At 39.5% G+C, this 72,089-nt stretch overlaps 1 long non-coding RNA gene across 1 annotated transcript; it reads left to right on the forward strand.

Moving 5' to 3' along the window:
• The first annotated feature begins 11,347 nt into the window (after positions 1–11,347).
• Positions 11,348–13,135, forward strand: LOC122053791. The gene is made up of 3 exons (XR_006132365.1): positions 11,348–11,655; positions 11,737–11,804; positions 13,117–13,135. It is a non-coding gene; the product is annotated as an uncharacterized LOC122053791 (long non-coding RNA).
• The last annotated feature ends 58,954 nt before the right edge of the window (positions 13,136–72,089 follow it).

The following is a 72,089-nucleotide window of genomic DNA, read 5'->3' on the forward strand; positions in this document are numbered from 1 at the left end:
TTGGGGACATCATCAACCTAGATTGTAGGACACAGTTTCCTTCTATAATCAACAACACACACTATAAATAATATTATTTCCCAACTTATCGGGTCTATTAATTTATCAAACTAAATCTCACCCACTGATAAATTAAAGAAATAAATACTAAATATATGTGCTTGTTATTATATCAGGATTAAGAGCACACACTTCCATAATAACAAAGGTCTTGTTCTTTTATGCAGTCAGTATAAAAAGAAACTATCTTAAATGGTCCTGCTCAATATACTCAGAGTGTACTAGTGTAATTTTATAGTCAAGATAAACTAATACCAAATTACACTATGACTATTCCAATGGTTTGTTCCTATCCATCTTAGTCGTGAGCTACTATTTATAATTTATAAGAAACTGATAACATGATCTTCTGTGTGTGACACCACACACCATGTTGTCTACAATATAAATTAATTGAACAACAACACTTAGTATATAAATGTAGACATTTGACCAATGTGATTCTTTATTTCAAAGTAAATGTTTACAAAAAGCTAGACTTTTAGTATACACTCTGACAATGTACACCACTATGCACTTATATGAAATTGGGGCTAAGTTGTAGAATGGGATGATGTCCTCAAGGCAAATGGTAGCTTCACACTTACTATCAATACATCATACTCCATCATTAATTTGATAGCCCCACCATTAATAACACATTTGCAATAATAATACAACAACCATAGTGTTCTAGGTACACTAGATGATTGCACTGCTAATGATTGCACACTCGAAGATTGTAATTGAACCTTCTTTTTGGTACAGTTAATTTTTTTGTACTTGAATTTCAAGAAAATAGCATTTACACTTGTTAGACACTTGTACAATTAAATTTAAATATATTGTAGCATTTACCTCATGATTTTTGGTTTGCATCAAGTGTCTCAGGCAAGCTATAGATGATCCTATAACATCATCGATGCTTTGGCATGTAGGGTTTGGAACGGGCAAAGGGGTTATTTCATCCAGTGCTTGATCAATGATGACGCACCAATGGTCTGTATGTTTATTTGGATCACCGTTAAGATGGTCATCATCTCTCGCAAGACCAATAATTGTACCAAAAGGAATATGGTTGTCCGATTCAGAGCTCAAAGCAACTGATTAACCCTATAAGACAAACCATAATATTTCAACCTATAATTCATCCAATTAAAATAAATTTACCAATAAAATTCTAATTAAAATAAATCTGATGCATGAATAGGATGTCAGAACATGATTATATAGAGGAACACCCATGCTACATAAGCCAATAAAACATCAACTTTCAAGTTTGCACTTGAAAATCATGCATAACATAAAAAAACTATATTTGTTGAGATCATTAAAAGAGGCATCATACTTTGGGACCATGTCATGAAAGTTTATCGATTTGCTAATCCATTAACGATGTTCTAGCAAATAAAACATAAGTTCATGAAGATATGACATGAAAATAAAACAGATTAACTAAATTTTGGCATGAAATAAAACATAGATTCCAATAAGGAATAAAGATACCTTCAAAGCCTCAGCCTCGTCAAGCATATCGACATTATCATCATCACTATTTGCTTTCATCTCCTTTGACTATGGTTGATCATGTTTTAACTTAATTTCATTAAGAGTAGAGGAAATTTGACACTACAACTTCCCATTTCATCATTCTCAACCTTGCTTTTTTTGAAAACCTTAACTTCTAACTTATTTATCTGCTCATCCTGCTCTAAAATTTTTTTCTATTGCTCCAATAGTAGATTTTGTTGATCAATAAATATAGATTTCTGAGAGTCGAACCCTCATTTTGACAAGCCAAAGTATGCACTTAGAGTAACATTAGCTCCAACTGTTCTTACGTGGCCACCATGTTTATTGGAGTTAAGTGCAACTGCGAGAATGTCATTTGTTGGTTTCCTAGCCACTTGCTTTCCCTCCTTCTATAAGATTCCTTCATCCTACAAGACACAAAAGACATATATTGAGCACTATTTAAATGGGAACCATTACCATATCAAGATTAAACATTTTAACGTTGTAGCCTTCAACTCATCACCATCAAAATCTCCTCCTTTATTCAGCCACCCTTTCTTCTATACGATAGCTTGATTAGTTTTGTTATCATCACACAATTCATTCTTCCAATAGCATTAACAAATAACTTAATTAAATTTAAACCCCTTCTCAATAAGCTATCAATTTTTTTATAATTGTAAATAAAGATGACTTACTATTTCTTTAGCTAGTCGTGCATATCCTTTTCAAGAAATTCTATGGGGATATTTGTTCTGGGCTCTTTTCACTTGTTGTTTCTCACTTATGTCCTACAAAAATAAATAAGAAACCAATGTTATTATAAAATAGTAAGTAATCTGGTCTATTAAGAAAGAGCTCATAATCTGAGACAAAAGAATTATTATCTTATTTTAAAATTATGCGACAAACGTGTTATCACAAACTTTCTCCAACTGTCTACTGGAATACTTGATCCAGGGGGTGGCACATGCAACTTTGCTAGATTATTGTGATTGATGAAAATGTAGTTTTTTGTGAGATTACATTTCCATTGTCTCCACTTTTCATTTATCGAGATTAAACAACCCTTTTTCCAACTAGCATCTACTCTATACGCCATCTACAATTGCATAAAAATTGGATACACAATAAAATGTTAACAAACAACATAAAAAAGTAATTAGTTTATATCTGAAAAATCAAAACACGAGCATTTATATTTACATTGGCAGCCTCCCATACATGCTCCTTGATGGCCATAAGAACATGCTTCCAAGTTTCATAAGTTATTGCAGTATAACAAAAATGTTAAAAGACAACACCCAAAATACAACGGTTTTAAGAGAAATCGTTGCGAATTTTCTCACAGACAATGGTTTTTGACAAAACCGTTGTCTTTGAACTCCCCATTAAACATAAAAGACAATGGTTTTGTGAAAACTGTTGTCATTGAGCGACTTCTTTTTAAATCAACAACACTTTTTACAACGGGTTCTAAAACCGTTGTCTTTAAGCACGCTTTTCGGGGCTACGACAATAGTTTTGATAAAACCGTTGTATTTGACTTTGATCATTTTCCCCTTTGCAGTTTTGCTTTCCCTCTCTCCGAATATCTTTTTGGCACCGTGTTTTCCCCTTCATGTTCCCGAACCCTAGCCATTTTTCTTTCCCTCTCCTTGTAAAATACCGGAAAGAGGCGAATATTAATAAGGGAATTTTCCAGAATTTTTGGAAATTTTTCGGGAATTTTTCGGAGCTCGTACAGATGAGTTAACGAGGACAAAATCGGAGGCCGGAAAAGTCTGTTTAGGTTACCCCGTTTAAGTGAGGAAATGTTTATATATCCTTTTCCTTTTTATTTTCTTATTCTTTTTCTTTTCTCTTATACCTCCCGCGCGCCTCTCTTCCCTTCTCCTCTCACGCCCGACACCTTCCTTCTCCTCTTTGCCCTAACCGCCGGCCACGGCAGTTTCCTCCGCCGCTACATCTTCTTCCTCACCGATCTTGTGCCCTAGCCGCCAGGAACCCCAGCGCCGGCCGTTGTCACGAGTGCCCTAGCCGACTTTTTCCCGACGCCTTCCTCTTCACTGCCGTCGGGACGCCAAGCGCCACAGCACACAGCCGATGCCGCCGGAGTACTGCAGACTCAGCGACGCCGTCTCAGTGCCCTAGCCACCGTTGCTGACACCGAGCAGGAGCCGAGCGATTTCTTGCCCTAGGTGCCGACGCAGCACCTCTCTGCCCTAGCGCCGGGCCGCCGTCGAGCCCTAGTTCTCCGGCCGACTCTTCCTTCCCGAGCCGCACCAGGCGATGCCATCACTTGAGGCCGGACGGAGCAGTGCATACCCCTACTTCAATTGCCCAGATTCGGTAGCAAATTTGTTCCTCTGCCTAGTGTCAGTAAACAAGCCTTCTTCCCTCTGTATTGTCGTCAGCCACAAGATTTCGAGCATCAACAGATTTCTATAGCCTATTGACAGAGAGGAAGAAGATTTGGGTAAGGCAGGTAGGGTTCTGTGTTTGCAAATTCTTGTGTTAGTGGGTTAATTGATCACATTGGTGTTTTATTTGTTTACAGCAACAATATACCTTTGCTGGCAACAACAAACCGTGTGTGTGGATCAATAATCAAGGCTGTGAATTTAGGTAAGGGTAGGAATTTGATGCGTTTTGTAGTTAGATGTTTATGTGTTAAGGGAATTAGGTTTGGATTTAATCTAATGGGTTGATTGGGGATTTAGTTGCTAACCCTAATTAACTATTAGATTTAAAAAGGTAAATTGAGGATATGTGATTAGGGTTTTACCCTAAATTTAGTCCTAGGGATTTTATTTAGCTGTTCTTATGAAGTAGCTAAATAAAATATTTGTATATTGTTTGATACAGGACTTTGACGCGAGACGAGTATCTCGACGTCGTGGACCAGATTGGACTTTTCTATTTTCGGAGGCGGGTACTTTTGACTTATGTCATTTGATATGCTTAGTAATTAAATTAACATGTTGCATTAATTGTGTTTCTTATCTGTTTCGGTTAATCACTACCCAAATCTTACATGCTTGATTGATTGATTGGTTTTGCATCTCAGGTATATTTTACCTGTTTATACATGCTTATAGGGGTAGTGATATGCCATGCTTGACCATGTTCAGGACCTAGGTTTTATACCTTCTGTGTACCTTTGATTCGATATGATTCGTTGACCTAGGGTGCACTTTTCTATATATATGGATTAGGTCAGGATGTTTATATGGTTATTGCCATGCATCATTTGCATGATTGCATGCTGTGCGATAGTCCGCTCCATTATTGTTGAGCACATCGCCAGTTACATGGATCTGCACACACCACCACTCATGGGTTAGTGGTCGATTCAGGATGAGTGTGTTGCAGCAGGGACTCTGTTAGGCACCGTTGGTCCGCTCATGGGTAGTGTGACACAACGTGTTATCCGGCAGGGATTCCTCCCCGTCTTTGAGTACCGGGAGTTGAGAGCATTGCGCTCCCCCATCTATGATTTGGGGTAGGAGGATAGGTGTACTCCGACAGCATCCCGTCCACTCGGTCACTCATCAGGAGTAGTGACGACAGAGTGCACGGTTGTCACAGCCCTACCCACTCGGCCTCACTTTTGTATGAGATGATCGTCAGGGGTGACCAGGACGCATCATTGGCATCATATGCATGATGCATTTATTGCTTGTGTTTGTGTTTGCTGCATTTATATGCTGCATATTGTTTGGATACCTATGTTTGACATGCATACAGGATTTTCTTATCCCTCGGACTGTTTGACCTTATACTTAGGACCTGGTTAGTACAGTATTCTCCTGTTTATTTCAGATGCATTCTTATCTTTCTTATCAGGAGACTGTACGCATGATTAGTGCTAGGTGTTGTTTCTTTACTTTGCATATCAACTGTACCTGCTGAGTGTTGGACTCACCCCGCCTCCATTGTTGATATTTTCAGGTTGATGCTGTCAAGAGGGAGTTCCAGTCGCTAGTCCTCACTGCACGTAGTGCTGGTCCTGCAGACCTCCAGCTATTTGCTATCGTTTGTATTATTTTTGATTCTCACTTGACTATATTTGGATTTGGATGTTGAATACTTAGATATTATATAAGTTGTCTCGTTGATGGATTTGTTTTCGATTTTATACTACTACATGCCTGCCTGGATGGCAGAAGAGGTAAGAAAAAATCGGATTTGGGCTTTACGAGTGTAGTTGAGTAGGGTTGATTTCGAGTCAGAGTATTACTATGTCGTTTATTTTATTAACTGTGTGGTTGTGACAGCCAGAGGCTGAATACTTATATAAACTGCGTGGTGATTGGTTTATTTACTGTTATTATTCCAGCCGCCTGTGGCTGAGGTATATGGGTTATGTAGAAGTTTCAGATTGTCCGCCGTACAGGGGAGATGTTGCCGAAATTTCTTCGGACAGGGACTCCTCTGGGGCGTGACAATTTAGTGGTATCAGAGCGAGGTTATACGATCTTTTGTTTTCGTATTTTGGATGTTTGGGATAACCTGATACCTATTTATTTACTTGGTATCAGAGCGCCAAGTTTGGCGATACTTGTTGGATTTTTGTATTATGGATTTTTGAGATTTATCTGATACCAATTTATTGGTATCATAGCGGGTTATGATACCTGCTTTTGGTGTTCTGGAGATTTATCGGATACCTGTTGGTATTCTGGATATTTGGTTAGCCAGGTTTGCGAGGCAAACTGGGCATTTTCGGATTTTCGATATGGTTATGTTTCGGATTTATATGGATTTCCGTCGATTTTCTCGTTCAGAATTTTGAGGTCAGAAGTTGGGGACTGGACAGCGATGGAACATCTCCAGACGGCAAATAGGTATGATGTTTATTTTATGATAGTTAGGACATCTATTAGCACTTTATCTTTATTACCTGTCTGGTTGTTGTGGCCATATTACATGTGATGGGTTAGCCACTGATCTTGGTCGACCCTAATAGAGATCAAGGATTATAGTCACTGGTGATTTTTCATATCATACCATCAGTAGTTTTAGCTTCTGTTACTACTATTAGGAGATGGAGGCACATATCAGCCTCTGCTATTGTTAGCTGGGTAATGGATGATACCTATATATTCCTATGGACTTAGCCAGTAGAGTTTTTATACTCGTATCTTTTGGATATTAGGGTATCCGATACGATGAAAATTGGTCATTGGAGAGTTATCATGTTTGATCATTGTTGAGAATGATTTGAGGTTGAGGGATTTTGGAAGATCTGATATTATGATGTGTTGATTTCTAATGATTTATGAGAGTAAATGTTATGTGGTTGTTTGATGATCCATTATTAGATATTTGTTTTGATGATCTATTAGTGGATAACTATTTTGATGATTTATATTTGGGTTGTCATTGATGGTGACATAGTTAGTGTCATTTATAATATTCACAGGTTTGATGATTATGGTTGGTGATCAGATTATAAATTGGGTGCTAGAGAGTTTATGGTTGAGTGTGCCTATGAGATTTTAATAAACCTGGTTGGTTATGGATAGTTAACAGGATGATATAAAAAAAAAATGATATATGCTTCCTCTGATATGGGACTATGTGGATAAATAATGATTGATGTTTTGAATGCTAACTTGCCCTCATGGGGAGTAGAGATTTATTCATCTGATATAGTGTGGGCTGATGTTTTTGAGGATGAAGATGAGAGTGTCATGATGTTCTTAAATTCTAACTTTTTCTTTTGGGTCGTACACATTTATACATATGATATTATGTGGTTGGATATACCTTAGTTGCTTGTGGAGGATTAAGGTATTCTTGATTAGTTAGTAGATGAATGATTTAGTTTTGTTGGTTGATCAGTAGAGGATTGCCATACTCTATTTTTAGAGGTTCGAACCTTTAGATTATTTGTGATTAGTTATGTATCTAGAGCACCTTTGAGTACATGTTTTGTACTGACGTGGGAAGGACTGATTTAGTCATAAATCATTTTCAGTTTGGATAGTTTATAAATGATCGATGTATCCTATTCCATGAAGACTTTGACCGTGGATTGTATATACCTGGTGGGATAACTTAGAGGGTGCATTGGGATATGTGACCCCGCTGGTGTAAGGAAGTGTAGAGCTAATTGCTTAACACTTATGGGATACAATCGTTACTAGTGTATACTGGGAGAATACATTTGGATTTATGATGATAAAATTTTTCCCATTGGATATAGTCTTGGTAGTGTATGACATTGACTGGCAATGTTATACCACGGTGTGTATATCGTTCTTGTCCGATACTAGTTCCTTTGAACCTAGAGCAGGGTTGTTACTGGATGATTAGGCTGCTTTATTTTGGGTTGCTTTTGATTGATGTATTCATGCTTGATACATATGCATGAATTTTGTTTAGATATACCGGTAACCCATGAGTGTTGGTAGCATAAGGTTGGTCTCTTTGATTGAGCTGGTGTGCTGATTTTGCATGTCTATGTTACATGTATATTATGATTGTTATGTGTTGTAGGAGTCATGTTGTAGACTGCCCATTTGCAAGTAGTATATGTATCCATGTTCTGATATGGTTTGAAGTTTCCTTGTGGATCATAGCTATGTAGTTCCGTGTATGTATCTGGGTGTATTATTGAAGATATCTTGTTGATTAAATCCGAGATGTAGTATAAGTACATCGGTGGTGTTTTGATGGAGGCATTTTGTCGATTTAATCTGAGTTGTGATATGTACATATGTGTTTGGTGTGGTATCTGAGGTATCTTTTTGATTAGGTTTGATTTGTGAGTGCACCTAGGTTTAGTATGTTTTATTGGAAGCATATGTCGGTTATACGATATGTTATGTGAGTGCTGTTTGAGGTGTATTGTTGATTTTACCTATGTTGATTTTGCACACGTGTTCGGTATGTATTGTTGGATGTATCATACTGAATATACCTGAGTTGTGAGTATGTTTGGTGTATAATAATTGGAGGATTTTGTTGATCATACATATGTTGTGTGAGCATGTGTGCTAGGTGTATACATTGGTAGCAGTATGATGATTTTACTTATACTGAATGCAGAATGTGGAGTGACTGCATTATGTCGTTTGTTGGATTAAACCATCAACTAAATTTTCCTATCAGTGGATGACCCACTAGGATGCTGATAGAGTTGATGATGGATTTGATTAGTTACTAGGTAGTTATAGCCTAGGCTAACCACAGTGATTTGTGGTAGAGAGATCTTGTACAATCTCTAGCTGGATAGTTAGGTGCCTTGGGGTACTTATGTATTGTTTTGTGGTGGAGCGTTGCTCCCACATATCACAGATTGCTGGTAGCGGAGCATTGCTCCTATATTTATTGTAGATACATATTTCAGATTATTTGTGGTGGAGTGTTGCTCCCACATATTGAGGATTTCTTGTGGTAGAGCGTTGCTCCCATATATGTGGTGTTTCCTGTGATGGAGCGTTGCTCTCACCCTGGAGGATTTATTCTTTGGTGATTTATGTTATTGATGATCAGATTTTTCGATTTATTATTGGAGATCTTATGGATAGGAATGTCTGTGATACGAATATTATGTGTCTTGGTTTTTGCCATAAAGGCTTACAGTGCCTTAGATGTTTTCAGGGACTCGATGATCCTGGTATGTCGAGGATGTTTGGATAGGTTTCCATTATCTTTGTGGACGATGTTGTGATCTATTTCGGATCCGAGGTGAGTCACGTACACTACCTTTGCATAGATCTAGAGATGATTCAACGAGAAACATCTATATGTGATTATCAGTAGTGCTGGTTTGGATTGTCTTTTGTTATGATGTTTGGGACACACGGTCACTAGTAGGAGTGTACCGTGGTTCCACAGGAGATAGAGGTTGTTACCGTTGGGAGCAGCCGAAATCAGTGTAGGAGATCCGCAGTCTTTTGTGACTCGCAGGATATTACAGACCTTTCGTCGAGGGTTTCTTCCACATAGCTATGCTACTTTCACGCGTGACCATGAAAGGCGTGAAGTTTACTTGGACTGAGGATTGTAAGACCAGCTTCTAGGAGCTGAAGCGGAGACTAGTGTCGGCTCCGATTTTGGTGTTACCTTCTGGAGAGGACGGATATGTCCTCTGCACCGACGCATCTCTACAGGGTATGGGTGCTGTTCTGAGGTAGCACGGTAGAGCGTTCTTATATGCTTCTCGATAGTTGAGGGAGCCTGAGAAGAAAATACTCAGTTCATGATCTGGAGTTGGCCGTTATTATTTTTGCCCTGAAGATTTGGCGGTAGTACCTGTATGATATTACATTGAGATTCTCACTGACCATCGGAGTCTCAAATATCTGTTCACTCAGAAGGAACTTAATCTTTGACCGAGGACATAGATGGAGTTCCCGAAGGATTATGATTGTACCATTAGCTATCACCGGGAAAAAACTAATGTGGTTGCCGATGCACTTAGCTAGAGGTCCAGAGGGACTTTAGCTTGCCACCGAGTTGTGGTCACTGATGTGATTCAGGATTTCTCTGAGTTAGACATTGAGGAACAGGGACAGACAGAGCAGGGTATTCTTGTTACCATAGTTGCTCAGTCGTCGATCAGGACGAGAATCCGAGAGACCCAGTTGTTGAGACCTCATAGGACTCAACGTGAGGCAGAATTGGTCCGTATTATCAGACGGAGGATGTCAAAAGCATAAGACTGCCAGAAGAGTTATGCTGACCCGAGTCGGAGACACCTTGAGTTCTCCATTTGCGGCTATATATTTCTGCGAGTTTCGCCCACGAAAGGGGTGAAGAGATTTGACCTCAGAGGTAAGCCAGCTCCGCGGTACATTGGACCTTTCCAGATCTCGGAAAGGATTGGAGCAGTAGCTTACTGGTTGGCACTATCGCCGTCCTTGGTAGGCGTGCACGATGTATTCCACGTATCTATGTTGAGAAGATACGTACTCGACCCGACACATGTGCTGACAGATATCTCAGTTCAGTCTGGCGTCACTTATGAGGAGGTTCCGGTACGGATTTTGGACCGGAAGGAGCGTCAGTTGTGGAACAAGACTATCCGACTGGTTAAAGTCGTATGACAGCATCATTCGGACGAGGAGACTACTTGGGAGCTCGAGGATACGATCCGAGCTCGATATCCCCATCTTTTCACTTGAGGATGTGATTTAATTTACCGTTCAACATTTATACTTTCTATATCTGTTGTTAGTACTTGCTGATGGTAGATGACGAAATTTGGGGACCAAATTTTTTATTAGTGGGGGAGAATGTAAAATACCGAAAAGAGGCGAATATTAATAAGGGAATTTTCCAGAATTTTTGGAAATTTTTCGGGAATTTTTCGGAGCTCGTACAGACGAGTTAACGGGGACAAAAACGGAGGCCGGAAAAGCCTGTTTAGGTTACCCCGTTTAAGTGAGGAAATGTTTATATATCCTTTTCCTTTTTATTTTCTTATTCTTTTTCTTTTCTCTTATACCTCCCGCGCGCCTCTCTTCCCTTCTCCTCTCACGCCCGACACCTTCCTTCTCCTCTTTGCCCTAACCGCCGGCCACGGCAGTTTCCTCCGCCGCTACATCTTCTTCCTCACCGATCTTGTGCCCTAGCGGCCAGGAACCCCAGCGCCGGCCGTTGTCACGAGTGCCCTAGCCGACTTTTTCCCGACGCCTTCCTCTTCACTGCCGTCGGGACGCCAAGCGCCACAGCACACAACCGACGCCGCCGGAGTACTGCCGACTCAGCGACGCTGTCTCAGTGCCCTAGCCACCGTTGCTGACACCGAGCAGGAGCCGAGCGATTTCTTGCCCTAGGTGCCGACGCCGCACCTCTCTGCCCTAGCGCCGGGCCGCCGTACCTCTCTGCCCTAGCGCCGGGCCGCCGTCGAGCCCTAGTTCTCCGGCCGACTCTTCCTTCCCGAGCCGCACCAGGCGATGCCATCACTTGAGGCCGGACGGAGCAGTGCATACCCCTACTTCAATTGCCCAGATTCGGTAGCCAATTTGTTCCTCTGCCTAGTGTCAGTAAACAAGCCTTCTTCCCTCTGTATTGTCGTCGGCCACAAGATTTCGAGCATCAACAGATTTCTATAGCCTATTGACAGAGAGGAAGAAGATTTGGGTAAGGCAGGTAGGGTTCTGTGTTTGCAAATTCTTGTGTTAGTGGGTTAATTGATCACATTGGTGTTTTATTTGTTTACAGCAGCAATATACCTTTGCTGGCAACAACAAACCGTGTGTGTGGATCAACAATCAAGGCTGTGAATTTAGGTAAGGGTAGGAATTTGATGCGTTTTGTAGTTAGATGTTTATGTGTTAAGGGAATTAGGTTTGGATTTAATCTAATGGGTTGATTGGGGATTTAGTTGCTAACCCTAATTAACTATTAGATTTAAAAAGGTAAATTGAGGATATGTGATTAGGGTTTTACCCTAAATTTAGTCCTAGGGATTTTATTTAGCTGTTCTTATGAAGTAGCTAAATAAAATATTTGTATATTGTTTGATACAGGACTTTGACGCGAGACGAGTATCTCGACGTCGTGGACCAGATTGGACTTTTCTATTTTCGGAGGCGGGTACTTTTGACTTATGTCATTTGATATGCTTAGTAATTAAATTAACATGTTGCATTAATTGTGTTTCTTATCTGTTTCGGTTAATCACTACCCAAATCTTACATGCTTGATTGATTGATTGGTTTTGCATCTCAGGTATATTTTACCTGTTTATACATGCTTATAGGGGTAGTGATATACCATGCTTCACCATGTTCAGGACCTAGGTTTTTATACCTTCTGTGTACCTTTGATTCAATATGATTCGTTGACCTAGGGTGCACTTTTCTATATACATGGATTAGGTCAGGATGTTTATATGGTTATTGTCATGCATCATTTGCATGATTGCATGCTGTGCGATAGTCCGCTCCATTATTGTTGAGCACATCGCCAGTTACATGGATCTGCACAGTCGATTCAGGCTGAGTGTGTTGCAGCAGGGACTCTGTTAGGCACCGTTGGTCCGCTCATGGGTAGTGTGACACAACGTGTTATCCGACAGGGATTCCTCCCCTTCATCGTGTACCGGGAGTTGAGAGCATTGTGCTCCCCCATCTATGATTTGGGGTAGGAGGATAGGTGTACTCCGACAGCATCCCGTCCACTCGGTCACTCATCAGGAGTAGTGACGACAGAGTGCACGGTTGTCACAGCCCTACCCACTCGGCCTCACTTTTGTATGAGATGATCGACTGGCGTCAGGGGTGACCAGGACGCATCATTGGCATCATATGCATGATGCATTTATTGCTTGTGTTTGTGTTTGCTGCATTTATATGCTGCATATTGTTTGGATACCTATGTTTGACATGCATACAGGATTTCCTTATCCCTCGGACTGTTTGACCTTATACTCAGGACCTGGTTAGTACAGTATTCTCCTGTTTATTTCAGATGCATTCTTATCTTTCTTATCAGGAGACTGTACGCATGATTAGTGCTAGGTGTTGTTTCTTTACTTTGCATATCAACTGTACCTGCTGAGTGTTGGACTCACCCCGCCTCCATTGTTGATATTTTCAGGTTGATGCTGTCAAGAGGGAGTTCCAGTCGCTCACTGCACGTAGTGCTGGTCCTGCAGACCTCCAGCTATTTGCTATCGTTTGTATTATTTTTGATTCTCACTTGACTATATTTGGATTTGGATGTTGAATACTTAGATATTATATAAGTTGTCTCGTTGATGGATTTGTTTTCGATTTTATACTACTACATGCCTGCCTGGACGGCAGAAGAGGTAAGAAAAAATCGGATTTGGGCTTTACGAGTGTAGTTGAGTAGGGTTGATTTCGAGTCAGAGTATTACTATGTCGTTTATTTTATTAACTGTGTGGTTGTGACAGCCAGAGGCTGAATACTTATATAAACTGCGTGGTGATTGGTTTATTTACTGTTATTATTCCAGCCGCCTGTGGCTGAGGTATATAGGTTATGTAGAAGTTTCAGATTGTCCGCCGTACAGGGGAGATGTTGCCGAAATTTCTTCGGACAGAGACTCCTCTGGGGCGTGACACTCCTCATACAATCTCTTCACGCTATCCTGTCGACGCCACGACAGTAAGGGGTGCCACCTCTGCTGGATCTTCCTCCACGACAATGTGCTCTCCTCTTGTCAAGGTGCTAATCTGGTTCTTGTTCATTTCTTCAATCCATTCGCTTTTCCCCTTTAGACTTCGGATTTTTCATCATTTTCAACGGTAAAAATCTCAAATTGTTTACATCTTTTTCCTCAGATCCTTAGATGGGAGCTCAACACAACGCGAGGCCATAGAAGCTAGCTGTTGCAGATGCCGACTCCGGCAGAGGAGATGGCCACACACACCTCCCATGTTTGGTGGAGATGATGTCTTACGAGGAGGCCTGCCGCCTTGATCCCGAGCTCAAGACCTTCGACTCTATGCTCCAGCAGCGCACCGGTCGCGCCATCTCCACCCTTGCTGATGGCGTCCAGGTCCGTTCCCTCTCCCTCAATTCCCTCAGGGAGATCACCGGCTGCCTCGAGATGAACTAGGAGGTGGTCAAGGTCATCCTCGACTGCAAAAGTGCGACGTGTGGAAGAACACCCAGCTCTTCGGCCTCGTCGAGGATTACTTCCAGACTAGCCTCCAAACTCTCGACTTCTTCACTACCTTCGAAAAGTGCCTCATTAAAGCTCATGACAACTAGTTCATCCTCCAAGTCGCACTACAGTGCTTCACCGAGGAGGAGGAGGACCACAAAGGCGACAATACGAGGTACTCTTACGGAGCTGAGGCGCTTTAAGGCGGGAGGTGATCCCTTCACAGAAGAGTTCTTCAAGGCTTTCCGGTCCATCCACCACCAGCAGCTCCAGATGCTCAACAAAATGCAGATGAGAAAGAACAAGCTACACAAGAAGCTCAAATCCATCAAGGCCTGGAGGAATGTCTCGAGCATCATCTTCGCGGCCATATTGACCACCTTCTTGATCTGCTCGATAGTTGCTGCTACCATAGCTACCCCACCTGTTGCTACATATTTCAAACTTAAGTTTCCATGTTTGATTTTACTTTTTTGGGTACCATATCCATCTTTCCTGGGATTAGAGGTTTTGATGGGTGTTTTATCAGTTGCAATTCAATGCATGGATTTCTGGTGAAAACAGATTGGCCCACGATGAATTTTTTGGTTTTATTTTTCATAAAATCTGAAATTTATTTGATTAATTTTGACAGTGCAAGTCATTCAGAATTTTCTAATATTGGTCCGAGAGTAACAGTCAGGAGCATAAAGCCAATACAAAAGGATGAGGAGGTTTGCATCACTTATATTGACTTGCTGGAACCTAAGGTATTAAGTGCTGGTACTTGTTGGCTAGAAATGATTGAAGGTTCTAACTTGAATGTACTTTATTGTGTTTATTGGTGTCATTCTAATTTCCTAAAAGAGAACATATATTGGCGCCAGTACTTGTGAGTTAGAAATGATAAAAGGTTCTAATATGTTTCTTCTTTATTGTTGTTTGATGCTAATATGTCATTGAAGTATAATGGAGAAAATGATTGTTGTATCTACAATCCGGTTTCAAGGATATTCTAATTATTTTTTTGCATTCCTCATTTACTTGAAACAGGCTTGGCCTGGTTGACATCTATTTTTATTAAGTTCCTCATCAAGATTCACCTTTAGTACATCCATTGTGTTTGTCTATATCAGTTTACACTCTTATTTTCACATTAACATACACAGCAGGGTATCTTTAAAAACTACACTAAATGTCCTTGAATTTGAATTACTTATTAAACTATTATTCTACTATATTTGTTCCTTTTTACATGTAACTATGAAAATGCATGATTGAGGCCAGCATTTTAACTGAATTTTCTTATTTTTTTTCTAAATCTTTTTCTTACTGGTACAGTTTTGTACCTTTCTCAAAGTAATTTTACATCTAAGATCAAAAAGCTAGCCATTTTGTTTCTAGGTTAGGAGACATGCTAACTTATTGGAAAAATATTGATTTGTTTGTTGTTGTGGGCGATGTAGGGTAGCATCTGAGATGCATATGGATTTTGTTCTGAATGTAAGAAACTCAACTTATGCAAGGATATTGAACTTTTATTTTGCTTTTCTCTTGTTACTTACATGAAACCAAAAAAAGTTAGCTCATATATCCACCATTACATTAGATGAATTTATTGTTTGATCAATCATAGAGTTCAGAAACAAATAAACTCTGTCACTACCTCATTAAAGTCTGGCATGAAGAACGCCATTAGTTCCTGTACTTGTAATCTTTTTTTCTAAATCTTCACAAGTTCATAGCAACTTTAATTCTATACTTTCTTTGTGGATTGTGCATTGCTTGTATATTTATACTTCTATTACCTTTCAGCTTCTTTTTAAATTTTAAACTGAGTTTTTGTTTTTGTCCCTTCAATTTGACATCTTTATATAATATATTTTTTCAGCTGCAAGAGCTGAATTCAGATTCTTTGATCTCCAGGCTGAATTTCTCTATGAATCATCATTATCCTTTTCATTGTTTTTCTTTTGTGCATTGTAAATGTTAATTTAACTTCATCAATTATGAGGCTATTGAGTGCGCCATTTGTGAGCCTGGTATCTGATTCTATAATATTTGGAGTCTTAAATTTTTTAAAATTTTTATCTGAAATGTTAAATTTATTTAGTGCATCACATGCAGGAACAAGTTCATTAGCTTAGAGTGCCTAGTGGTATGGTAACTCTACTGCACTATGATATATATGGACAGTGACCATTCCTCTTCATAAGGTTCAAGTGCCTCCTACCCTTTGCTAAATTACTTTCTAGAACCCTATAAGGAACCAACTGGGCAAGATTGTTTTTGCACCCTTTCATAAGGGGTGCCTCCACTTTTCCTTCTTAACAAGACTATATGGTTCACTCTGAAAATGGTGTATACCTCGATGCATGCTACATCCTAGATTAATTATAAGAATGACGTTAACATTGATGACACTTTGAAAGTATGTTACTTTGCCATTGTTGATTCTCCTCTCATTTTTAGCCACTAAGGATTCCTGACACTCAGCTAAGGATGAGTTCTTTATTTTTTTGATGGAGTTTAGTGCAAAATCAATTTCTATTTCAAACTTAAGTTTCCATGTTTGATTTTACTTTTTGGGTACCATAGTAACTTTCTACACCATTTCAAATTTTAGTTCATTGTAGAATACAGCTAGATACAAGTGATCTGATTCAGCTTTCCTCCAATGTCCTTTACACGATTGGAGAGATGATACTTTGCATAGACAGTTCTGACTATTATAGTTTTTCTGAAAGAAAAAAGATTGAAAAGAGAGTTCAAAAATCGAGAATCGACTCAAAATTCCACTTAGGATTATTGGTTTTCTCATTCACACTGCTTGCTGTCTTATTTCAGTCATCGGCGATGTTAGAGGGCAGGGGTTGATGTTGGGAGTAGAACTTGTGACTGATAGAAAGGAGAAGACGCCTGCCAAGGCTGAGACAGTAGTCTTGTTTGAAAAACTCAAGGGTATGTTTCTCCATTCTTTCTTAACAAACTTCTTGTTACTATGCCAAACTTGCTTGCAAACAGATTTGGGAGTTCTGCTCGGGAAAGGAGGCCTTCAGGGTAATGTTTTTGGTATAAAGCCACCGATGTGCTTCACCAAAGAAGATGCAGGTATTCTTCGAGACTACAGAATATAAAAGGAGAATTGTTTAAGATGCAGGTGTTTTTGATGCAAGGAATGAACTTTGTTAGGTTGTAGATTGCCTTGCTAATGTGTAAAAGTCATATGGAGAACAGTAATGGAAAATGGTTTGATACTACTAAGTTTGATGAGTACAACTCATTTTATATATTTTGTATATGTGTGGCTACAAGATGATTTATGGACGTTTATTTTGGATTTAATGTAGTAAATATTTAGTTTTGTATTGGTGGTTTGCTTATAAGACAACGGCTTTATCCATTATAAAACATATTAAAATTATATACAACAATAGTTTATAACTATTGTAAGATACAAAATGAGTAAATATTATCTACTACAATGGTTTATATCTATTGTAAAAATGGTCTACCACAACGGTTTATATCTGTTGTCGAAATTATCTACCACAACGGTTTTAAAATTTTGTCGTATAGGGTAAAATTTTTTTGAGCATATAAATAACAACGGATAAAAATCATTATCGAATGTCTACAAAGACAGCGGATTCAAAACCGTTGTTGTAGGGCAATGCCTTTTACAACACAGTCAGTTACAACAGTTTTTTGACCCTACGACAACGGATAATATCCGTTGTCGTTTGCAATTTTTGTTGTAGTGAATTGATACTTTCTTGTGAACAATATTGCCGAGGGAACTTTGTATTTTTGCTACATTTTCACTAATTGGTTGCACGAGATTATTGAAAGCAACTTCCAGTATAATGCCCTTTGTCCTTAACCTTGAAGCATTGCCCATATTTATAGGGCCTTGTGGTATTCTATTTGATTGTGTGATTTTTGAATCTTCTATTAAATTAGTGTCTATTTTTACCTTTCCCTTGTCAACTTGTTTACCTCCTCCTTTGCTTTTTTTTTGTTACCATAGAGCTGCTTGTTAATTACAAAAATTAAATGATCGGTAAATAAATCATTCAACAATGCTATCATAGGATAATGGAAGAAATTGAAATAAAATATATGCTTTACAACAAGAAAATCAAGAAAATCCCAAACACTTGTTGTTGGATGCATGAATAAATTAAAGATTAGCATGAATATAGAATGATTGAATAAGTTAATAGGAATATAGCTATTGGCTTGGCCTTGCATGTGGTATTATTTAAGAAAAAAAAATGCATGATAGGGTCCACTATTCGTATAGTAATAAAAAATAATTTCCATGAATTGAGGGAACAATTAAGTTGAATGAATACAAAAATCTCCACTACATGAATCCACTTCATGTTTCATGTTTCCACTTTTTTCATTCTTCTTTTGAGGCAATTAAATGGGCTATAAGATAAAACATATGTCATAATAATTATTATGACATATGCAAGTTCCACTTTTTCATTCTTCTTCTTATGACATATGTATATTTCTAAATCTTTTGTATATTGAATCTTCCATTTCTCAAATATTTTGATTATTTATCAAAGAAGCTAGTTTACATCTTGGAGCTCGCATTTGGTAGGACCCTGCTTCAGAGACTTTATTAGGGACGATGCATAAGACACTTCACTTTCTTTGAAGGGGTTTCACTGAAGAAGAAGTATGAATAGCCGTTGATATTTACAGTATGTTTAATATTTTATTTACTCTATGAATGTTATTTATTACAGATCGAATCTCTTGATTTTAAGGAAACTGTAAGTATAAGCTGCAACACGAATGTGTATATTAGTTTTAGATTGTGATCAACTTCTTAGTTCTTTGAAGTAAGTAATGTGCTTGTGACGTAGCACAAGTGTCTTCTATCTAGAAATAAAACAATCTAACTTAAACTTTTCTACCATAACTAATCTATCTACTGAACACCAAAAATTAAAACAATCATCATGTTAATGCACTTCCTTATTAGTTTTATTCTATGTTAACCAAAATAAGTTCTTACCAATCAAAACTTATAAAAGAAAGTCACTATTTGGCATCAGCTTCTACCAGAACCTCCAAAATTATTATATTATATTTTCTTGAGAGAATTATGAAAATAACTACTTACATTTTGTCTCTCTTCAGCTATAGTAAGTAGCTCTATCCTCTAACTTCAATTGCAACTTGGGTCTTCGTTCAGTCACTTGTGTCCTATGTATTTGATAATATGAAAACTGAATATAAATCTAACTCCATATGAAAATAACATAGAATTTGAGAATTGTCAGTACTTTTTAGCTCAATCTCCCAAATAAAAGAAGATTTTATGATCATGAACCTCCCATGACTCTTTAAGATGCACTTCATCAATACCCGGAAACAGTTAGGCTATCCAAGAAAGCATACTCTGATCTTTGAATTAGAGCTGTATATTTGAAAGACTTAGAGCACTCAAGTATAGGTTTGAACTGTTCACCTTGGAGATGCATCGACCACTTCAGTACACGTTGGTGGGGAAACTTGCACTCTAATTCAAGACTTAGGCATCAAACATTTTGTACTTTCATTGCTGCTAGGACCACAAGCTTAGTATGAACTAACGAAGAGATATATTTGAGAGGGTATTAGTAACTCATCAAACATAGCCATGTATATAAGACCCCCTTGGCATCAAGTTTGAGTACCAATAACAGTCACTCATCAAACATAGTCATATCTTTCAGCATCTTTACATCTTTAATTTTAATATGCAGAAATACAATAAAATTTATGGTCACATTAGAACTAGCATATGCCATAATAATTATAGAACTATTGCATAATAAATGATGTAAGATTTAAAATTAAATACAATTACCACACTAAGATAAAATATTATCAACCTAAGTCCCATCACAATCTTCACGAATGCATGGTGGTTCTGTAGAGTGTATACTAAAAGCCTAGCTTTTGTAAACATTTATTTTTTGAAATAAAAGAATCACATTGGTCAAATGTCTACATTTATTTGTTAAGTGTAGTTGTTTAATTAATTTATATTGTAGATAACATGGTATGTCGTGTCACACACAGAAGATCATGTTATTAGTTTTTTATAAATTATAAATAGTTGCTCACGACTAAGATGGAAAGGAACAAAGCATTGGAATAGTCGTAGTGTAATTAGGTATTAGTTTATCTTGACTAATAAATTATACTAGTACACTCTAAGTGTATTGAGTAGGACCATTTTAGACAAGTTCTTTTTATATTGACTTAATAAAAGAACTAAACCTTAGTTATTATGGAAGTGTGTACTCTTAATCCTAATATAATAATAAGCACATATATTATATATTTAATATTTATTTCTTTAACTTATCAAAAGGTGAGATTTAGTTCGATAAATCAAAAGGCCCGATAAGTTGGGAAATGATATTACTTATAGTGTGTGTTGTTAATTATAGAAGAAAACTGTGTCCTAGTTATCTAGGTTGAGAATGTCCCCAAGAGGAGCTCATAAGGATTGTCATGTTAAACCCTGCAGGTGGACTTAGTCCGACATGACAATGAGATTGAGTGGTACTACTCTTGGACTAAGACTTTAATTAAAGTGAGTTGTCAGTAACTCAATTAAATTAATGGGCATTCGATATCTTAAACACAGGGAGACTAACACACTCATGATAAGAAGGAGCCCATAATATAATTTGGGATTGGTGCGGTTGTGCAATAATAACTCTCTAGTGGAATGAGTTATTATTGATGAACTTGAGTTGTGTGTTCGGGGCGAATACGGGATACTCGAGCTCGTCGGAAGGCCAAAACCAATTTCTCCTCTAGGTCCCTATCTTAGCCTCAATGAAGCCTTAAATCCACTCATGAAAAGCCCATCTTGGTGTCCAAGAGGGGGCCGACCCATGGCTTGGTGACCAAGCCATAGGGGTCGGCCACTTACTTCTTAAAGGGGTCGGCCCTTTGCTTGGTGCCCAAGAAAGAAGGGGTCGACCAATAAAATTCAAACTAGGAGGGGTGTTTTGAATTTTTAAAATCTTCTCTTTGTAGATATCTACAAGTTTTAAAAGAGAGATTTTAAAATATAAAACTTTCCTTATCTGAATTAGGTCACATGGTTTAAAAGAAAGTTTAAAAGTTTTAAAACTTTCCTTTTTTAACCATCCTCATGGTTTTAGAAAAAAGGAAGGGAGTTTTAAATTTTAAATTATAGGACTGTTGGGCCGACTAAAAGGGGGGTTGAATAGCCCTGTAAAAAAAATAAACAAAGACCCTTCCCGACTTTTCAAACTAACACTTGTAAAATAATCAAAGTAGTAAATAAAAAGCAGAAAAGAAAGAGACACAGTTGTTTACTTGGTTACAACCGGAGAGGTTGTTAATCCAAGGAAAGGATGAAGCGCACTATCAATCTCCTTCGGACGGAGAAACCTCTTACAGCGTTAAAGCACAAAAGGAAAGAAGCTAATCTAAAAGTGGAAAGCGCACAAGTGTTTTTACAATTTCTGAACTGATTATAAGCTTTTGGACCAAGGTTATATTTATAGCCTTGGTCGAGGCGCCTAGAAGGGTTCCGGGCGCCCCGGAGCAAAAAGTCAACAGCCGTTGACTTTTTCATCCGGGACCTCTGCTTTGGTTCGGTTTAGCTCGGTCTGGGTCTTCTATTCCGGATCCGTTCGCTTGGGTGATCTCTGCTATCCGGAAAAGGGCTCACCCGAACCCAACTTCCGATCTTCTCGAGCGGGCTTCCCTCCGGCTTCTCGTCCCTCGGAATCACCGTGGGTTTCCTTCTCGTCCGCCGGCGTACTCATCCGCAGTGTTCGTCCCTCGGACGCACCGCGTGCCATCCTTCTCGCTAGCTGCGTCTCTTGCTCCCCGAGCAATCTTCCGCCCCGACTTTCGTCCCTCAGAATCACCGCACGCTTCCTTCTCGTCCACCGGTGTACTCTTCCGCAGCACCTCGTCCCTCAGACTGCCGTCCTTCTCGCTAGCTGCATCTTCCGCTCGACTACCTATGCTCCTAAGCTCTTGCACACTTAGACACAAGGTTAGTAACACACAGGACCTAACTTAACTTGTTGATCACACCAAAACAACCTTGGGGTTTCAACAAAAACTTTCTATTTTTGTAACCATGTTAAAAAAGAAAATTTTAGAAGAGAAGTTTTAAATTTTAAAACTTTCCTTTTTTAACATTCACATTAGGAAATTAAAAGAGAGCTTGTAAAATTTTATAAGAGCTTTTCTTCTTTACTTAGAAAATTTCTACAAAACTATTTTTCCTTCTTTTAAGGGTCGGCCGCCCTTGCTTGGTGCCCAAGCAAGGGGCCAGCCAAATCATTCAATCAATGATTGAATCAATCAAAAGAAAAAAAAGGAAAAATAAAAGTAGAAAATGAAAAACAAGAGGAAGATATTAATTTTTTTGTAAAAATCTTTCCTTATTTGCCTTGGGAAAGTAATATAAAATAGGGGGAGGGGAGGTCTTATGAGATATCAATTCTTATTCTCTTGTTGAAGCTCCCTCTTGTGGCCGACCCTCTCCTCTTCTCTTTCTCCTTGCTCTCTTTTGCTCCGTGGTGGTGGTGGTGGCCTAATACTAGAAGGAGGAAGAGCTTTTGGGTGGTGTTCATCTTGGAGGATCGTCGGCCACACGACGTCCAAGGCGAGGCGAGGAATACGGCAGAAGATCTCGAGGTTATTAGCATACAAAGAAAAGGTATAACTAGTAATTGTTTTCCGCATCATGCTAGTTATTTTTCTTTGTATGAATTTCAAACACAAGAGGCATTAGATTCTAGTTTTTTGAATTTGTCATTCGAGTTTGTGTTTTTTTTATTTTTCGAATTTGTGATTCGATTGTTCTTTTTGGTTAAACCTAGAGTTATATAAGGAAATTAAATATTAGCTTTCCTTAAAAGGCTTTGTCTAGGCGGTGGTGGATGATCTCATACCCAAGAAGGACTAGTGCCCCGCCATGCAGTCCTGGAAGCCAATTTTAGAAATTAATATTTAATTGAATTTATAACATAGGTGAATTTGGATCAATAATGTTAAGCATTGTTTGCGATCCAAATCTAAATCATTAAGAATAGATAAGTTAAATTTGGAATCAATAATGTTAAGTTTCGTTTGCGATTCCTAATTTAATTTCTAAAGAACACAATAGGTTGTTTAGGAAAGGTTCGATACTTGTACAATTTTTTTGTACAGTGGAGCCGGTATGATCTTCCTAGGACCAACCAACAATTGGTATCAGAGCTAGGGTTTGCCTCTGTGTATTTGGTTTTCAATTTAATTATGCACATGTCATACATAATTTAGGCAGGATAATTGTAGGATATGCTAACTCTTTGGTTGTAGGCCCCAACTATTATGGCTTATAGATGTTGTGTGTGATTGGACCCTTGGACATGTCAAGGGCATTATTTTTGTGTGTGTATGATTGTATGTAACTAATACAACAGGAACTGTATTAGCCCTAGGATTTTAGAATTTTATTTTCGATCTAGATTACATGTACATTCCTTTGTGGAATATAGGATTGATATATGTAAAATTCTATTTTTGTCGTAGATCGTATCCTTGCGAGGCGTGATGCTATTGGAGGACCAGAGACGCAGTGAAATAAGAAGCAAGATAGATGCGACGACTGGACCAGATGGCGGTGGCTAAAGATGGCAGCAGCTAGGGTTGGAGCACATGGAGGACAGTGATGGAAAAGACCATAATAGTTGGAAAATTAATTTTTAAATTTATTGCTTTTATTTATTGTGATGTGTGTGTGTGCATGTGATGTATGCTTGCATAGGTTAAAATTCCTCACCTTAAATAACTAAGTGGGAGAGAGATTTTTAAAAAAAATTTCACGGTCTCCATTACTGGTTTGTAAGTGATGCAAACAAACTTGTGTGTTAGTTCTGAGTGCCTTCCTCCATATCGGATGAGTTTGTTTGCGGATCACTAGATCAAACTTTCATTTTGGATGACTATAGGAAATTAATTAAGAGCGTGTGATCTTCCCCATCGGAAGGGGCACAATCTTATTAATGTACTAATTGTCGAGTAATGGTATACACTTAGGCACGTCTAATAGTATCCTCCCCATCGGAGTCACTGCTATTATTTATGTGACCAAAGGAAAACCAACTATTAATTTTATTTGTCATAAAGTTAGGTTGACAAGAATAAAATTAATGGGTAAAACCTCCTCTTACAAATGTTTGATTTTGTATACATCCACACTATCATGGCATACAAAATTCACGGTGATTTGAGGTGTTGGTTAATTTAAATTAGTATTGTTTGAGGAATCAATATTATTTTAAATTTAGAGTCTTGACCAAAGTTTATTTTTGTGATTCTTAGGATGACTTTCAACCCACTGGCCATCATACTGAAAGAGAACAAACTTACTGGTCCCAATTATATAGACTGGAAAAGAAACCTGGATATTGTCCTAACTGCTGAGCGCTATAAGTTTGTATTGTCAGAGGAGTGCCTTAATGCGCCTAATGGTGAGTCTACCCAAGAGGAGATTGAGAATTTTAGGAAATGGGGAAAAGCAGATGAGATGGCGCGGTGTTACATTCTGACTTCAATGTCAAATGTGCTGCAATATCAGCATCAGGATTTACCAACAGCTTATGATATATTGAACAATCTCAAGGATCTCTTTGGTCACCAGGATCGAGCCGCTTGGCAAGAAGCTATGAGAAAGTTAATGACAGTCACCATGACAGAGGGGACTCTCATAAGGGATCATATCCTAAAAATGATGGCTTATTTGAACGAAATACAAATCCTTGGAGGAGAAATTGATGGGGAAACTCAAATCGATATCATTCTCCAAACGCTACCCAGAAGTTTTGAGCATTTCCGCCTGAATTATAATATGAATAAAAGGGTGTATTCATTGGCGGAACTGCTGACAGAACTTCAGGCAGTAGAAGGGTTATTTCGTCACAATTCTCAGATTCACTATGCTGAAAATGGTTCTACTTCTAAGTCGAAAGGCAAGAAGAAGAAGAAACAGGCTACTTCAGCAAAAAATATGAATAAACCTCAAGGTAGAGGACCAAGAGCAGGAATGAAGAAGCTGAAGGGCAAGTGCTTCATCTGCAAGCAGTCAGGACATTGGAAGGTGGATTGTCCTCGTAGGAAAGGGAACAATAAAGGTATATCTCATACTCTCGTGGTTGAAACATGTTTAGCGGTGTTATCTACCAGCACCTGGTGTGTAGATACGGGAGCCACTGATCATGTCTGCAACTCTTTGCAGGGGTTCTAGGAAACCTGACGACTATTTGAATGAGAAATAACCGTCTACATGGGCAATGCTACTAAGGTGGCGGCTGTTGCAGTGGGAGACGTCTACTTATCTTTTGATAGGAATAGAAGTTTGATTTTAAGAAATTGTCTTTATGTACCCAGTTTTAGAAAGAATTTAATTTCAATTTTAAACTGTATTTGGATGGATATTCTGTTTCTTTTAATAGCAATGTGGTTATAAAGAGAAATAGGGTTATTATCTGTTCTGGTGCATTGGTTAGCAATTTATATACTTTAAATCCAATTTCTTCCACAAAGCAACAAATAGAAATTAATAACACATCTTCTAATTCCAATAAGAGAAAAGAACCTTCGAAAATGAACCAAACATATCTTTGGCATCTAAGGCTTGGTCATATTAACTTAAGTAGATTCAAAGGCTTATAGCTGATGAACTCTTGGATTCATTAGAGTTGGAAAACTTTCCAACCTATGAATCTTGCCTAGAAGGTAAAATGACCAAGAGACCTTTTAAGGTGAAGGGGTATAGAGCCAAAGATGTGCTAGAACTAGTTCATTCTGATTTGTGTGGTCCTATGTCTATCCAGGCAAGAGGTGGTTTCGAATACTTTGTTTCTTTTATAGACGATTATTCAAGATATGAATATATTTACTTGATGCGCCGCAAGTCTGAGTGCTTTGATAAGTTCAAAGAGTACAAGGCTGATGTGGAGAAATGTCTTTGTAAAAGTATCAAAACACTACAGTCTGATCGTGGTGGCGAATACCTCTTAGGAGAGTTTAGGAATTACTTATCAGAGGCCGGGATTCAATCCCAGTTGTCCGCACCTGCTACACCCCAACAGAATGGTGTGACAGAATGAAGGAATAAGACTCTTATGGAGATGGTTATATCGATGATGAGTTATTCAGAATTACTGAATTCGTTTTGGGGAAACGCTTTGGAAACAACAACGCACATTCTGAACTTAGTACCTTCTAAATTAGTATCCTCTACTCCCATAGAATTATGGAATGGGTGAAAGCTAGTCTAAGACATATTCGGATTTGGGGTAGTCCAACACATGTGCTGAAAGTAGATGCTGATAAGTTAGAATCTCGTACAAAAGTTCGTGTGTTTGTGCATTATCCTAGAGGAATGAAAGGTGGTTTATTTTATAGTCCTAAAGACCAGAAGGTCATTGTTAGCACCAATGCCCAGTTTTTAGAAGAAGACTATATAATGGACCATAAGCCCAAAAGTAAAATTATTCTAGAAGAAATTAGAGAGAATATGTCTACTTCAGTACCAACAGTACAAGATGAAGTACCACAAAAGACTGAACCACGTATCATACATGATACACAACCGCAGACAGTGCCTCGTCGTAGAGGGAGGGTTGTGAGGCAACCAGAGAGATTCATGTTTTTCAGAGAGTCTTCGGACTTGATCCCGGGTAAACATGAACCTGATCCCCGGACATATGATGAAGCACTCCAAGATATAGATGCAGTATCTTGGCAAAAGGCAATGAAGTCTGAAATAGAGTCTATGTATTCTAATAAGGTCTGGGAGCTTGTAGAACCACCAGATAGTGTAAAAGCCGTTGGATGCAAGTGGATCTACAAAAGGAAAAGAGGGATAGACTGGAAGGTAGAAACCTTCAAAGCAAGACTTGTTGCGAAAGGATATACTCAGAAAGAGGGAATCGATTATGAGGGGACTTTTTCGCCGGTAGCTATGCTAAAGTCTATCCGGATACTCTTATCCATAGCCGCTCATATGGATTATGAGATTTGGCAAATGAATGTCAAGACAGCTTTCCTTAACGGAAGTCTTAAAGAAAACATCCATATAAAGTAACCAGAAAGGTTCATTAAAAAAGGCAAAGAGCATCTAGTGTGCAAGCTCAATCGGTCCATTTATGGACTGAAGCAAGCTTCAAGATCTTGGAACATCCGGTTTAATGAAGTAATCCAGTCATATGGATTTATTCAGTGTCCGGATGAGTCTTGTGTATACAAGAAGTGTAACGGAAACGTGGTGGTATTTTTTGTACTATACGTAGATGATATTTTGTTAATTAGCAACAATGTCAAAGTGTTATCAGACGTAAGGGTATGGCTGTCCAAACAATTCGATATGAAGGACATACAAGAATGTGCACACATTCTTGGGATCAAAGTCATAAGGGATCGCAAGAAAAGGATGTTGTGCTTATCTCAAGCTTTGTACATAGATACAATCCTTGCTCGTTTTAGCATGCAAAACTCCAAGAAAGGTTTCTTACCTTTTAAGCATGGAGTAGCTTTATCTAAAAAGATGTCTCCGAAAATATCAAAGGAGATAGAGGACATGAAGGCAGTTCCTTATGCTTCGGCTGTGGGAAGCCTAATGTATGCAATGCTGTGTACGAGACCTGATATCTGTTGGAATCCCAAGGTGTTTTGATGTGATCAAACAAGTTAAGTTAGGTCCTATTTTGTCTAACCCTTGTGTCTAAGTGCACAGGAGATTAGGAACACAGGAAGTCGAGTGGAAGACGTGGCTAGCGAGAAGGACGACACGGGAGAGAGCCGACGGGCTCGGTGCGTCCGAGGGGTGTGGTGATCGCGGAAGAGTACACCGGCGGACGAGAAGAATGTACGCGATGTTCGAGGACGAGAAACCAGGAAGGAAGGCTGCTCGAGGAGAAGGTCGGAACTTGGGTTCGGGTGAGCCCTATTCCGGATGGTCGAGATCACCTAAGCTAGCGGAACCGAAACAGAAGACCCAGATCGAGATGAGCTGAACCGGAGCAGTGGAACCAGACCACAAAAAGTTAATTGGGTTGACTTAAGTGGTCTAGGCGCCCGGACCCATTCCGGGCGCCCGGACGGTCCGGGCGCCCGGAAGTGGATTTTGACTAGATCGAGTTTTGACTCGATCTGAACGTTGGGGGATAAAATTTTATCCCCCCCAGGGCGCCTGGAACCCTTTGGGGTGGCCCGACCGGTGCTATAAATATATCACTGATTAGCACAAATCATTTAACTCACTTGTAATCAGTTTCTTAGTGTTTTACATTTTTGTCTGTGCTCTCAACGCTGTAAAGAGGCTATTCCGCCTGGAGGAGATCGTCAGATAGTGCACCGTATTCGTCTTGGATTAACAATCTTCTGATTGCAAACCAAGTAAATCTCTTGTGTCTAATTTCTTTAATTAGTCTCTATTTCTTTTATTACAAGTGTCTGTTATTAGTTGAAAATCTGAGAAAGGTTAGATTTTTATTTCAGGGCAATTCACCCCTCCCCTCTTGCCGGCCTCCAAAGGGACCAACAAGTGGTATCAGAGTAAAGCGCTTCAGGAGGATTAATCGCCGATTGAAGCAACGAGATGGCCGGACCAAGCATCGTTCCACTAAAATTCGAGGGGGACTTCGCACACTGGAAGTGTCGTATGTAGGTATTCCCAAGAACTGATTTCGAAATTTGGTTAATTATAAAATATGGCTTTGTAGCTCCGACGAATCAGAATGGAGAAGAAAAAGAAGAGAGCCAGTGGACAAAGAAGGAGCAGAGTGATTCTGTAGCGAACAACCGTGCAGAATATCACCTGCTGAGCGTGTTGTCCCCTCAAGAAGTCAACCGCATCGGAAGCTACTCGTCGGCTAAAGAACTCTGGGAGAAGTTCCTGGAACTTCACAAAGGGACATCCGAAGCAAAACTGGCTAGAAGAGACATCCTCCAGAACAAACTAATGAACATTCATCGGGAAAAAGGTGAGAAGGTAGCCGATCTACACGCCAAGGTAAAGGAATTGATTACTGGTCTCAAGAACCTCGGTGAAACGGTAACAAATCGGGACACCATATGCTACGCACTCAATGTGTTTCCTAGAACTCCAGAATGGATGCCAATTATTGACATCTATTACATTTTAAAGGACCTGGAGGTAAGTACCTTAGAAGAATTATTTTCTACTTTTGAATTACATGAAACCAGGTGTGCAGGAACAACTAAGGATTCAAGTCAAATAATGACACTAAACGTAACCAAGAAGGATGAACCCGAGTCAGACTCAGAAGAGGATCAGGAAGCGTATATGGTAAGAAATTTCAAAAAGTTCTTTAGATCTAATAAGTTTAAAGAAATGCAGAATAAAAAGAATCCAAGAAATAGAAGAAGGATGCGTTGCTACCGGTGTCAAAGGGAAGGACACTTAAAAGAAGACTGGCCAGAACTAAAGAAGGACAAAGGCAAGATACCCAAGAAGCATAAGAATCTAAAAGCAACTTGGGACGATAGTTCATCATTTGAGTTCGAGATTCAAGAATATGTCGGGATAACACTAATGGCAAGCTATGAAGGGCAAAGTACATCAGAACCCAGCATCGATGAAGGGGGAGCGACCTCAGATAAAAGCAGCAAAGTAGGGGGAGATTCAGGCTTCAAGTATGATATGGTAAGTGAGGTATGTCTCTTACCCCCTGATCAACTTTACTTTGGAATTAAGTCTATGGCAAAATCCATGTTTAAGTTAAAAAGTAAAAATACTGAATTAAAAAATGAAAACTTAGAAATAAAAAGAACTTTAGAAAAATCTTGTCTAATAAAAGACTTTGATAAAATAAAGTTTGAAAATGATAAATTAAAAGAAGAAATTGAAAAATTGAAAAACTCTACCTACTCAAATATTTCTACTTTTAGAAATTATAGAGGATTAAACTAGTACTATAGGTTTCTTCAAAGTCAAATTAGAAAAATATCAAAAGCCTATATACCTAGGAAATACTTGATTAACCTTGTAGGTAGGAACCTCTATTGGGTTCCGAAAACCTGTTTAACTTGAATTTAAAATTAAACTTAGCATTTTCAATGAGAAAGTTAAACAGATAGTTTCTTTATGAGGCTTTGTCTAAGGAAGTAGTTGTTGCCCCAATAACTAAGAAGACCTAGTACCTCACCAGGACCTGGAAGCCAAAATAATGAAATCAAATGTTTAATTAACTTTCTGAAAAAAATATTAAAGTTAGAGTTAAATAGTGCTTTAAAGTTTTTAAACATTTGTTTTGAAAATTTTGTTTAACTTAGAAAATGTTTCTGTTGCAAATAATTCTTTAAAAAGTTATTCAATTTGTTTTAGAAAATATATTAAAAAATATTCGTATTTTCAAAAACTTAGAAATTTTTTTTTAAGTTAGAAAATTTTTACGTTGCAAATTAAAAAAAAATTAAACTTAAAGATATTTTTTTTAAAGGTATCTATTTTGTTGCACAAAATTTTGTAGAAAATTGTTTTACTTAGAAATGTTTGCAAACACTTAAAATTTTTGAAAAATTATCACAGTTTCTCTAACATAATTTTTTATAAAACTTCAATTTCTATTAGAAAGCTAATTCTGTTGCACATTTTTAACTTAGAAAATTAAAGTTCGAAATTTTCTTACTTAGATTTTTTTTTGTTTGAAAACATCGATTTATGTTAAGAAAATGTTTAAAATTTGATTACTTAAGAATTTTTTTCTAACTTCAATTTTTTTTAAGTTAGAATTTACCTTAGACTTGTTAAAAGGAACCCCAATTTTTATGTGATCAAAGGGAGAGAAGAATGTTAAGTCTAGGGGGAGGTATATATTTTAAATATAGAAAAATCTTTGGACTTATTTGCATATTAACTATTTTTATTGCATATGTTTACCCTAGCTTAACTTGGGTTGCTCACATCAAAAAGGGGGAGATTGTTGGAACCCCAAGGTGTTTTGATGTGATCAAAAAAGTTAAGTTAGGTCCTGTTTTATCTAACCCTTGTGTCTGAGTGTACAGGAGCTTAGGAACACAGGAAGTCGAGCGGAAGACGCGGCTAGCGAGAAGGACAGCATGGGAGAGAGCCGACGGGCTCGGTGCGTCCGAGGGATGCGGTGACCGCGGAAGAGTACTGGCGGATGAGAAGAATGTACGCGACGTTTTAGGGACGAGAAACTAGGAAGGAAGGCTGCTCGAGGAGAAGGCCAGAACTTGGGTTCGGGTGAGCCCTATTCTGGATGGCCGAGATCACCCAAGCTAGTGGAGTTGGAACAGAAGACCCGGACCGAGAGGAACTGAATCGGAGCAATGGAACCGGACCATAAAATGTCAATTGGGTTGACTTAAGTGGTCCCGGTGCCCGGACCCATTCCAGGCACCCGGACCGTCCGGGCACCCCGAACTATTCCGGGCGTCCGGAAGTAGATTTTGTCCAGATCGAGTTTTGACTCGATCTGAATGTTGGGGGATAAAATTTTATCCCCCCTAGGGTGCCCGGAACCCTTCGGGGCGCCCCGACCAGTGCTATAAATATAGCACTGATTATTACAGATCATTTAACTCACTTGTAATCAGTTTCTTAGTGCTTTACATTTCTATCTATACTCTCAACACTGTAAAGAGGCTACTCCGCCCGAAGGTGATCGTTAGATAGTGCACCGTATTCGTCTTAGATTAGCAATCTTCTGATTGCAAACCAAGTAAATCTTGTTGGATCGAGAAGCGCTAGAGGGGGGGGGTGTGAATAGCGCTCGTAGCTATTTCAGCAATTTAAAACTACGAGTAGAAACGCAGCGGAATAAAGAGAACAATCAAACACAGAGACACGAGGAATTACTTCGTTCGGAGCCTGTGACGACTCCTACTCGAAGGCCCGTGATCCTTGATCGCCTTCCGTGGGCAACAACTATAAGCTCGATGAAATGTACAGAATATGAATTACAAATGAGTACGATATTTAAAATTATATCGAACGACCGAATCTAGAGTAATGGCGCTCCGGGTCGTCGGGATCTTGAAACCACACGTTGAGGTCGTTACGTAAGCAGCTTGTAGCAGAAGGATCGCTTAGAATCAATTGTTAAGAGCTGCTGGTCGCGACCCTCTTATAAAGGGTGTTCAAGGCGCCTCCATCAGGCTCAAAGGCGCCTTGAATCCCTAAGTTTTATCCCCGAAATGACTCTGTGATGAAGCTTTGACCGTTGCCTTTTATCTATCTCAAGGCGCCTTCATCACTATCCAAGGCGCCTTAAACCACCTGTTCAAGGCGCCTTGAGCTTCCTTCAAGGCACCTCCATCCCTTCTGGATAGCTGGCTTCGGCTCGCACCCAAGGTGCCTCCAAGCTCCATGGAGGCACCTCGGTACTGTTCATCCGAGGTTATTCTTTGCACTTGGGTCCTTGCAAGATGCATTAATCCCAAATATACCCTGCATCACAAAGTTAGTACATAAAACATAATAATATAAGTGAACGACAATCATCAGACTATCCGAGTCTGACTTCGGGTTTTCGACCGGAAACCCTAGGTCGACTCGACGCCTACTATTCCCTTTACGGGGAACGCGTCCTCACCTACTCCACTCAGGAGATTTACTTGATGCCAGTCTAGTCCTCCAGACTGACTGGACTTTCTGCTTAGGGTTACCACCCCCTAGGACCTAGGGTTACCACCCCCTAGGATTTTTCTCCACCTAGGGTTACCACCCCCTAGGACCTAAGGTTTCCGCCCCCCCCCCCTCTTAGGATTTTCCTCCACCTAGGTATACCACCCCCTATGACCTAAGGTTGCCGACCCTTAGGGTTTTCCACCACCTAGGGTTACCAGCCCCTAGGACCTAAGGTTGCCACCCCTTAGGGTTTTCCGCCACCTAGGGTTACCACCCCCTAGGACCTAAGGTAACCCCCCCTTAGGATTTTTCCTTCACCTAGGGTTACCACCCCTTAGGACCTAAGGTTACCCCCCCCCCCCCCTCTTCGGTTTTCACCTTGCCTAACCGCAGCTAGGACTTTTGCCTAAGCATCACTTTGGACTTTCCTGTAAGCTCCATGAACCTTGTTAGATAATACCACAGCTTAACTTTGAACCCTTTGCCATAATCAAAACTCAAGTTCGATTATCTGGTGCTCACTACACCAACAATCTCCCCCTTTTTGATTATGGCAACCTTGGTTAAAAGTTAAGTAAAACATAACATTAAATAAAGGAATAAATAACAGAAGTTAACCATGAGCATCAATGCATAAGTAAAAATTAAAGTTTAAGCTCCCCCTTTCATTATGTTTAATTTCTTGATTTCTTAACTTTGACTTTTCTCTTCTCCTTTGACATAAATCAAAAACCATTAAGAGAGAGAAAAAATATTTTATTTAATTTTAAGCTCCCCCTGAAGGATAGCATAGTTAAGTACTTAGATTTTGATAAAAAAATTGATTTAAGTACTTAGCTTAAAAAGGATTTTTTCATAAAAACATAGTCAAATCCTTTGCTTAAAAAAACTTAGTCAAATTTGAAAAGCTAAAGTTGCTAGAATAAACTTTCATGTAAAGCTTTTAGCTAAGAAAAAATTGTTTTGACTTTGAAAAGTAACTTAGCTAGTTTTTGAAAATTGAAAAATTTAACAAGAAATATTTTTCAAACAGAAGTACTTAGTCAAATTTGAGATAGTTTTGAAAGACTTTTTTTTTAAAAAAATACTTAGCTAATTTTTGAAAAAGTTTTTAAAAAGACTTAGTCTTGCAAATGATTGTTTTGAAAGGTACTTAGATAAAGTAAGAAAAAAACTTATTAATTTTTCTAAAAAAATATTGCCAAAAAAAACTTTATTTAGCTTTCTGAAAACAACTTGATTTTAAAAGAGATTGATTCAGTCTTAGTTACGTATAAGTTGATGAAAAGTTTAAAGTCTAAAAAAATAGATTTACTTTAACTTTTCAAAGAGTTTAACCACAAAATTTATTTTAAAAGAAACTTAGCTTGACTCCACTCACTCCCCCTTAATTAATGTCACATTAAATCCTTAGGGTTCTAGAGTCCAAGCATGTAAATTAAAAAGACAATAATAGTTATTTTATATTTTCCTAATTTACCATCTCACCCATTCTAGGTTATCAAGCACGTTCAGTTTATGAGTGAGTGTGAGATGGAATTAATTTAACTTTATCACTATTTAAATATATTGTCATATAAATTTATATTTTCAGTGATTTTTATTATAAAATATGTTACAAATTAATTGAGTTAGCAGTCAAAAATTGAAAGTATGATTTGAGAATTAAAATTTTGTAGATAATGAATTTGAATTTTGAAATAAAAATAATTAATACTTTGACTGAAATTAATTAGTCTTTAGAAAATAATTATCAAAATGTTTTTTTTAAAAATGATTTTCAGAATGTTTTTTAAAGTGATTTTAAAAAATTTTTTGAAATGATTTTCAAAATAAATTTTTAAAATAATTTTAAAGGATTTTTAAAAGATTTTTCAAATAATTTTGAAATTAAGTTTTAAAAGATTTTTAAAAGGCTTTTTAAAAAAGTTTTTAATTGAATTTTTAAAAGGATTTTTAAAATGATTTTTAAAAGAGTTTTTAAATAATTTTGAAATTAAGTTTTAAAAGATTTTTAAAATAATTTTTAAAAGATTTTTCAAATAATTTTGAAATTAAGTTTTAAAAGATTTTTAATTATTAATTTAATCTGATTTTTAATCATTAATTTAATTTAGATTATTAATTATTAATTTGATTTGAATTATTACTTAGATTTGAATTATTAATTTGATTTGAATTATTAATTAGTAATTTGATTTGATTAATTTAATTTAATCCTTAGTCATCTCACCCGATCTAAATTTCAAATCAGGGAATCCTATAATTTTGTGAGATGAATTAGTTTCAATTTTAGGGTTTGGTTTAACTTTGTGTTAGATTCAGGTTTAGCTTTGGGTTCAACAAGTAGGCGTTCTTTGGATAAACTTTTGGGCTATGGTGAGTCACAAGGACATCATTAAAGTAACCATGTCTTCGAGGTTTTCCAAATAGTCCTACCCATTGAACTTAGTACAAAACCTTGGTCTAACTAGTTAGGATCCATAAAGGGTAGCTTCGTTTAGTTCCACTTAGCCAAATGCACCAGGTCGAAGCCATATCTTCCTAGACATGCGATGACTAAGTTTCCCCAACGTACTATGATTCAATACTTCACCAGTACCGTGGGTAAAGTTAATCCTAGCCCATTTTAATCTAACCTTAATTGCCCTACCGGGTTGGTTGCGTTCGATTACCCTGTTGGGTAGATTCCTTTTTGGAGGTGCCAACTATTCTAGAGCCTCCCCCTATATTATTGATAATTTTATTTAAATTATATAAATTAGATTTGAGTTATGTTTAAATTAAGTTTAGTAAGTAAAAGGTACTTGATTATAGCTTGGTTTGTAGTGTTTAAGTTTTACTTTAGTCTTATAACCCAAGTCTAGATTTTGTTGATTAGTTAAATTATTAACTGTTGGCTGCTACTCGGAAAATCTAATGGTTCCACTATATAAAAATTTTGTACAAAGGTCTGAACCTTTTCCTAGCTACCATGTGTTCTTTTAAATTAAACTTGGATCGCCTGCGGAACTTAACACGTTTGATCCAAAGTTTAATCTATTTGTTCTTTTAAGTTTAGACTTGGATCTCCTGCGGAACTTAACACGTTTGATCCAAATCACCTAGGTTATTAATTCCATTAAATATTAATTTCCAAAATTGGCTTCCAGGACTGCATGGCGAGGCACATGGCCTTCTTGGATATGAGAACAACCACCACCGCCTAGACAAAGCCTTTTAAGGAAAGCTAATATTTAATTTCCTTAAATAACTTTAGGTCAACTGAAAAGAACAATCAACTCACAAGGAAAAGAAAAACAAAAGAACACAACATCGAAAACTAATTCGAAATACTAGAATCGCATGCCTCTTGTATTTGGTATTTTTCTAAGAAATAAAACTAGTATGATGCAGAAATTAAATACTAGTATACCTTTTCTTTTGCAAGCAAAAACCTCTAGGTCTTCTACCGTATTCCTCTTCTAACCTCGGACGTTATGTGGGCAACGATCTTCCGAGATGAGAAACCACCAAAGCACCTTCTTCTCCTCCTTGCAAGATTTGGCCAAAACAAAAGCACCTTCAAGGATGAAGAGAAAACACCACCAATGCTCCAAGGGATGCAAGCTTTCTCTCCTTCTTCTCCAAGCTAGAAACCAGCCACCACTTAATCTCCAAAGAGGATGAGAGGTTCGGCCACAAGGATGGAGAGAAGAGAAAGAGGAGAAGCCGGCCACACCAAGGAAGAAAAGAGGGAGAAAATAATAGAGGTTGTTCACCTTGAATGCTCCCAAAACCTCCTCTTTTATAATCCTTAGCTTTGGCAAATAAGGAAATTTAATTACAATAAAATTTCCTTAACTTTCCTTGACATGAATTAATTAAGAAAAATTAAATAAAATTTTCTAATCAACCATGTTATGGCCGACCACCTCATGGAGAGCAAACAAGGCAATTTTCAATCAACAATTAAAATTCCTTATTTGTTTTCAGAAATTTAAAAAAATAAAATTTCCCTTTAAAATCCCTTCATGGTAGATAAAAAGAAATTTCTATAATTTTAATTTTTCAACATGTGAATAATTTACAAAGAAGAAAAATAAAATATCCTTCCAATCTACAAATAAGGAAAGAGATTTAATCTCTTTCTTTAATCTTTTGTAGAACCTTATAAAAGAGATATTTTAATTTTTAATCTCTCCAATAAATTATATCTTTAACATAAGAAAATTTTAAAATTAAAATTCTTTTTTAATTTAATAGGGCCGACCACCTAAGCTTGGGTTCAAGCTAGGGCCATCCACCCATGAACCAATGGTTTGGCCGGCCCTAGCTTGATCCACAAGCTAGCTTGGCCGGCCCCTACACCATGGGTATGAAGGTGGGTATAGGTGAGTATAGTACTCTATAAATAAGAGACTACGATAGGGAGCGAGAGGAGGAATTGGTTTTGCTCTCCCGATAAAATTAAGCATCCCGTGTTCGCCCCGAACACACAACTTAATTTTATCAATAATAATTCATTCCATTAGAGAACTATTATTGAACTACCGCACCAATCCCAAATTACATTTTTGGGCTCCTTCTTATTATGAGTGTGTTAGTCTTTCTGTGTTTAAGATGTCGAATGTCCACTAATTAAGTGAGTTACTGACAACTCATTTAATTAATATCTTAGTCCAAGAATAGTACCACTCAACTTTATCGTCATGTCGGACTAAGTCCACCTGCAGGGTTTAACATGACAATCCTTATGAGCTCTTCTTGGGGACATTATCAACCTACATCATTAGGACACAGTTTCCTTCTATAATCAACAACACACACCATAAGTGATATCATTTCCCAACTTATCGGGCTTATTGATTCATCAAACTAAATCTCACCTATTGATAAATTAAAGAAATAAATATCAAATATATGTGCTTGTTATTATATAGGATTAAGAGCACACACTTCCATAATAACTGAGGTCTTTGTTCCTTTATAAAGTCAGTATAAAAGAAACGACCTCTGATGGTCCTACTCAATACACTCTAAGTGTACTAGTGTAATTATATAGTTAAGATAAACTAATACCTAATTACACTACGACCTTTCAATGGTTTGTTCCTTTCCATTTTGGTCGTGAGCTACTGTTTATAATTTATAAGGTACTAATAACATTATCTTCTGTATGTGACACCACATACTATGTTATCTACAATATAAATTAATTGAACAACTACAAACAAATATAGATAATTTGACCAAATATGATTCTTTATTCAACATAAATGTTTACAAAAGCTTAGGCTTTCAGTATACACTCTAACAATCTCCTACTTATACTAATGACTAAGCTGCCATATCTTCTGCCATACATTTGATTCCCATTCCCTCCACATGCCGATCGAAAGCTTTTGCTGGAAGGGCCTTAGTGAAAGGATCTGCCAGGTTATCTGCTGATGCAATCTTGGCGATGACAACATCTCCTCGCTTCACGATATCTCGTATCAAGTGGTACTTGCGCTCTATATGTTTACTTGCCTTATGGGCTCGTGGTTCCTTCAAGTTTGCAACTACACCGCTATTGTCACAATAAATTGTGATGATTTTGGGCAAACCAGGAATCATATCTAAGTCCATTAGAAAGTTCCTGAGCCATAATGCTTCTTTAGCTGCATCAGAGGCTGCTACATACTTAGCTTCCATGGTTGAGTCCGAAACACATTTCTGCTTAACACTCCTCCATGCAATGGCTCCACCTCCTAAAGTAAACACATAGCCTGATGTAGACTTACTGTTGTCCCTATCTGATTGGAAATCTGAATCCATGGGAGCAAATCGTCTGCTTGGTAAACTAGCATATAATCTCTAGTCCTTCTCAGGTACTTTAATATATGCTTTACTGCAGTCCAATGTCCTTGTCCAGGGTTACTCTGATATCTGCTAACCATGCCCACGACAAAACAGATATCAGGTCTCGTACACAGCATTGCATACATAAGACTTCCTACAGCTGAAGCATAAGGAACTGCTTTCATGTCCTCTATTTCCTTTGATGTCTTCGGCGACATCTCTTTAGATAGAGCTACTCCATGCCTAAAAGGTAAGAAACCTTTCTTGGAATTCTGCATGCTAAAACGAGCAAGGATTGTATCTATATATGAAGCTTGGGACAGACAGAACATTCTTTTCTTGCGATCCCTTATAACTTTGATCCCAAGAATGTGTGCACAATCTCCTAAGTCCTTCATATCAAATTGTTTGGACAACCATACCCTTACGACTGATAATACCTTGACATTGTTGCCAATTAACAAAATATCATCTACGTATAGTACAAGAAATACCACCATGTTTCCGTTACATTTCTTGTACACACAAGACTCATTCGGACACTGAATAAATACATATGACCGGATTACTTCATTAAACCGGATGTTCCAAGACCTTGAAGCTTGCTTCAGTCCATAAATGGACCGATTGAGCTTGCACACTAGATGCTCTTTGCCTTTTTCGATGAACTCTTCTGGTTGCTTCATATGGATGTTCTCTTCAAGACTTCCATTAAGGAAAGCTGTCTTGACATCCATTTGTCAAATCTCATAATCCATATGAGCAGCAATGGATAAGAGTATCCGGATAGACTTAAGCATGACTACCGGTGAAAAGGTCTCCTCATAATCGATTCCCTCTTTCTGAGTGTACCCTTTTGCAATAAGCCTAGCTTTGAAGGTTTCTACCTTCCCGTCTATCCCTCTTTTCCTTTTGTAGATCCACTTGCATCCGACGGCTTTTACACCATCAGGTGGTTCTACAAGTTCCCAGACCTTATTAGAGTACATAGACTCTATTTCAGAATTCATTGCCTTTTGCCAAGATGCTGCATCTATATCTTGGAGTGCTTCGTCATATGTTCGGGGATCATGTTTATGTTTACCCGAGATCAAGTCCGAAGACTCTCCTAAAAACATGAATCTCTCAGGTTCCCTCACAACTCTCCCACTATGACGAGGCACCGTCTGTGGTTGTGTATCAGGTTTAACACGTGTTGTAGTCTCTTGTGGTACTTCATCTTGTACTGTTGGTACTAAAGTAGACGTGTCCTCTCTAAGTTCTTCTAGAACAACTTTGCTACTGGGCTTGTGATCCATTATATAGTCTTCTTCTAAAAACTGGGCATTGGTGCTAACAATGACCTTCTAGTCTTTAGGACTATAAAATAAACCACCTTTCATTCCTCTGGGATAACTCACAAACATGCGAACTTCTGTACGAGATTCTAACTTATCAGCATCAGGTTTCAGCACATGTGTTGGACTACCCCAAATCCGAATATGTCTTAGACTGGATTTTCGCCCATTCCACAATTCTGTGGGAGTAGAAGAAACTAATTTAGAAGGTACTAAGTTCAGAATGTGCGCTGCCATTTCTAGAGCGTATCCCCAAAACGATTTTGGTAATTCTGAATAACTCATCATTGATCTAACCATCTCCATAAGAGTCTTATTCCTTCGTTCTGCCACACCATTCTGTTGGGGTGTACCAGGTGCAGACAATTGGGATTGAATCCCGACCTCTGATAAGTAATTCCTAAACTCTCCTAAGAGGTATTCACCACCACGATCAGACCGTAGTGTCTTGATACTTTTACCTAGTCGTTTCTCCACATCAGCCTTGTACTCTTTGAACTTATCAAAGAACTCAGACTTGCGGCGCATGAACTGGCGGAGGGAGTGCGCGTAGAGCGTGTCCTGGTGGCCGAGGAACTCGACGGAGTCAAGGACTGAGAGGTCGCTGTCGGACCGGAAGGCTACCGCCTGGTGCGCATCCGGCCCCGTCGTGTTAGCGAAGGTCAAATCCCGCGCCATAAACCCGTCGCCGGCGATGCCTGTCACGAAAACAGAGGAGCAAGCCCATTAATTAATTAACCAATCAAGAACAAAGTCGAATCTGATGAAACAAAGCCCGTGATCGATGCAATAATCGAAGTAGAAAAGGTCAAAGAAATGAGAAGATGGTTTTGTCGTTTAACGTCACGAGCGGTACATGAACAGAGCATGTGACGTAGCTCACCGACGGTGGCGGTGTTGTACGTGGAGATGCTGGGGACGCCGACATTCAGGGAGCCGGTGATGATCGTCTTCCCCATGCCGTCGTCGATAAATGCTAGATTTGGCTTTTGCAGTGGCACCCGCACCGTCTCCTTGTAAATCCCCTGCCTTATGTAGATCACGTGTAAATGTATCCGTATCTTGAATAATCGTCTATAAAAGAGACAAAATATTCAAAACCACCTCTCGCCTGGATAGACATAGGACCACACAAATCAGAATGAACCAATTCTAACACTTCTTTGGCTCTATACCCCTTGGCCTTAAAAGGCCTCTTGGTCATTTTACCTTCCAAGCAAGATTCACAGGTTGAAAAATTTTCCAACTCTAATGAACCCAAGAGTCTATCGGTTATAAGCCTTTGAATCCTACTTAAGTTAATATGACCAAGCCTTAGATGCCAAAGATATGTTTGGTTCATTTCCGAAGGTTCTTTTCTCTTATTTGAGTTAGAAGATGTGTTATTAATTTCCATTTTTTACTTTGTGGGAGAAATTGGATTTAAAGTATATAAATTGCCAACCAATGCACCAGAACAGATAATCACTTTATTTCTCTTAATAACAACATCGTTACTAAAGGATACTGAATATCCATCCAAAAACAACTTAGAAACTAAAATTAAATTCTTTCTAAAACTGGGTACATAAAGACAATTTCTTAAAACCAAATTTCTATTCCTATTAAAAGATAAGTAGACGTCTCCCACTGCAACAGCCGCCACCTTAGTAGCATTGTCCATGTAGACGGTAATCTCTCCTTCAGTTAGTCGTCGGGTTTCCTGGAACCCCTGCAAGGAATTGTAGACATGATCAGTGGCTCTCGTATCTACACACCAGGTGCTGGTAGATAACACCGCTAAACATGTTTCAACAACTAGAGCATGAGATATACCTTTGTTGTTTTGATTCCTATGAGGACAGTTCGCCTTCCAATGCCCTGACTGCTTGTAGATGAAGCACTTGCCCTTCGGCTTCTTCATTCTAGCTTTAGGTCCTGTACTCTGAGATTTATTCACTTTCTTTGCTGAGCTAACTTGTTTCTTCTTCTTCTTTCCTTTCGGTTTAGAAGTAGAACCATTTTTCAGCATAGTGAATATGAGAATTATGACGGAACAAACCTTCTGCTGCCTGAAGTTCTGTCAATAGTTCCGCCAATGAATATACCCTTTTATTCATGTTGTAATTCAGGCGGAATTGCTCAAAACTTCTAGGTAGCATTTGGAGGATCATATCGATCTGGGTTTCCCCATCAATTTCTCCTCCAAGAATTTGTATTTCATTTAGATAAGCCATCATCTTTATGATATGATCCCTCACGGGAGTACCCTCTTGCATGGTGGCCATCATTATCTTTCTCATGGCTTCTTACCTAGAGGCCCGATCTTGGTGACCAAAGAGTTCCTTGAGATTGTTCATAATATCATAAGCTGTTGGTAAATCTTGATGCTGATGTTGCAATACATTTGACATTGAAGCCAAAATGTAACACCACGTCATCTCATCTACTTTTACCCATTTCCTATGATACTCAACCTCCTCTTGGGTAGATTCACCATTGGGTGTATCAGGGCAAGGTTCAGTCAGTACAAACTTATAGCTTTCAGCAGTAAGAACAATGTCTAGGTTCCTTTTCCAATCTATGTAGTTATGACCAGTAAATCTGTTCTCTTTTAGTATGATAGCCAGTGGGTTGAAAGTCATCCTAAGAATCACAAATAACTTTTGGTCAGAACTCTAAATTTAGAATAATATTGATTCCTCAAACAATACTATTTTAAATTAACCAACACCTTAAAACACCGTGAATTTTGTATGCCACGATAGTGTGGACATATACAAATTCAACATTTGTAAAAGGAGGGTTTAACCCATTAATTTTTTTATCTTGTCAACCTAACTTTTTGAAAAATAAAATTAATAGTTGGTTTCCTTTGATCACACGAATAATAGCAGTGACTCCAATGGGGAGGATACTATTAGACGCGCCTAAGTGTATACCATTACTTGACACTAAGTCCATTAATAAGATTGTGCCCCTTCCGATGGGGAAGATCACACGCTCTTAATTAATTTCCTATAGTCATCCAAAATGGAAGTTTGTTCTAGTGATCCACAAACAAGCTCATCCGATATGGAGGAAGGCACTCAGAGCCAACGCGCAAGATTATTTGCATCACTTACAAACCAGTAATGGAGACCGTGGAATTTATTTAAAAACCTTCTCCCACTTAGTTATTTAAAGTGAGAAATTTTCACTATGCTAGTCTACTAAACATGTATACTAACATGCACACACAACACAATATAAAACAATAAATAGAAAAACTAATTTTCAACTATTATGGCTTTTATCTATTGTTGTCCTCCGTGTGTCGTCATCTCTAGCTGCTACCATCTTTGGCCACTGCCACCGGGTCTAGTTGCCGCATCCATCTTGCTCCTTGTTCCGCTGCGCCTCTGGTCATCAAAAGGTTCCACGCCTTGCAAGATTCGATCTGCGACATAAATAGAATTTTACATTTTCCATCCTATATTCCTCGAAGTAATGTACATGTAAACTAGATCGAACATAAAATAAAATGTACATCCATCGATCCTATATTCCATAAAAGGAATGTACGTGTAACTAGATCAAAAAATAAAATCCTAATAAAACTAAATACAGCTCCTGCTGTATTTTATAATACAATCATGCACACACAATAAATGCCCTTGACATGTCCAAGGGTCCAATCACACACATAATAACTATAAGCCATAATAGTTGGATCCTGCATCTACAAAGTTAGCACATCCTACTATTAACCTGTCTAAATTATGTATGACATGTGCATAATTAAACAAATACCAAATACACAGAGGCAAAATCCTAGCTCTGATACCAATTGTTGGTTGCTACTCGGAAAACCTAATGGTTCCACTGTACAAAAATTTTGTACAAAGGTCTGAACTTTTTCCTAGCTACAATGTGTTCTTTTAAATTAAACTTGGATCATTTGCGGAACTTAACACGTTTGATCCAAAGTTTAATCTATTTGTTCTTTTAGGTTTAGACTTGGATCTCCTGCGGAACTTAACACGTTCGATCCAAATCACCTAGGTTATTAATTTCATTAAATATTAATTTCCAAAATTGGCTTCGAGGACTGCATGGCGAGGCACATGACCTTCTTGGATATGGGAACAACCACCACCGCCTAGACAAATCCTTTTAAGGAAAGCTAATATTTAATTTCCTTAAATAACTTTAGGTCAACCGAAAAGAACACAACATCGAAAACTAATTCGAAATACTAGAATCACAAGCCTCTTGTATTTGGTATTTTTTCTAAGAAATAAAACTAGTATGATGCGGAAATTAAATACTAGTATACCTTTTCTTTTGAAAGCAAAAACCTCTAGGTCTTCTACAGTATTCCTCTTCTAACCTCGGACGTTGTGTGGGCAACGATCTTCCGAGATGAGAAACCACCAAAGCACCTTCTTCTCCTCCTTGCAAGATTCGGCCAAAACAAAAGCACCTTCAAGGATGAAGAGAAAACACCACCAATGCTCCAAGGGATACAAGCTTTCTCTCCTTCTTCTCCAAGCTAGAAACCGGCCACCACTTAATCTCCAAAGAGGATGAGAGGTTCGGCCACAAGGATGGAGAGAAGAGAAAGAGGAGAAGCCGACCACACCAAGGAAGAAAAGAGGGAGAAAATAATAGAGGTTGTTCACCTTGAAGGCTCCCAAAACCCCCTCTTTTATAATTCTTAGCTTTGGCAAATAAGGAAATTTAATTACAATAAAATTTCCTTAAGTTTCCTTGACATGAATTAATTAAGAAAAATTAAATTAAATTTCCTAATCAACCATGTTATGGCCGGCCACCTCATGGAGAGCAAACAAGACAATTTTCAATCAACAATTAAAATTCCTTATTTGCCTTCGGAAATTTTAAAAAATAAAATTTAAAATCCCTTCATGGTAGATAAAAATAAATTTCTATAATTTTAATTTTTCAACATGTGAATAATTTACAAAGAAGAAAAATAAAATATCCTTCCAATCTACAAATAAGGAAAGAGATTTAATCTCTTTCTTTAATCTTTTATAGAACCTTATAAAAGAGATATTTTAATTTTTAATCTCTCCAATAAATTATATCTTTAACATAAAAAAATTTTAAAATTAAAATTCTTTTTTAATTTAATAGGGTTGGCCACCTAAGCTTGGGTTCAAGCTAGGGCCGACCACCCATGAACCAATGGTTTGGCCGGCCCTAGCTTGATCCACAAGCTAGCTTGGCCGGCCCCTACACCATGGGTATGAAGGTGGGTATAGGTGGGTATAGTACTCTATAAATAAGAGGCTACGATAGGGACCGAGAGGAGGAATTGGTTTTGGTCTCCCGATAAAATTAAGCATCCCGTGTTCGCCCCAAACACACAACTTAATTTTATCAATAATAATTCATTCCACTAGAGAACTATTATTGAACTACCGCACCAATCCCAAATTACATTTTTGGGCTCCTTCTTATTATGAGTGTGTTGGTCTCCCTGTGTTTAAGATGTCGAATGCCCACTAATTAAGTGAGTTATTGACAACTCATTTAATTAATATCTTAGTCCAAGAATAGTATCACTCAACTTTATCATCATGTCGGACTAAGTCCACTTGCAGGGTTTAACATTACAATCCTTATGAGCTCTTCTTGGGGGCATTATCAACCTAGATCACTAGAACACAGTTTCCTTCTATAATCAACAACACACACTATAAGTGATATCATTTCCCAACTTATCGGGCTTATTGATTCATCAAACTAAATCTCACCCATTGATAAATTAAAGAAATAAATATCAAATATATGTGCTTGTTATTATATTAGGATTAAGAGCACACATGTCACGCCCCCAGAAGAGTCCCTGTCCGAGAAAATTTCGGCAGCATCTCCCCTGTACGGCGGACAATCAAAAATTTTCTACAAGCACTAAATACTCAGCCACAGGCGGCTGGAATCATAACAATAATAAAAATCAATCACCACGCAGTTTATATATATATTCAGCCTCTGGCTGACACAACCACGCAGTAATAATACTCTGACTCAAAAACCACCCTACTCAACTACACTCGTAAAACTCAAAACCGACGAACTCACCTCTTCTGCCAACCAGGCAGGCATGTAGTAGAATAAAAAACCAAATCCAAATCCATCGATATAATAAAATCTATATCATGTCCATAAGCAATTAAATCTAGAACATAACGAGTTCAAACAGTCTAGAACAGAAAGAAACCAAAGAAAATCAAACATATCCTGGAGGTCTGCAGGACCAGCACTACGTGCAGTGAGGACTAGCGACTGGAACTCCCTCCTGACAGCATCAACCTGAAAATATCAACAATGGAGGCGGGGTGAGTCCAACACTCAGCAGGTACAGTTGATATGCAAAGTAAAGAAACAACACCTAGCACTAATCATGCGTACAGTCTCCTGATAAGAAAGATAATAATGCATCTGAAATAAACAGGAGAATACTGTACTAACCAGGTCCTGAGTATAAGGTCAAACAGTCCGAGGGATAAGGAAATCCTGCATGCATGTCAAACATAGGTATCCAAACAATATGCAGCATATAAATGCAGCAAACACAAACACAAACAATAAATGCATCATGCATATGATGCCAATGATGCGTCCTGGTCACCCCTGACGCCAGTCGATCATCTCACACACAATAGTGAGGCCGAGTGGGTAGGGCTGTGACAACCGTGCACTCTGTCGTCACTACTCCTGATGAGTGACCGAGTGGACGGGATGCTGTCGGAGTACACCTATCCTCCTACCCCAAATCATAAATGGGGGAGCGCAATGCTCTTATCTCCCGGTACACAATGACGGGGAGGAATCCCTGTCGGATAACACGTTGTGTCACACTACCCATGAGCGGACCAACGGTGCCTAACAGAGTCCCTGCTGCAACACACTCTGCCTGAATCGACCACTAACCCATGAGTGGTGGTGTGTGCAGATCCATGTAACTGGCGATGTGCTCAACAATAATGGAGCGGACTATCGCACAGCATGCAATCATGCGAATGATGCATGGCAATAACCATATAAACATCCTGACCTAATCCATATATATAGAAAATGCATCATAGGTCAACGAATCCAAAACAATCCAAAGGTATACAGAAGGTATAAAACCTAGGTCCTGAACATGGTCAAGCATGGCATATCACTACCCCTATAAGCATGTATAAACAGGAAAAATATACCCGAGATGCAAAACCAATCAATCAATCAAGCATGTAAGATTTGGGTAGTGATTAACCGAAACAGATAAGAAACACAATTAATGCAACATGTTAATTTAATTACTAAGCATATCAAATGACATAAGTCAAAAGTACCCGCCTCCGAAAATAGAAAGGTCCAATCTGACTCCGAGATACTCGTCTCGCGTCAAGGTCCTGAAATATTTATAGTTTCCAGTTTTAGCTAATTTCATATAGATAAAATAGCTAAATCAAATCCACGAGAAGCTAACATAAATCCAACAATTAACTAGGGTTAATTTACCTTAACCCTAATCATACCATCAGACCAATTCCACACCTAATCCATTTTCACATGATTACACCTCTACATAATCAATCACCTAACTCAAATGCATAAGAAATTATATATGCACCAATTCCTACCTAAATCAGCTCATACATGATCAATAGCATATATCAAATTCCTATGCCTCACCTTAACCTCCACAGCGATTCCTTGCTGCTGGATGAAAGTAGCTGCCAAATCCAAGAAAACTTACAGTAGACACTTCTCTTCAAGTTTCCCCTACACTGTCCGGATCAAAGGTAATGGCAAGAGTGGGGACCACGGATCAGATTTAGGGTTCAAACATAGTATTCCAACAACAACCTAACTCAAGAAAATAATTCACTGATCTTACCTCACCCACAGCAGGGATGTTGCTACCAGAGAAAGGTAGCCGCTGGAAAATGGCTGCCGAAACCAAGACCACCAACAGCAAACCCTAATTACTAACTCCCCCGAACAGCACAACTTGGAGGCAACCTAAACTCGGAAGAGGAGAAGAAAAATCGGCGCTAGGGCTCACTGTCACAGAAATCAGAAAGAGGGCCGACAGTCGGCGTCGGCTCACAAGGTCGGCGTCGGCTCTGTGGTGGCGGCAGAGGAGAGGAGAAGAGAAGAAGGTGGTCGGGCGGCGCCGGGTGGCTAGGGCACCGAGTGGTCCACGGTGGCGCCGGCACTGGGGCACAGACGCGCTGTGGTGGCGTCGGGTGGCTAAGGCAAGCAGAGGAGAGGAGTTTGGCTCGGGTAGGCGGTGCTAGGGCTCCAGCAATGAACCGGTCGCCGGCGTTCGGGAAGAAGAAACCGTCGGCCGGCGGTTAGGGCAAGGAGGAGGAGAAGGCTCGGCGGCGTCGGGGAGATAAGAGAGAACGGCGAGAATGAGAGAAAATAAAAGAAATAAGATAATAAATAAGAAAAGGAAAAAGAGATAAATAAATAAATCTTTTCCTCTCTTAAATGGGTAGCCCAAACAGGCTTTCTCGGGGTCCCGTTTTTATCCCCGTGAACTCGTCCGTACAAGCTCCGAAAAATTCTCGAAAAATTTTCAAAAATTCCGGAAAATTCCCTTATTAATATTCACCTATTTTCCGGTATTTTACATTCTCCCTCACTAATAAAAATTTGGTCCCCAAATTTCGTTATCTACCATCAGCAAGTACTAACAACAGATATAGAGTATAAATGCTGAACGGTAAATAAATCACATACCTCAAGTGAAAAGATGGGGATATCGAGCTCGGATCGTATCCTCGAGCTCCCAAGTAGCCTCCTCGTCCGAATGATGCTGCCATCCGACTTTAACCAGCCGGATAGTCTTGTTCCGCAACTGACGCTCCTTCCGGTCGAGAATCCGTACCGGAACCTCCTCATAGGTAATGTCAGGCTGAACTGGAACTGGAATATCAGCCAGCACATGCGTCGGGTCAGGTACGTATCTCCTCAGCATAGACACGTGAAATACATCGTGGACGCCTGACAGGGACGGTGGTAGTGCCAATCGATAAGCTACTGCTCTAATCCTCTCCAAAATCTCGAAAGGACCAATATACCGCGGAGCTAGCTTACCTCTGAGGCCAAATCTCTTCACCCCTTTCGTGGGTGAAACTCGCAGAAATACATGGTCACCAACAGAGAACTCTAGTGGCCTGCGTCTCCGATCAGCGTAACTCTTCTGACGGTCCTGCGCCTCTGACATCCTCCGTCTGATAGTACGGACCAACTCTGCATCCTGCTGAACTCTCTGAGGTCCCAACAACTGAGCCTCTCCAACCTCATCCCAGAGGACGGTTGTCCGACAAGGTCTACCATACAACGCCTCAAACGGTGCCATCTGGATAGCCGAATGGAAGCTGTTGTTGTAGGCAAACTCTACCAACGGCAGATGGTCCTCCCAACTGCCTCCGAAATCCATAACACATGACCTCAGCAGGTCCTCTAAAGTCTGAATGGTCCACTCTGACTGTCCATCTGTCTGTGGATGGAAAGCTGTACTGAAACGGAGCTGTGTGCCTAAGGCCTGCTGCAGACTCTGCCAGAAACGAGACGTGAACCGTGGATCTCTATCCGAAATGATACTCAACGGAACACCATGTAGTCTGATGATCTCCCGACAATACAGATCTGCCAATCGATCCAGGGAATCAGTCCTCCGTATCGCTAAGAAATGCGCGGATTTGGTTAATCGATCAACGATTACCCAAATCGCGTCATGGCCTCGTCGTGTCCTCGGCAACCCTACCACAAAGTCCATGGTAATGTGATCCCACTTCCACTCAGGAATAGGAATCCTCTGAAGTAATCCTGCAGGTCTCCAGTGACAAACAAGACATCTAGCTACGAAATCGCGATGTCTTTCTTCATACCATTCCACCAATAGGAACGTCTCAAGTCTCGATACATACGGGTCCCGCCTGGATGGATCGCAAATCGAGAACGATGTGCCTCCTGAAGTAGCTCCTGTAAGACCGGATGAGACTGAAGTACGCATAATTTGCCTCGGAAGAATATAATACCCTCCTCGTCTCGTGTAAACTCGGTCTGCTGTTTGGAAGCTATCGATCGCTAATAAACCGCAAATGCCGATCACCGCCTCTCGGATCCTCGTCCGATCGACGATCGAGCAACCATGGTAACCGAATACCCCGCCTGCGGTCCCCTCCCTCAAGATCTAACTCAGAAACTCAATCAAGTCCGTGATCAAGTCCGGCAAGCTAAAGTCCTCTGGACTTCCTGTGAGTGCATCTGCAACCACATTAGCTTTCCGGTGGTAGCTAATGGTACAATCGTAGTCCTTCAGAACTCCATCCATCTCCTCCGTCGGAGATTAAGCTCCTTCGAGTGAAAATGTATTTGAGACTCTTATGATCGGTGAGAATCTCAAATGTGATACCATATAAATGATGTCGCCATAGCTTCGAGCAAAGATGATGGCTAACTCCTGTGTCATGAACTGGTAGTTCTTCTCATGCTCCTTCAGTGACGAGAAGCATAAGAGACTACTCTGCGTGCTGCATCAGAACAGCCCCTAAAGAGACGCGTCGGTGTAAAGTACAAATCCATCCTCTCCAGAAGGTGAAACCAAAACTAGAGCCGACACTAATCTCCGCTTCAGCTCCTGAAAGCTGATCTCGCAATCCTCGGACCATATGAACTTCACGCCTTTCTTGGTAAGACGTGTCAGCGGCATAGCAATACGCGAGAAGCCCTCGACAAAACGTCGGTAATATCCGGCCAATCCCAGAAAACTGCGAATCTCCTGAACTGACTTCGGCTGCTCCCAACCGGTGACAGCCTCGATCTTCTGAGGATCAACTGAAATACCTCTACTAGAAACCACGTGTCCCAGAAAACCAACTGAGGATAGCCAGAATGCACACTTGCTGAACTTCGCGTACAGCTGATGTCGTCGAAGAATCTCCAAGACTGTGCGAAGATGCTGTGCATGCTCCTCCTCTGAACGAGAGTAGACCAATATGTCATCAATGAAAACGATAACAAACTGATCCAGATACTTCAGAAAGATGCGGTTCATCAAATCCATAAACACCGCTGGAGCATTGGTAAGCCCAAATGGCATTACCAAAAACTCATAATGACCGTATCTGGTACGGAAAACTGTCTTCTGGATATCAGAATCTCTGACTCTCAACTGATGATATCCGGATCGCAGATCAATCTTAGAATACACTGATGTACCTCTGAGCTGATCAAACAAATCCTCGATCCGTGGTAATGGATATTTATTTCTGACGGTCACTAAATTCAGCTTCCTGTAGTCAATACACAACCTCATCGTACCATCCTTTTTCTTGACAAACAGAACTGGAGAACCCCATGGTGAAACACTAGGGCGAATGAATCCTCTGTCTAAAAGCTCCTGGAGTTGAGCCTTCAGCTCGTTCAACTCTTTTGGTGCCATAAGATACGGAGCTTTCGATGTCGGCACGGTTCACGGAATCAGTTCAATAGCGAACTTCACTGGCCTTCGAGGCAAACGCGCTCCCGGAAATACATCCGGTATTCCGGACAACAGAACGCCGGAGGTGCGAACTACTCCCTCGATCGATCAACGACAACAAAACCATGACGGCCCATGAGACCTGCTGAATCGCGAAATAATCGAGATGCGTCGTGCCTGATGCGGTGAAACTCCACGAGGTTGGTTCGAGGCCGCAAGGTGACCACCCTCGTCGGCAATCAACGGTAGCATGATACATCGACAACCAATCCATGCCAAGAATGACATCAAACTCGACCATCTCCAATACTAGAAGATCTACCGTGAGTATCATGTTGCCAAAGTCCAATGGGCAACCTCGATCTCCTGGTGACATCTAAAGTATCACCGGACGGTAGAGAGACAATCAATCGCCGCAACCTAACGATAGGTAATCTACCAATCTCCCGCATAAAGGTACGGGATATAAAAGAGTGCGAACTACCAAGATCAATCAAAATATCAGCGAAGAATGCATAAATGGAAATCGTGCGACGGATCCGTCGGTGAGCATCCTCTCGGTAATAGCATGAACACGACCGTCGTGGAGGAGGAGGTGGTATCGTGAAGCAATCCGCCACCGAGGCGGTCTTGGATAATGAGCCGAGAAGACCGAGAGGATGGTGATCTGTGCGGTACCGGGATGGGAGTCTGCATCGCCCGAGTCGGATAATAAGATCCACGGAACAAAACTGGGTGCTAAGCACCGAGTACTCCTGCCCAAGCATGCCAAATCTGCTGCTGCTGAGGGAGCTGCTCCCTCTGACGCTGTGAGGGTGTGAATCTCCGCCTCCTCGTCGAGACACTGACCGACTAGACTGTCCCCTCTGACCCGGGTGTCTTGAGCCTTCACCGACAATCTCGGCTCTGGTGCCCGTGCGTTTGCAATAAAAGCAAACCGACTGCCTGTTGAAGTGATGTGGTCTCGGAACCACATCGGAAACATCGTAGATCGCGGTGGGTCCGATCCGCCGAGGAGACCGGAAACGCCCCGAGGAAGATCGCCCGACTTCGAGGCCTACGAAACCCGAAGAACTCGACCGATCGCCTGCGACTACTCGATCTTTGTCCCATGGGTGCCGCGGACTCGATGTCGACCAGATGCTTTTTTTCTGTCCGGATATGCTGTCTGCCGAGCTAACTCTATCATCAAAGCTCGATTCAATGCATCGAGTAAGATGTAATCCCTAATCCGCAAGCTGTACATGCAGATAACCATCCAATCCCTGTATAAACTGTATCTCAACTAACTCTGGACAAAACCGAGCCAACCGGAGGAATTCAAGATATACTCGGTCATCGAGCGATTATTACGCCTCGACTCATAAAATCACGAGCCATCCGATAGGGACGAGGAAAGAAACGGCTCAAAAGCCTCTCAACAGGTCCATGTGACATTCGCCACCAATAATAGAACCTGAGTAACCCACCTGCATTAGCTTCATCCGTAAATGGTAGCAACAACCGCTTTCTCCCACTCGGAGCAAACCATATAGAAGAAAGTCTGTTCCATAGTCTCTATCCATGACAGAGCCATACTCGGATCGAGATCTCCGCGGAAAAGAGTGAAACGAGTCTTCATCGACTCAGCCAGTGCTGGAATCCTAGCTCGTGCAGCGACAATATCAGTGATCTGTATCGGGACGACTGCAGGAACTGGCGGAAACACTGGAGCTGATACTACAGGTGGTACCGCGGAATAAACCGGAGGAGGAACTCCCGGTGCTACTGTATATACCGGTGCATAAGCCGTTGGTGGTACTGCCTGGGGAACAAAAGTGATGGCAACTGGAGGTACGGTAGGAAATGGTACCGGGTATGGTGCAGCTGCTGCTACTGTAGGCACTGGGGGTACAGGTGTCACTGGTGTCGGGTACACGGTAGGTCCATGTGGCAGTGGTACTGAATACGCTGTAGGCTGCGCTGGAGCAGATGTCGGGTACACCAATGGTACCCCTGATGGTACGGTAAACAGGGTAGGCGTGGATACCATCGGTGTGGCCAAAGTAGGTATCTCTACAGGAGCTATCGGGATTTGAGAGCCCGATGCTCCCGCTGCATCCTGAGTCTGTCCCTGACTGACAGGCTCACTAACAGTGGGCATCTCTGGCATATCCAGAGATCCCGTGGTCCTCGCACGTGGTCGTCCAGCACCACGTCTCGCAGCAATACGAGTAGATCATCTCATATCTGTTAAATTAAATTACAGATATCAATACCAATATAACAAACATAAAATAACAACATACCTATTTGCTGTCTGGAGATGTTCCAGTCCCCAATTTGACCTCAAAATTTCGAACGTACATATCGTCGGAAATCCAAATAAATCCGAAACGGAAATCCGAAACATAACCATATCGAAAATCCAATAATGCCCATTTTGACTCGCAAACCTGGCTAACCCAAATATCCAGAATACCAACAACAGGTATCCGACAAATCTCCAGAACACCAAAAGCAGGTATCATAACCCGCTCTGATACCAAATAAATTGGTATCAGATAATTCCCGAAAATCCAAAATACGAAACAAAAGATCGTAAAACCTGTCACGCCCCCAGAAGAGTCACTGTCCGAGAAAATTTTGACAACATCTCCCCTGTACGGCGGACAATCAAAAATTTTCTACAAGCACTAAATACTCAGCCACAGGCGGCTGGAATCATAACAATAATAAAAATCAATCACCACGCAGTTTATATATATATTCAGCCTCTGGCTGACACAACCACGCAGTAATAATACTCTGACTCAAAAACCACCCTACTCAACTACACTCGTAAAACTCAAAACCAACGAACCTCTTCTGCCAACCAGGCAGGCATGTAGTAGAATAAAAAACCAAATCCAAATCCATCGATATAATAAAATCTATATCATGTCCATAAGCAATTAAATCCAGAACATAACGAGTTCAAACAGTCTAGAACAGAAAGAAACCAAAGAAAATCAAACATATCCTGGAGGTCTGCAGGACCAGCACTACGTGCAGTGAGGACTAGCGACTGGAACTCCCTCCTGACAGCATCAACCTGAAAATATCAACAATAGAGGTGGGGTGAGTCCAACACTCAGCAGGTACAGTTGATATGCAAAGTAAAGAAACAACACCTAGCACTAATCATGCGTACAGTCTCCTGATAAGAAAGATAATAATGCATCTGAAATAAACAGGAGAATACTGTACTAACCAGGTATAGTCCGCGGGATAAGGAAATCCTGTATGCATGTCAAACATAGGTATCCAAACAATATGCAGATATAAATGCAGCAAACACAAACACAACAATAAATGCATCATGCATATGATGCCAATGATGCGTCCTACGCCAATCGATCATCTCACACACAATAGTGAGGCCGAGTGGGTAGGGCATGACAACAGTGCACTCGTCGTCACTACTCACGATGGTGGACCGAGTGGACGGGATCTTGTCGAGTACACCTATCCTCCGACCCCAAATCATAGATGGGGGAGCGCAATGCTCTCAACTCCCGGTACAGGCGGGAGGAATCCCTGCCGGATAACACATTGTGTCACACTACCCATGAGCGGACCAACGGTGCCTAACAGAGTCCCTGCTGCAACACACTCAGCCTGAATCGACCACTAACCCATGAGTGGTGGTGTGTGTAGATCCATGTAACTGGCGATGTGCTCAACAATAATGGAGCGGACTATCGCACAGCATGCAATCATGCGAATGATGCATGGCAATAACCATATAAACATCCTGACCTAATCCATATATATAGAAAATGCATCATAGGTCAACGAATCCAAAACAATCCAAAGGTATACAGAAGGTATAAGACCTAGGTCCTGAACATGGTCAAGCATGGCATATCACTACCCCTATAAGCATGTATAAACAGGAAAAATATACCCGAGATGCAAAACCAATCAATCAATCAAGCATGTAAGATTTGGGTAGTGATTAACCGAAACAGATAAGAAACACAATTAATGCAACATGTTAATTTAATTACTAAGCATATCAAATGACATAAGTCAAAAGTACCCGCCTCCGAAAATAGAAAGGTCCAATCTGACTCTGAGATACTCGTCTCGCGTCAAGGTCCTGAAATATTTATAGTTTCCAGTTTTAGCTAATTTCATATAGATAAAATAGCTAAATCAAATCCACGAGAAGCTAACATAAATCCAACAATTAACTAGGGTTAATTTACCTTAACCCTAATCATACCATCAGACCAATTCCACACCTAATCCATTTTCACATGATTACACCTCTACATAATCAATCACCTAACTCAAATGCATAAGAAATTATATATGCACCAATTCCTACCTAAATCAGCTCATACATGATCAATAGCATATATCAAATTCCTATGCCTCACCTTAACCGCCACAGCGGTTCCTTGCTACTGGATGAAAGTAGCTGCCAAATCCAAGAAAACTTACAGTAAACACTTCTCTTCAAGTTTCCCCTACACTGTCCGGATCAAAGGTAATGGCAAGAGTGGGGACCACGGATCAGATTTAGGGTTCAAACATAGTATTCCAACAACAACCTAACTCAAGAAAATAATTCACTGATCTTACCTCACCCACAGCAGGGATGTTGCTACCAGAGAAAGGTAGCCGCTGGAAAATGGCTGCCGAAGCCAAGACAACCAACAGCAAACCCTAATTACTAACTCCCCCGAACAGCACAACTTGGAGGCAACCTAAACTCGGAAGAGGAGAAGAAAAATCGGCGCTAGGGCTCACTGTCACAGAAATCAGAAAGAGGGCCGACAGTCGGCGTCGGCTCACAAGGTCGGCGTCGGCTCTGTGGTGGCGGCAGAGGAGAGGAGAAGAGAAGAAGGTGGTCGGGCGGCGCCGGGTGGCTAGGGCACCGAGTGGTCCACGGTGGCGCCGGCACTGGGGCACAGACGCGCTGTGGTGGCGTCGGGTGGCTAGGGCAAGCAGAGGAGAGGAGTTTGGCTCGGGTAGGCGGTGCTAGGGCTCCGGCAATGAACCGGTCGCCGGCGTTCGGGAAGAAGAAACCGTCGGCCTGCGGTTAGGGCAAGGAGGAGGAGAAGGCTTGGCGGCGTCGGGGAGATAAGAGAGAACGGCGAGAATGAGAGAAAATAAAAGAAATAAGATAATAAATAAGAAAAGGAAAAAGAGATAAATAAATAAATCTTTTCCTCTCTTAAATGGGTAGCCCAAACAGGCTTTCTCGGGGCCCCGTTTTTATCCCCGTGAACTCGTCCGTACAAGCTCCGAAAATTCCCGAAAAATGTCCAAAAATTCCGGAAAATTCCCTTATTCATATTCGCCTATTTTCGGTATTTCACAACACACCTCCATAATAACTGAGGTCTTTGTTCCTTTATAAAGTCAGTATAAAAGAAACGACCTCTAATGGTTCTACTCAATACACTCTAAGTGTACTAGTGTAATTATATAGTTAAGATAAATTAATACCTAATTACAATACGACCTTCCAATGGTTTGTTCCTTTCCATTTTGGTCGTGAGCTACTGTTTATAATTTATAAGGTACTGATAACATTATCTTCTGTATGTGACACCACATACTATGTTATCTACAATATAAATTAATTGAACAACTACAAACAAATGTAGATAATTTGACCAAATGTGATTCTTTATTCAACATAAATGTTTACAAAAGCTTAGGCTTTCAGTTTACACTCTAACATTAACAATCTTTTCTAACTTATCTATTCTATCTTTTAAGATATTATTTTATATTTCTAATTTTATAAGAGTTAATTTCTTATTTTTATTTGAATTAATTCTATTTATTACATTATTAGCATGCATATATAATTTTGAAGAGAAATATATACTAGAGCAAGCAGGATTAGTTAAACTATTGCAATTATATGTTGCAAAAACTGGATTTTTATATAATGTAAATGCACTAACCTTGATTTCTCCCTCTGGATTCTTGAGTCTTCTTTCTGGGCATTGTCTTTTGCAGTGACCCATTTGTTTGCATTTGGAGCATTTAATGTGTTTCTTCCCTCTCTTGATCATTTTCTCCTTCTCCTCCGATTGTGCCGGTCGAGTCTTACGAGTGGGGCATTCATTTCTATAGTGCCCTCTCTCCCTACTCTTAAAACAGATTATGAGAGATTTACAATTTGAATTTACAATTTTACCTTTTAGATCCATGATAGGATGCTCCCCCTTGACTATTGCCATCTTGAATTCAGACTCAGATTTAGCAATTTCTTCTCTGGCCATTAGTGCTATGAAATCGGTCTGATCTGATTCTTCTGAGTCTGGTTCAGAGGTTGATTCCGCAAAGTCATGTTCGAATTCAAAATTTGGTTTATCTTGATCTTCTGACTCTGAAGGAATCTCATGAAGCTTGAGCAATTTCTCCCAAAGCTCCTTAGCATTGTTGAATTTTCCGACTCGATCAAGTTCTGAATTTGTTAGGCTGCATAGGAGAGTCCATGTTTCTTTTGCATTTGCCTCGAATGTTCTTATGGTTTGTGAATCCCACTTGTCGCAAGTGATGGGTACACCTTCTTCGGTGGGGAGAATAAATCCAATATGGATTATAGTCCATATTTCTTCTTTGGTCTTCAATTGGTGCTCCATCTGGTCTTTCCAGTATCTGAAGTCTTCGCCGGAGAAGAGTGGGGGAAGAGTAGTGCTGTAGCCTTCTTTGGGCCATTTGAGAAATAAATCTTGCACACAAAGAAACAAGAAGGCATGCTCTAAGACTTGGTCTTAAATTAGTAGAGCAGAATAAAGATAGAAATAGCAATTTACAAATTTTGAGAAAAAATAATAAAATAATATAAAAAATTATTAAAATAATATAAAAAATATTATTTCAAAATTTGCTAAATGCGATATTTTGTTAATCCCAATCAATTATGAAAAGATGAAAATGAATTTTTTGAAAATAGTTTTGGAGGGAAAAAACAAAAGGCGTAGAGATTGCATCAAACAGACGAAGGTTAACCTAAACAGACGAAAAAGCCACAAAAAAAATGCTCGAATGGTGGTTTCACCTATTCGAAGCGACCCCGCTCTGATACCAATTATTGAATCGAGAAGCGCTAGGGGGGGGGGTGAATAACGCTCGTGGCTATTTTAGAAATTTAAAACTACGAGTAGAAACGCAGCGGAATAAAGAGAACAATCAAACACAGAGACACGAGGAATTACTTCGTTCGGAGCCTGTGATGACTCCTACTCGAAGGCCCGCGATCCTTGATCATTTTCCGTGGGCAACAACTATAAGCTCGATGAAATGTACAGAATATGAATTACAAATGAGTACGATAATTAAAATTATACCGAACGACAGAATCTAGAGTAATGGCGCTCCGGGTCGTCGGGATCTTGAAACCGCACGTTGAGGTCGTTACATAAGAAGCTTGTAGCAGAAGGATCGCTTAAAATTAATTGTTAAGAGCTGCTAGTCGAGACCCTCTTATAAAGGGTGTTCAAGGCGCCTCCATCAAGCTCCAAGGCACCTTGAATCCCTAAGTTTTATCCCGGAAATGACTCTACGATGAAGCTTTGACCGCTGCCTTTTATCCATCTCAAGGTGCCTTCATCACTATCCAAGGCACCTTAAACCACCTGTTCAAGGCACCTTGAGCTTCCTTCAAGGCGCCTCCATCCCTTCTGGACAGCTGGCTTCGGCTCGCACCCGAGGCGCCTCCAAGCTCCATGGAGGCGCCTCGGTACTGTTCATCCGAGGCTCTTCTTTGCACTTTTGTCCCTGCAAGATGCATTAATCCTAAATATACCCTGCAACACAAAGTTAGCACATAAAACATAATAATATAAGTGAACGACAATCATCGGACTGTCCGAGTCTGACTTCGAGTTTCCGACCGGAAACCCTAGGTCGACTCGATGCCTACTGTTCCCTCTACGGGGAACGCGTCCTCACCTATTCCACTCAAGAGATTTACCTGATGCCAGTCCGGTCCTCTAGACCGACTAGACTTTCTGCCTAGGGTTACCACCCCTAGGACCTAGGGTTACCACCCCCTAGGGTTTTTCTTCACCTAGGGTTACCACCCCCTAGGACCTAAGGTTACCCCCCCCCCCCCTTAGGATTTCCTCCACCTAGGGTTACCACCCCCTAGGACCTAAGGTTGTCGCCTCTTAGGATTTTCCACCACCTAGAGTTACCACCCCCTAGGACCTAAGGTTGTCGCCCCTTAGGGTTTTCAGCCACCTAGGGTTACCTCCCCCTAGGACCTTAGGTTACCCCCCTTAGGATTTTTCCTTCACCAAGGGTTACCCCCCCCTAGGACCTAAGGCTCCCCCCCCCCCCCCCCCTCCTCTTAGGTTTTCACCTTGCCTAACCGCAGCTAGGAATTTTGCCTAAGCATCACTTAGGACTTTCCTGTAAGCTCCATGAACCTTGTTAGATAACACCACAGCTTAACTTTGAACCCTTTCCCATAATCAAAACTCAGGCTTTATTATCTGGTGCTCACTGCACCAACAAATCTCTTGTGTCTGATTTCTTTAATTAGTCTCTGTTTCTTTTATTACAAGTGTCTGTTATTAGTTGAAAATCCGAGAAAGGTTAGATTTTTATTTCAGGGCAATTCACCCCTCCCCTCTTGTTGGCCTCCAAAGGGACCAACAGTATCTGTTTTGCCGTGGGCATGGTTAGCAGATATCAGAGTAACCCTGGACAAGGACATTAGACTGCTGTAAAGGATATATTGAAGTACTTGAGAAGGACTAGAGATTATATGTTAGTTTACCAAGTAGACGATTTGCTCCCTATGGATTATACGGATTTAGACTTCCAATCAGATAGGGACAATAGTAAGTCTACATCAGGCTATGTGTTTACTCTAGGAGGTGGAGCCATTGCATGGAGGAGTGTCAAGCAGAAATACGTTTCAGACTCAACCATGGAAGCTGAGTATGTGGCAGCCTTTGAGGCAGCCAAAGAAGATGTATAGCTCATGAACTTCCTAATTGACTTAGATGTGATTCCTAGTTTTCCCAAAATCATCACAATTTATTGTGATAATAGCGGTGCAGTTGCAAACTCGAAGGAACCATGAGCTTATAAGGCGAGTAAACATATAGAGCGCAAGTACCACCTGATACGAGACATCATGAAGCGAGGAGAAGTTGTCGTCGCCAAGATTGCATCAGCAGATAACCTAGCAGATCTTTTCACTAAGGCCCTTCCGGCGAAAGCTTTTGATCGACATGTGGAGGGGATGAGAATCAGATGTATGGCAGCAGATATGGCAGCTTAGTCTTTTAGTATAAGTGGGAGATTGTTAGAGTGTATACTAAAAGCCTAGCTTTTGTAAACATTTATTTTTTGAAATAAAAGAATCACATTGGTCAAATGTCTACATTTATTTGTTAAGTGTAGTTGTTCAATTAATTTATATTATAGATAACATGGTGTGTGGTGTCACACACAGAAGATCATGTTATTAGTTCTTTATAAATTATAAACAGTTGCTCACTACTAAGATGGAAAGGAACAAACCATTGGAATAGTCGTAGTGTAATTAGGTATTAGTTTATCTTGACTAATAAATTACACTAGTACACTCTAAGTGTATTGAGTAGTACCATTTTAGGTAAGTTCTTTTTATACTGACTTAATAAAAGAACTAGACCTTAGTTATTATGGAAGTGTGTACTCTTAATCCTAATATAATAATAAGCACATATATTTAGTATTTATTTCTTTGACTTATCAAAGGGTGAGATTTAGTTCGATAAATCAAAAGGTCCGATAAGTTGGGAAATGATATTACTTATAGTGTGTGTTGTTAATTATAGAAGGAAACTATGTCCTAATTATCTAGGTTGAGAATGTCCCTAAGAGGAGCTCATAAGGATTGTCATGTTAAACCCTGCAGGTGGACTTAGTCTGACATGACTATGAGGTTGAGTGGTACTACTCTTGGACTAAGACATTAATTAAAGTGAGTTGTCAGTAACTCAATTAAATTAATGGACATTCGATATCTTAAACACAGGGAGACTAACACACTCATGATAAGAAGGAGCCCATAATGTAATTTGGGATTGGTGCGGTAGTGCAATAATAACTCTCTAGTGGAATGAGTTATTATTGATGAACTTGTGTTGTGTGTTCGGGGCGAACACGGGATACTCAAGCTCGTTGGAAGGCCAAAACCAATTTCTCCTCTAGGTCCCTGTCTTAGCCTCAATGAAGCCTTAAATCCACTCATGAAAAGCCCATCTTGGTGTCCAAGAGGGGGTCGGCCCATGGCTTGGTGACCAAGCCATAGGGGTCGGCCACTTACTTCTTAAAGGGGTCGGCCCTTTGCTTAGTTCCCAAGCAAGAAGGGGTCGGCCAAGAAAATTCAAACTAAGAGGGGTATTTTGAATTTTTAAAATCTTCTCTTTGTAGATATCTACAAGTTTTAAAAGAGAGATTTTAAAATATAAAAAATTCCTTATTTGAATTAGGTCACATGGTTTAAAAGAAAGTTTAAAAGTTTTAAAACTTTTCTTTTTTAACTATCCTCATGGTTTTAGAAAAAAGGAAGGGAGTTTTAAATTTAAAACTTTCTATTTTTGTAACCATGTTAAAAAAGAAAATTTTAGAAAAGAAGTGTTAAATTTTAAAACTTGGTTTTAATTTTGAAACTTTTCTTTTTTTAACACCCACATTAGGAAATTAAAAGAGAGCTTGTAAAATTTTATAAGAGCTTTCCTTCTTTGCTTATAAAATTTTTACAAAACTATTTTTCCTTCTTTTAAGGGCTGGCCACCCTTGCTTGGTGCCCAAGCAAGGGGTCGGCCAAATGATTCAATCAATGATTGAATCAATCAAAAGAAAAAAAAAGGAAAAATAGAAGGGGAAAAGGAAAAAACAAGAGGAAGATTTTAATTTTTTGTAAAAATCTTTCCTTATTTGCCTTGGGCAAGTAATATAAAAGAAGGGGAGGGGAGACCTCATGAGATATCAATTCTTATTCTCTTGTTGAAGCTCCCTCTTGTGGCCGACCCTCTCCTCTTCTCTTTCCCCTTACTCTTTTTTGCTTAGTGGTGGTGGTGGTGGCCGAATACTAGAAGGAGGAAGAGCTTTTGGGTGGTGTTCATCTTGGAAGATCGTCGCCCACACAACGTCCAAGGCGAGGAGAGGAATACGGCAGAAGATCTCGAAGTTATTAGCATCAAAGATAAGGTATAACTAGTAATTATTTTCCTCATCATGCTAGTTATTTTTCTTTGTATGAATTTCAAACACAAGAGGCATTAGATTCTAGTTTTTCGAATTTGTAATTCGAGTTTGTGTTTTTTTTTTCGAATTTGTGATTTGATTGTTCTTTTTGGTTAAACCTAGAGTTATATAAGGAAATTAAATATTAGCTTTCCTTAAAAGGCTTTGTCTAGGCGGTGGTGGATGATCCCATACCCAAGAAGGACTAGTGCCTCGCCATGTAGTCCTGGAAGCTAATTTTGGAAATTAATATTTTATTGAATTTATAGCATAGGTGGATTTGGATCAATAATGTTAAACATCGTTTGCGATCCAAATCTAAACTATTAAGAACAGATAAGTTAAATTTGGAATCAATAATGTTAAGTTCCGTTTGCGATTCCTAATTTAATTTCTAAAGAACGCAATAGGTTGTTTAGGAAAGGTTCGATACTTGTACAAAATTTTTGTACAGTGGAGGTACGATCTTCCTAGGACCAACCAACAGGTTCATTGTCATCTACTCCATCAACATCCATTATTGGAAGCCCTTAAGAAAAACATTGGTGATGGATTATAATTTCTTCCAAATCATCACTAATAATATTTTCAAAGTAATCTTTACTAGGAGTTGCAAATGCAATAAATCATGTAGAATCTTCAGGGTCTTCAAGGTAAAAAACTTATTTCGCTTGACTCCCAAAGATGAATAAATTAAATTTAAATCTTATCCTTATGAGGTTTACTAATGTGAAACCATGTTCATCTACATTAATACCAAAATAAGTTCTTACCAATCAAAACTTGTAAAAGAAAGTCACTATTTGGCATCAGCTTCTACCTGAACCTCTAAAATTTATTATATCTAGTTCTTGAGAGAAGCATGAAAATAACTACTTACATTTTGTCTCTCTTAAGCAATAGTAAGTAGCTCTATCCTTTAACTTCAATTGCAACGTGAGTCTTTGTTCAGTCACTTATGTCCTATGTACTTGATAATATAAAAACTAAATATGAATCTAACTCCATATGAAAATAACATAGAATTTGGGAATCAGTAATTTTCAGCTCAATTTCCCAAAGAAAAGAAGATTTTATAATCCTCCACGAACCTCCCATGACTCTCCAAGATGCACTTCATCAATACCCAGAAATACTTAGGCTATCCAAGAAAGCATACTCAGATCTTTGAACTAGAGCTGTATATATGAAAGACTTAGAGCACTCAAGTATAGGTTTGAACTGTTCACCTTGGAGATGCATCGACCACTTCAGTACACAGTGGGGAAACTTGCACTCCAATTCGAGATTTAGGCATCAAACATTTTGTACTTTCATTGCTGCTAGGACCACAAGCTTAGTATAAACTAACGAAGAGATATATTTGAGAGGGCATAGTAACAGTCACTCATCAAACATAGCCATATTGTATATGGGACCCCCTTAGCATTAAGTTTGAGTATTAGTAACAATCACTCGTCAAACATAGCGATATCTTTCAGCATCTTTACATCTTTAATTTTAATATGCAGAAACGTAATAAAATTTATGGTTACATTAGAACTAGCATATATCATATTAATTATAGAACTATTGCATAATAAATGATGTAGGATTTAAAATTAAATATAATTACCACACTAAGATAAAACATCATCAACCCAGGTTGCATCACAATCTTCATGAATGCATGGTGGTTCATTGTCATCTACTCCGTCAACATCCATTATTGGAAGCCCTTAAGAAAAATATTGATGGTAGGTTATAGTTTCTTCCAAATCATCACTAATAATATTTTCAAAGTAATCTTTACTAGGAGTTGCAAGTGCAATAGACCATGTGGAATCTTCAAGGTCTTCAAGGTAAAAAACTTATTTCGCTTGACTCCCTAAGATGAATAAATCAAATTTAAATCCTATCCTTCTGAGGTTTACTATTGTGAAACCATGTTCATCTACATTAATACCTCAATTATTATCAATCAAGTCACATTTAAACATTGGAATTCGATAGAGATGATAATCGAGCTCCCATATTTTATCAATAACTCCATAGAATACCATATCTGACACAATTGGATTCCTATACTTTATGTTAGAAATATGCATAATTTTTACAACTAAGCTTACTCCAAAATTTTGAACTACTCGCACGTCATCATGCTCTTTTGTGTGATATGTAACCCCATCAATTAAATACGCAGAATACTTGAATACTCGCTCATTAAGTCCATGCACCATCCACTTTAATTATTTGGAGATTTGATGTGTGGAATGGTTAATTTTATTTGCAACATATAATTTGCAAAATGTAAACGTTGAATTATATACTAATCAAGTTCATAACTTCATAAATTATGAACTAGTGCGTAGCTTGCATGTAACTTACAGTATCACGCAACCATGGAATAAAAGTTCGATTTTGCTAATCTTGTAACCACTTTTTTGACTTTCCTTTCTGATGAAATGTTTGCCTTTAAATGAGTCATGTGTTTTCTATTGAAAATATGATAATGAAACGATTAACTACTAGAATTTAATGCCACTCTTGAAAGTAACAATGAGTTGGAGAAATTACTCGATATAAGGTGCTATCTCATCATTATTTCCCAATACGTGACGATGTGCTTGCTCCCACTCTTCATGATTCGTAGAGTGCACTTGATCTCATGATAAAGGTCTAGTAAGCTCCAATTGATGATTCCTTATTGGGATGTCAATAGTGTGCATATTAGACAGGTAGTTTTAGCAAAATTCTATAGCCTCCTTAGCAATATGACATTTGACTATATAACCTTCAGGTCGATTGTGATTTCGTACATAATCTTTCAATATTTTTATGAATCTTTCAAATGGGTACATCCATCTATAAGAAACTGGTCCACATAATTTAATCTCATGCACAAGATGAACAGTCAAATGGACCATGACATCAAAAAATGAAGGAGAAAAATATTTTTCAAGTAAGTACAATGTTGTCACAATATCTCTTTGTATATCATCTAACTTCGAGACATCTATCACTTTCCTACACAACATATTGAAAAAGAAGTACAACTAAGTGATACTATATCTAACATGTTTGGGTAAGACACTATGAATGACAACTGGAAGTAATTGTTGCATAAAAGTGTGATAATCATGTGATTTCATACCAACAAGTTTTAACTCTTTCATCGATACAAGGCTTCTAATATTGGATGAATAACCTAAAGGAACCTTCATTCCCAATAAAGAACTGCAAAATTTCCTTTTATCATCTTTGCTTAATGTATAACACGCCGTTGGCAAAAAAGTTTTCTTTTTTCCCTCCTTTGGTGCCAATTCCAACCTGACATTCATATCCACAAGGTCCAGTCATGTTGCTGGTCCATATTTTATTTTCCCTGGAATGCCAAGTAATGTGTCAACTAGACTTTCACATACATTTTTTTCTATGTGCATCACATCAAGATCATGTTGGGCATGTAGATGCTCCCAATATGCAAGTTCAAAGAATATTGATTTCTTCTTCCAATATGGTCAACTACCATCCTCTAGTGCTTGAAATTGTTTGCTCATTTTCCCCAACTACAATTAATTTTATCAACTATTCTAGAAATATCATGACCACTCAATGGTTTTGGTGCAATGTTAAAGTCTTGCCTTCCATCAAATACTTTCTTTTGCCTTCGATAAGGATGGTTCTTTAGAAGAAACCTTCTATGACGTATGAATGACATTTTTCTACTATATTTCAACCTCCTCGTATATGTATTTTCATAACAGATAGGGCATGCCTTATATCCTTTCATACAACATCCTGAAAGGTTTCCATATGTCGAAAAGTCATTAATTATCCATAGTAGGACTGCCTTAAGGGTGAATCTTTCTTATCAATATGCATCATATCCTTCAACATCTTCTTCCCATAAGTGCTTTAAGTCATCAATCAAAGGTTCTAAATAAACATCAATATTAATCCCTGGTTGTTTAGCACTCGAAATCAATAAAGTAAGCATCATAAATTTTCTCTTCATACACAAAAATAGAGGAAGATTGTAAGTGATTAGTAGAACTAGCCAACAACTATACATAGAACTCATCAATCTATGATGATTGATTCCATCTACAGTATGGCCAATCTCAAATTTCTTGGCTCAAAAGTAAAATCTGGCCACTTATGGTTGACTACGTTCCAAGAGGGTAAATCTGTTGGATGACGCAAATAACTGTTGGTGCAACCTTAGGTCAAGGTTGACCTGGGTGACCCGACTCGAGTTGACCTGACTCGAGGTATATTTTGATATTTGACAAGAATAGAGAAGTTATATTTTGATCTTTGACAAGGATAGGAACTTGGGGGATTGTGGGTGCAACCTTTGGTCAAGGCTGACCTGGTTGACCCGACTTGAGTTGACCTGATACGGGAAAAGTCCAAGCAGGGAACTTGGCACGGGAAAAGTCCAAGTATGGAGACTTGGCACGGAAAAGTCCAAGCAGGGAGCTTGGCATGGGAAAAGTCCAAGCAGGGAGCTTAGCACGGGAAAAGTCCAAGTATGGAGACTTGGCACGGAAAAGTCCAAGCAGGGAGCTTGGCACGGGAAAAGTCCAAGTATGGAAGCTTGGCATGGGAGGTCGGAGAGGGCTCGGTAGCTCGTTCTCTGGACTGGATGGAGTCAAAGAGGGCTCGGTAGCTCGTTCTCCGAACTAAGTCAGAGAGGGCTCGGTAGCTCGTTCTCTAGATCAGGAAAGTCTTTAGGGTTTAAGGCTGGGAAATTGGATCGGTCTGCTGACCGATCCAGTGATACTATGGGTATTTGGATCGGTCTGCTGACCGATCCAGTGATACACTGATTCTCACTGTTGGTCATCTGATCGGTCTGGTGACCGATCAGTAACCAAACAGATTAGAGAAGGAATAGGAGAGATCGGTCTGTGGACCGATCCACCTATGGCCTGATCGGTCCACAGACCGATCAGGGCCCTAAACCAACTCTCTGTGAGAGTTGGGATCGGTCTGGGACCGATCAGCCTAGGGCTTGATCGGTCCCCTGACCGATCAGATCCATCTTGGACTGATCAGGGTGGAGTCTGATCGGTCCAGGCCTAGCCGTTGAGACACAACGGCTAGATTTCTGTGTCTTCTTCTTCGCAGGTTCATATAAAACAAGAGTTGGAGCTTTGTTGAGTCGCTGGCAAGTGTGGACTTCTTCTTGCTCCTGTGATCTGAGCTTTGCTGAGCTCTTCATTCCTGAAGCTTCGTGTGAGCTTCCCTCGGCTGGGTCTCCAACTGAACAGTTGCTGCTGTGGTTGGCATCCGTGAAGTTGCTGCTTCATCAACAGTCGACGAGAAGGCAAGCAAACTAGTGTTTTACATTCATATTGTTCTTGGCTTCTTGCTGTATTTCTTGTACTCTGATCTTGCTGTTGCAAGAGAGATTGTGGCGAGGTTTCTCCACCCAGAAGGAGTTTTTATTAGCCGATTTTTCGGCGTCTCATCCACCGACGGATTGATAGGATTCGTCCACCTTACGGACACGCCGAGGAGTAGGAGTATCATCTCCGAACCTCGTTATATCATCGCGTTTGAGGTTTGATATTCTCCTGTTTCATTTCTATCTTTTATTTCCGCTGCGCTAACTCAAATTGTAGGAAGAAACGAGAATTTGGGGTCGGCTATTCACACCCCCCTCTCTAGCCGCGTCCGAAGGTCCTAACAATAACCATCACACACTCTACTATTAGCATGCCAGGTTAACACCTTAGAGGTTTCTTGGTTTCAAATATTTTTAAAATCTTGGAATAGGTGGAAAGTACCATAGGACCTTTGCAGGAACTCTTTCATTTACTTTGGAATTCTTGCATATCTTCCATCTTGAAATACCACAAGTAGGGCAATTGATACAATCCACATATTCCTTCTAATATAAGATACAATCATTGGGACATGCATGAATTTTTTCATAGTCCATACCTAATGCAACCAAGGATTTCTTTGCAGCATATACTGATAAAGGCAGCTCATTACCATCTGGAAGCATTTCTCCAAATAAAGAAAGAATGTTTGTGAATCCTTTATCACTCCAACTATATTTGGTTTTTAAGTTATACAATTTAACAATAGCTGACAACTTTGTAAATTTTGTACATCCTAGATATAAAGGTTTCTCAACATCGTGGAATAAGTTATTGAATGTAGTTGGATTCTCATCAAATTCATATGTTGCATTTACCATATCTACCAGTTTCTCATCAAAGAAATTATCCACCTTGTTGGCCTTGTTCACTATTATTCATTGAGTTGGCAAATGATGGGTTTTCTCCATGTCATATCCATACTACGTATGTTAAATCCATACCATTACTTCTTAAATGAGTCCTTATAATGTCAATATTGTTCCTTCTTAGATTACCACACTTGACACACGAACAATATATTGTTGGGATCGGTGGGCGGCTTGAAGGGGGGTTGGATAGATGTCACCCCCAAATCGATCGCTTCTCCTACGATGTTAGCTTGCGCAGCAGAATACAAACAAAACAAACAAGCTAAAGGCTAAAACTAAGAAAGGAAATGCAAACCGCTAACACGTTCGTTTAACGTGGTTCGGATATTAGGGCTCCTACTCCACGGCGTGTCCGTAAGGTGGACGATCCCTCAATCCGTCGGTGGATTAGTCCCGGCAAACTCTAGCTAGCTCAACCTCCTTGTGGGTGGAGAAACCTCACCACAACTCTCACCAAGGACTCCTTTGACGCTAGGGCACAGGTAGACTACTAATAGAGATTAACCACCTCTATTTCGTCAACCTCAACCAAGCTGCCAAGGCTTGGTTATATAGGTCGCGGATTAGAAAACCCAGCCTACTAGTCGACTGCTAAAACATGCAGTCCACTGCCCTTTGTGGGAATTCGACCGTTACATCTCAACGGCTCGATACAAGTCGACTGACAAAACTAGCAATCGATTGCTCCACACTAACCGAACGAACAAAACCATTCTATTCGCGCCCAGTTGACTGTGCAATCTGTTGGTTGCTACTCGGAAAGCCTAGAGGTTCCACTGTACAAAAATTTTGTACAAAGGTCTGAACCTTTTCCTAGTTACCATGTGTTCTTTTAAATTAAATTTTGGATCGCCTACGGAACTTAACACGTTTGATCCAAAACTTAATCTATTCGTTCTTTTAGGTTTTGACTTGGGTCTCCTGCGGAACTTAACACGTTTGACCCAAATCACCTTAAGTTATTAATTCCATTAAATATTATTTTCCATAATTGGTTCCCAGTACTGACGTGGCGAGGCACACGGCCTTCTTGGATATGGGAGCAACCACCACCGACTAGACAAAACCTTTTATGGAAAGCTAATATTTAATTTCCTAAAATAACTTTAGGTTAACCGAAAAGAACAATCAAATCACAAGGAAAAATAAAACAAAAGAACACAACATCGAAAAACATATTCGAAACACTAAAATCATATGCCTCTTGTATTTGGTATTATTTCCAAAAATAACTAGTATGATGCGAAAAGGAAAAATACTAGTTATACCTTTTAGAAAGACCTCTTGATCTTCTACCGTATTCCTCTTCTAACCTCGGACGTTGTGTGGGCAACGATCTTCCGAGATGAGAACCACCTTTCCACCTTCCTTCTTTCTTCTAGATTTCGGCCACAATAAACTCCTCCAAGGATGAAGAATTTCGGCCACCACCAATGCTCCAAGGGATGCTAGAGACGTGGTTTGCTTTCTCTCCTTCTTCTCCTTCCTTGATCCTGCCACAAACAAAAGCTCCACCAAAAGATGAGTTTCGGCCAACAAGAGGAGAAGAGAGAAATAGGGCCGGCGACCAAAACCAAAGAGGAGAGGAAAGAAAAAGAATAGAAGTTCATCCCATGAAGGCTCCTCTACCTCCTCTTTTATAATCCATGGTTTTGGCAAATAAGGAAACTTTAATAAAAACTTCCTTAATTCCTTTGCCATGAAAAAGAAAATTTAATTAATTAAAATCAAATTCCTCTTCTTAATCAACATGGCCGGCCACACAACAAACCTCCAATCAAAGGAAATTTTATTCAATCAAAAATTAAAACCTTCCTAATTTGTTTCCAGAAATTTATAAAAATTTTTCCAATAATTTAATCCCTTCATGATTGGTTTATAAAAAGGAAATTTAATAAATTAAAATCTTTCTTTTAAACATGTGGATAAAAAGAAAATTATCTCTAAAAATTAAAATCTATTTTAATCTACAAATAAGGAAAGATATCAAATCTTTTCTTAATCTTTTGTAGAAACTAATAAAAGAGAATTATTAATTTTTTAAACTTTCTTTTAAATCATGAACATGGTTAAAAAGGAAAGTTTTTACCAAAATTAAAATCAACCTTTTAATCTACAAATAAGGAAAGAGATTTAGCTCTTTTTTTAATCTTTTGTAGAATCTTATAAAAGGAAAGATTTAAATTTTTAAACTCTCTTTTAAAACATGTTATCCACATAAGAAAAATTTTAAAAAATAAAAATCTTTTTATTTTAATTTGGGCCGGCCACACCAAGCTTGAACCCAAGCTAGGGCCGGTCACCTTGAAGCACCCATGAACCAAACTTTGGCCGGCCCTAGCTTGGTCTGTAAAATACTGAAAATTAGCGAATAATGATAAGGGATTTTTCCGGAATTTTTAGAAATTTTTCGGAAATTTTTCGGAGCTCGTACGGATGAGTTAACGGGGATGAAAATGGGGTCCAGAAAAGCCTGTTTAGGCTACCCTGTTTTAGTGAGGGAAAGTTTATTTTTATTTTTATATTTTCTTTCTTGTTTTATTTCCTCCGTTTCTTTTTCTTCTCTTCTTCTGTCGTCGTGCCCTAAACTCCCCACCCCCGTGCACCTTCTCTTCCCCCTCGCACGCGTGCCCTAACCGGCGCCGCAAACCGCCGCTGCTTCCCTCTCCTCTGCCCAACGCCGACGACACCAAGGAACAGAGAGCCGACGACTATCTTCTCTCTCCCTCTTCCTTTCTTCTTCCCTGTCTCCGCCACTGAGGTCGGGACGGCGCCACCACTTGAGGTCGAAGGGAGCAGCGTCACCGTGATTTTACTGCCCTAGCCTCTCCACACATAGCCGAGCCCTGAATTTGATTCGCCGGACATCCCTTCCCTCTATACTACTGCCACCTTCTCCGACCGCAGACCAGTGCCGAGCTATATGCTTGATTTATTGTGCCAAGCCATGCCTAGCCGGACCTTGGAGGGAGCTTGGATTGAAAATTTATTGGCATGTGAAATGTGAAGGTTGTTAGATTTGAATTGGAGATTTTTGCTTCAAGGTAAGCTATGTATATTGTTTTGGTTGATCTCTTGTTAGTATTAGGTTGATATGGATTGGTAACATATTATATTTGAGATGTTAATATGTGATAACATGACTAATGAGTAAT

The sequence above is a fragment of the Zingiber officinale genome, chromosome 3A, assembly GCF_018446385.1.
Source record: "Zingiber officinale cultivar Zhangliang chromosome 3A, Zo_v1.1, whole genome shotgun sequence".
Lineage (NCBI taxonomy): Eukaryota > Viridiplantae > Streptophyta > Magnoliopsida > Zingiberales > Zingiberaceae > Zingiber > Zingiber officinale.